Below are 72,089 nucleotides of genomic sequence, written 5' to 3' on the forward strand. Positions count from 1 at the left end.
TCTCTCTTGAGTTTTACATGGAGACTTCTGGTCATAGATTATGTAAGTGGAATGAAGTCAAGGACCATGTTGGTCTTGGCTCATGGCTCACGGGTATTCCAGACGTGAGCAATGACCTTGAGGACACAGTACCTATGCAAAAAGTATTTCTTATATAAAAGAGTGAGATAATAAAAAATGAATGAAAACCTGACAGGAGCTCAACATGTCACCAATGACTCTCTGTGTCTGCTGCGTATGTTACGTGAAAAAACAACCAATTTGCCTCTCCAAAAATGTCAAATTTGTCTCTTTGGATATCAAAGTGTATGCATGACCCATTTTTAAATATTTAAATATTAACATAAGTTTTGCTATGTAAACTCCTTTTTTCTTGAAACTGTTTAGAAAGGAAATGGTAGACTTGTTTGTGAGTTATCTATGTAAGTTTTGTTTCAAATGTCTTCAAGAACTTTATTGCATATCTGTAATAGTTTATGAGACACAAATAAATAGAAATGGAAATAGCTTTTTTGTGTAGTGTGTGTTAGTAAACTACACCTGAAGGACCCTATCAGAGGCCAATCTGGATATATGGCTTTACTTACTAGTCTCATAAATGTCCAAATCTATTGTTGCTCCCTTAGTAACTCAATAACACTTCATAAATGATTTCTTAGTACTTCGTTTCCAAGTCTGAAATTCATATCTAAAGCTCCTAAACCCACATCAGTATAAAAATCTTCTAGAAGAGCTAAGCGTTGTAAGATCCCCATACGAACCCTCATCTTATGCGTAGTTAAATCATTTAACCTCTTCTTTGTAAGTATCGCTGAGAGTGAGGCAAACAAAATGAGCTCTTAGGCAAAAATATTCCTTCTGTACACACAGCTCCAAGGAGAGACAGTGAATGACAAAATGTTACTGAAGGAGAAGGAAAAAAAATTCCTCTGAAATCACAATGTCACAAAAATAGACACAAATTCTATTCCCCTCACATATGTCATTGACAGTCAGTCCATTATGTGAAATTGAGGTTAGGCCTTGGTGTCTGCCATCTGCTCCAGAGGTTATATTTTAGAAGCTCAATCTTAAAGTTATAAAATTGGTAAAATATAAATGTTCTGATATTGTTGTAATCTTTGTAAAGTAGATACCCTAAGAGATTCCATGCAGGTAGAACTTATGAACTGCCTGTGATAAAATAGGAATCACATTTCCCCAAAGACTCATGTATGTGGATGTAACACCCTATACACAATTTTTTTTAAATGTAGGCAAAAGGAGAAAGAGGAATTATTCAGAAATTTGTATTTTATGAAGGCTTATTTGTAAAAGAATTAATGAAGACTATTAGCCAGCATTTGATCATCAGAAGCTGTGGACATTGCTTGTGTTATGTAATTTTAAAAAATGCAACCTGTTCTCAGGCAAAAATTTCATGCTGCACATCCATCTTCATGTATTTCAATTAGTTTGCATTCAGTATTATTTTGAATTCATTTAAGATGTACAGTACAGTGGTTAAATAAACACATACTTTACAAAGGATTCCCTCAATATTTCCAGTGCCCACCCGGCACCATACATAGTTATTACAATATTATTGATTATATTTCCTATGCTGTACTTTACACTCTGTGACTATTTCGTAACAACCAAATTTTACTTCTTAATTTCTTTTTCAACCAACCCCACAGCACCCCTCTGGAAACCATCAGTCTGTTCTCTGTGTCTATAAGTCTGTTTTAATTGTTATTTGTTCTTTGATTGTGTTCTTTAGATTCCACGTGTAAGTGAAATCATACAGTGATCCCTCACCTATCATGGGAGTTATGTTCCAGAAACCCCCATAATAGGTAAAAATCCGTGAAGTAGTGGCATTATAGTTATTTTATTATTTTTAGGCTTTATAAACCCTTCCCATACTCCTATAAACCTTTCCAACCACTATCTTACTAACCTTTCCCACACTCTTATAAACAGTTCATACGCTCTTAAGCACTCTTTACACTCTTAAACCTACATAATTTTAACAACATATAAAATTCTATAAGCGTACTGACCAGTAAAGTACACAGTCATCCCTCAGGTTTTTAAAACCCATGATACACTGAAGCTGCAATAAGTGAACCGCGATATAGCCGGGGGTGACTGTATGGTGTTTGTTTTCTCTGGTTGACTTATTTCCCTTAGCATGATATCATCTAGGTCCATTCATGCTGTCACAAATGGTAGAATTTCATTCTTTTTAATGGTCAAGTAATATTCCATGGTATGTATGCCCCACAGCTTTTATATCTGCTCATCTATTAATGAGCACTTGGGTTGCTTTTATATCTTAGCTATTGGAAATGATGCTGCAATAAACATAGGGGTGCACATATTCTTTTGAATTAATGCTTTGGGTTGCTCTGGACATGTACCCAGAAATGAAATCACTGGGTGCTGCTTATCTCTTTTTACTAAGTGGATTATAACTAAATATACTTGAAAGTATTAATGGTGAGTAGAAGGCCCTAACAGTATAACGAATATTCTTTTTTTTTTTTTTTTAGTTTAATGTGGTCCCGTTTTTGTGTTTTTGTTTTTGTTTTTTTTTTTAAATTTTATTTAGTTACTTTTCAAGTACATTTTTTTTCTCTTCCCCCCCCGCCCGGTCTCCCCCCTCCCTCCCATTCCCCCCCCAGTCCTCATCTCTGTGTCTTTCATACTTGTTCCTCAAAATCCCTCCCCCTTTTTCCCCTTAAGTTCCCTTCCCTCTCCCCTCTGGTCGCGCTACTTGTTCTCTATTTCAGCATCTTTGTTTTTATTCTGTTTGCTTGTTTGTTTTATTCTTTAGCTTCCTGTCAAAGGTGAGATCATATGGTATTTGTCCTTCAATGCCTGGCCTATTTCACTCAGCATAATGCTTTCCAGTTCCATCCATGTTGTTGCAAAAGGTAGTAGCTCCTTCTTTCTCTCTGCTGCATAAAATTCCATGGTGTATATGTACCACAATTTTTTGGATCCATTCATTTACTGATGGGCACCTAGGTTGCTTCCAACTCTTGGCTATTGTAAATTGTGCTGCTATGAACATTGTGGTGCATAGGTTCTTTGAAATTGATGTTTTAAGATTCTTGGGGTATAATCCTAGCAGTGGAATTGCTGGGTCAAAAGGCAGGTCAATTTTTATTTTTCTGAGAAAATTCCATACTGTTTTCCATAATGGTTGTACCAGTCTACAATCCCACCAACAGTGAACTAAGGTCCCCTTTTCCCCACACCCTCTCCAACATTTGTTGTTTGTTGCTTTGTCTATTATAGCCATCCTGACTGGTGTAAAGTGGTATCTCATTGTGGTTTTAATTTGCATCTCTCTGATAGCTAACGATATTGAGCATCTCTTCATGTGTCTCTGGATATTCTGTATGTCCTCTTTAGAGAAGTGTCTGTTCAAGTCCTTTTCCCATTTTTTAATTGGGTTCGATGTCTTCCTAGAGTGGAGTCGTGTAAGTTCTTTGTATATTTCAGCCTCTTCAGCAAATGGTGTTGGGAGAACTGGACAGCTACGTGCAAAAAAATGAAACTTGAGCACCAACTTACACCATACACCAAAATAAATTCAAGGTGGATAAAAGACTTAAATATAAGCCATGACACCATTAAAGTCCTAGAGGAGAACATTGGCAAGAAAATCTCAGATATTCCACGCAGCAACATTTTTACGGATATGTGCCCTAGAGCAAGGAATATAAAGGAAAGAATAAACAAATGGGATCTCATCAAAATAAAAAGCTTCTGCATGGCTAAAGAAAACAGTATTAAATTAAAAAGACAACCAACTGTATGGGAAAACATATTTGCCAATGATACCTCAGACAAAGGTTTATAACGAATATTCTTTACATCACTCGTGTGATAACATGGCCTTTTCTATTGATACCTGCTCATGGGAAGATAACTGTCTTTCTGCAGAGGAGTATGCTGAGTACTCAGAAGTGGCTTTCATATATTCATTGTGTCTTTCTGGTTTTTATATTTATTGTTATTGCTTGTGATATTGTAGTTCTTCCCACTTTTCCTCCCTTTCCCCACCTCCACCCAGCCCCACTCTTTCCCTCCCTTGAAAATGCAGCTTAGATCAAGTCAGAAGTTATGAGGTCCACATACTATTCTCAGGCCTCTCCTGAACTTGTTGGCACTACACCAAGCCACATGGCCCTCAAAGCCACAAGCACTGCTTTACTCATTCATGGAATCCCTGACATCTGACTTCAAATCAGGCAAAAATGGATGCTCAGTGAAAGTGATCCATTTCGTTTAACCAAATGTCACATATGGCTCTCTGGCTTTGTCATGGGCCTGTGTGGCCATATACAAAATTAAAGAAATATGTGTAATATGCCAAACTATCCTTTTATTCAATTCATAGAAAATGCCTCTACTTCCTCCTTTGTGTTTCTGGACAAAACTCTCTGTCCCATTTGGTTCAGCATCACAGTGGCCAACAAACATAGTATCCTCTCATGTTATTAAGGATTTCATTTGAGACTTAGAAGAGGTGTTTGTGTAACTAAGCTCAATGCCTTTGAAAACCTGTAACTCAGCCTATACGTATCAAATGAGTAATCACTTCACAGCTGATAAAAGGGTTGCTCTCTCTAGTCTGCGTACCAAGCACACTCTAGCAATTTCAAATCAAGTAAGAGACATTAACTAGGAAAAAATGCTTAGGCCTTTCCCATCAGCCATAAAAGGTACTAAAACTACATTGTCTTCCCAACTCACTATACACTTCTCTAGTCTAAATCATAATTTCTTTGAGATTATATGAGAAGTCTTATTTTGTTTTTGTTGTTTTTAATTACCTATGGATCATCACCTCTTAGCTTTCTCTTGATTTCCAAGTGATTAGATTATCACGATTAAGCACAGTCTCTAATGTAGACACCATTTACTCAGGAAAATCATTTTGACATCCCTACTCCTACAAGAAAATGTCTCAGGAAGGCCACCAACCACACTGCACCTTCTCAGTCACTATTTTACATGTAGTACTTGGAACAAAAATACCTTTTATTGTCTAACACACAGTTCACATACTGCACAAAAAGAAGCATTAAGTCCCCCAAATTGACCAAATCTGTGAGCCACCAACATAAAACTCTTATCATAGCAAAAGACTCATTCTGCAAAAGAAAACCAGGAACAGAATAATCTAGCAATGTCCATCCAACGAGTCTTTCTTACTGAAGTTTCTAATATTTATTTTCTTCTCTCAGGGACTGAGCATTTCAGTCATGCTGATACAGGGTGCAGCTAAGGGGGGGGGGGGCCCAAAAAAGATTTGGAATGGTGTCCAGAATTCAAAGTATATAGGAATATTGGAGAGACATATGAGATGTCCTCACCAGAGGGAAGAAACCAATAGACCAGGGCCATTGAGAGCTGTTTTGCATAGCAACAGTTTTGCAGCTAAACTCTGAAATGATTATCTAACATATCTCTAACCTTTAATTGGTTTCATAGATATGTTAAATAGGTGTGGCCAAGTTTTGAGCCAGAGAGAAGGGAGTGGCTTCAACCCAGGAGGTAACTAGGGGCTGTGCCCCTGAGGGAGAGTGCCTGCATGAGAGCTTGGAAAAGACTGGCCCCAGGACATGAGGGGAGAACTGCCCAGGCTAGGAGAGAGCCACGCAGTTTGGGGCAGAGTGAGGACCCCTGCAGTCATGTAGGGGAGAGCCAAGCGGTTTCAGCAGAGTGAGGACCCCCTCTTGGTGAGGTGAAAGAGGGAGCCACGTGGTTTGGGGTAGAGTGCGACCCCCTCTTTCCCAGGTGAAAGGGAAAACCATGCAGCTTTGCCAGAATGGAGATCCCTGCAGCCAGGTAAAGAAGAAAGACACATGCTTTTGGTGGAGTGCGGACCCCTGCAGCTTTGGTAGAAGAGGCCCATGTGGCTTTGGGGTGCCCCCTTTGGCCACGTGGCCTGGAAAGCAGAAGAGACTTTGACGGGAACTGGGTACTGTTGGGGGAAATTGATAGCTATTTTAAAATATAGCACAGCAATTAGGGGACTATTTTTTAGATCCCAGATGTTTAACAGCCCAGTGATTTACCTTGTTTCTTCTAGCTTATCGCCTACATACCAGAGATAGTGAAACTCTGCTTTCTGCTTCTGTAAATTATCTCCCGCTTTGGTCTGAAGGACAGGCCTCCCCCCACCCCCAACTCTATAAAACAGCTGCTTTCCCTTTGTTCGGGGCTCAGAATTTGGAGATTGACTCCTCTGGGCTCGTACACGTTAATAAATCTCGTACTCCAGAAACCCTCGGTGTCTGGTTGCTTCATTTTCCTGCAACAGTACAAAGAACTCTTGCCAGTGGACCATGAGAGGGTACCACAGTACTTTGGATTAACTAGAGATCCTGCCTGACACAGCTGACGATACCAGCAGCCTGAAACACAGACGTGTGCTCTTTTCCTGATTTACGGCACCCGGAGTTGGGACAGTGGGAGAAGGGAGCGCTGTGTGGGTGTAGGTGTATACCCTAAAGGACTTTGATATTTTAGTGGAGGCGTTAGGCCTGAATAGCATTAAATAAACATTTTGTTTCCTTTTCACGAATCTCTGGCATTGAGAGATGTCTTTCCAATTGGCGGCGGACAGAAGAACCCAGTAGATATTCGTATTCTGTCCTTGGGAGGGGCCCCTGTTGTTCTGTAGCAGTTTCTGGCATCCCTCAGAGGGCCAAATATTGCCCCCTCCTCGGACCTCTTGTTCGGTAACAATGCCACACACTCTCACTTGCTTTTCTATCTTGTGGGGAAGAAAGGAGAGGCTTTTCACTCTTTTGAAGTGGGGTGGCATAGAGGCTGTCATGTTCATAGGAAGGTCACAGTGTACAATGTGAATATGTGAATTTAAAATAAAACAAAATAAAAAGACAGAAGGGAAAAATAGGATTTCTCAGCTCCAAGGATTGAGGGTAGGAAGTGCAGGAGGATGTGGGTAGGCACAAGAAAGTAAGCCAGGAAGAATTTCTGCATTCTTAAAATAGTTGGTCAAGGCAGGTTAGTTCACAGTTCCTCGGGGCTTTGGTGCCAACAAGAAGGGACTTCGGAGAATCTCTAGGTTAATCCTATTATGACCCCTAGATTAAATCGGTACTGAGGCAGGTCATCAAAAGACAATGGAGGCATTTAGAAGGGCAAAAAATATAAGAAAGACATAAACTGACTAGTTACAGCAGAGACCTGAACACATCAGTATGAAACAGAACTTGAGGCACATTTCAAAAACTTGATGTAGTGAAAATGCACATAAGGGAATAACAATGTAATTGGGCCGTTTCCAACAAAATCTTTTATGACTCTACCGGTACATCACAAAAGTAGCAGCATCGTGACTATTTAGCCACAAACTACCATCTACCCAAGACAGAGTGATAACGGATGGAGAGCATTTCACTTCAGTGAAATGATGAACCAGCAAAGGGATCTTGCAAACAGTAGCGGTTTTCCCCTTCACAAATCCATCTGTTTTTCCTGTGTTGGAAATAATACTGTAAATAGAACTTAAAAGGTAAACTTTGGGGTGGGAGCAATTTACAGACTTAACTTTCCCACAACTGCATCATCACTTTTCTCCATGGCAAAGCACACTGTGTTGTGTTAAACTTTTCTGTATTGCACATCACTGAAGGCAGAGACAGAAAAACCCAGAGGTCAGCTTCAAGGTGTAACCCGCATGCCCCGAATTCAAAGGAGACATTGATTCAAAGCATTGTTCTACCCTCTATTATCTTTTTCATCCTGGTCTGTTGCTTAGCCACTTTGCATCTCAGTTTTAAAATCAATACCACTGATACAGCACGCAAAGGTTTTTCTTTAAAATGGTTATTGAAGCACAGCCTTCACAGGAAGAAGTGCACATACTCAATTGTATCACTCAACACAAACTGAAAGCATCCATGTGGCCAGCACCCAGATCAAGACATCGGCCATTACCAGGGCCCCAGAAGCAGTCTTCCCCGGCAACCCTCGGTCCAAGAAAAAACCGTTGCACTAACCTCTTGCAGGATATTAGTTTTTCCTGTAATGGAACTTTATATAAATGGAATCATACATTAGGTGCTATTTTTCACGTGGCTTCTTTTGCTCAAATTATTTTTGTCAAATTTCTCCATATTGTGCCATTGTGGAGGTTTTTAATGAACATTTTTTGTGAAAATAGGGCAATGCTTTAGATAGCATAGAGAATTCATATTTATGGCTATTGTTACATGAATTAGGTTATGACAAGTAATAATAAAAAGTAATTTTTAAAGCAGTAATAATAGCGAGAGCTCGTGATGCCTGTCACTCTCTTATGGACAATCCTGCCTACATATGTACTGTAATCTCTACTCAGTGTGGCCTCCACGCACAAGCCGCCCTCGAAAAATAGATTGGCAGCGTGATGCCTGTGCCTCCTCACGTAGGTAAATGCAAGTGGAACAGCTTTTGTATCCAAGCGAAGGCTCGGTCTACACCATAGGAACACTGACATTTAAAGATATAGTACACATTTATCACAATTGTCACTTGCTATTAATTTACATTCCTTTTATGCATCTGTTCAAAAAATAATTAGGATTTTATGCTGTGGTAAATATGCTTGTTCATCCATTAGTGCAAAGCAAAAGATTAATTGCATTACAATGGGAACCAGGCTTGCCACACTCCCAGCCACCGTGATAACAGTGACAGCTGGGTTGCCCACAGTATTTTGTTCTGATAAAGCTTCAAAAACAAGTGTAGATGGGAAAATAATGAAACCACTGACAAAGCGGCACCAGCTTTGTCTCCCCTCTTCTTGTATTCCACGTACAGTCACCGAACAAAAAGATGCTCACTGCAAATTAGAAAAGTTCTGTTTTGTTTTTTACTTTTTTCCCCATCTCCAAAGGCATTTATTTAACATTAGTAATGAGCTGGATTGCTAATGACAGATCTCACTTTTGTTTAAGTTTCTATCATTTATCTCAACAAGCCAAAGAAGGGAGAGGGTTTGACCTCATCCAGTCTGACCACTATATGGTGAGAACCCAACAGACAAAGCTGGCCCTCTGGGCGTGCGTCCAGTGTGCTCACACACAGTGGGATTTCATGCTCTCTTGCACCATCTTAAAATTCCTAATAGCTTTTTTTTAACAATAAGCCTCACATTTTAATTTTGTGCCCGGCCACATAAATAGATGTAAAAAACAGTGACATAATCTGTATGTGTGTGTGCCCACACTCAGCTATATCTCAGTGAACGCAACCCCAAGCATACTCACTGCTGAGTCTTCCCCAAAAGGAAACAAAAACATCAAGCAAGCTTTCGTTTTTTCCCCTTCGTTTCCCTGGTCAATTGAAAAAAGGAAGTGGCGTTACTGAGAAAATATCTGAGAAGGCAGAAAACTGCTATACTTGTACTCCAATTGTCTGTCTCCTGACTATGGATTTTTGTCTATGGTTCAAAATATATAGATCATTGTTTTAGTGACAATGGAAGTTAATGTTTTTAACCTTGGGCAGGAGTGTATATCATTCAAGATGGCACCCACCACAAAAAAATAAAAAGAAATGGTTGCAGAGGAGCTCAGTGAGAATCTCCATTCATTGATGCCTAATCAAAGTAGCAACAAAAAGCAGAGAACTACTCCCAGCTCTGACATTCCCATGATAAGAAGTAACTAACAAGATGGTCATGACTGGAACCAAAATGTTTGGATAATCGTTTTTGAATTTACCATGGAAGCTCCTGTTATGGGTATCAAAGACCTGCCCCATGCCAGAATTGCTTGTTGACATACATATCTACTACTCGGCCAGAAAGTTGCCAGAGCTTATTCTTCTACATAATCTTTTCATTTTATTTCTTAAAGGCCCTTGGATTTGTTAAAACTTATTAAGCAAAATCTTTCTTCTTCAAGTCAGAGAAGAAGAGTGGGACTTTTGCTATTGACAGGGGCTCAGGGCTTCAAAAATAGGTCAAGTACAATAACAAAACTAGACAGCCTGCTTAGGGGAAGGCAGATGCAAATTAACTACTGTAGACTGGGGTGTGTTTTAGCCCTGGCAGCAGCTGCTGAGTAATTAGGGCCCAAAGGCCTTCATAAAGGTTGTAAGTCTTGTTACTGTGGCTAACCAAATCTGCCTGAGTAATTTTCCTTTCACTATTGCAATTATGGGGTTTTAACTCACTAGGTAGCAGATTTTGTGGTGTGTACATATTCGATGTGTCGAGGAAAATGAGCTTCCAGGGCTCCCCTCTACAACGCTTCAGAGCAATAATCATAAATCCTCACTAAAGGGAAACTGGTTCTTAGGAGAAGCGATTTTAGGGATGGGTGGAAGGAAAAGTGGAAGAAGTGAACATACCGTAAGTAGTGGATCTGCAAAGCTGGGTTGCAATACCATAATATACATGGCACAACATAATGTGATATATAACGTATTATATTTTGATGCCATGTAATGTATATTTCATATTTTAATTATTATTACAGATAAGCATTCCTCCTTGATTTTCCTAGAAACTTTGATGCTGCTTAGAGCTACTTGCCCATATGTCAGTGTCCCCTGTCAGGGTTGTGAAATCATGGTCGTAACATCTTTTACCTTTTCTTACATCGCCTTGTACATTGACACCTTGTCTCACTGGTCCCATCATCAAGTTTGTCTGTTCTTATCCTGACGTAGTATCTGATAATAGGGTGGATAGGAGGGCCAAAAGTTGGAGAGAAGAGATGGACTTGATTTCTGTAGGTAACACTTTGGCTCTATGAATTGGATACACCAAATGTAGAAATTTATGGAAAAGTGCTTTTTTAAAGCTTAAACATATTTGTCTGTCTATCTATCTATCTATTCACCTACATACCTACCTACCCATCTGGTTCTCTCCATGTATCTTTCATCCACCTCCCTACCCATTGACTTAGTCCTGTTCTTCAAGACCTGAAGTAAGACATATTGATAGAGCTTTACATTTTAATTCACTTTATTTAAAATATAAGATTTATTTTACTAATTCATCTTAATATAATTTCAAAGTACTTTTGACATTTAGTTAATAATAGCAAAAAAAAGTAGTTCTAGAACATGGGTTTAATGTGGCCAAGGAAGGTATTCTGTTCACAGCTGAGCATATAATGAACCTAGGAACTGGTGACGTGTTGGCACTTCCATCACCAAAGGGTCACCAGTATATGAAAAGTGTATCTGCACCTCCACAAATTTTACATTCCATACCAAAGATCACAGTTCAGCAATGTCTGCCTTAGTACAGACAGTAGGAAGTACTTTTAACAAATAATATTTTTAGATACAGATATTTCAACAGAAGTTTAGAATTCATGTATTTATTAATAATTTTTCCTAAGCAAAGAGTCTTAGTAATTTTTTTCAGTGTACTAGTGCCTCCTACACAGTGCTTTTTCAGTTGGTGAGGTTTACATCACTTTATGTTAATAAAATGTGTTTTTGTTGATAAGAGACCTGGACCAGGATTACCATATTGTGCTGTGTATAATGTGCTCCCATGTATAATGCACACCCATATTTTAGGCCCAAACTTTCGGGGAGAAAAAAATCTTTCATTGTACTTCTTTAATTCAATATTTTATTTATTTATATTGAGGCCCTTTTTTGTATGATAAAGAAATTTTAGCATTTATTTTTCAACATATTATGGTATGAGAAATTTTATGTAACAAATAACTACAAAACACAAGAACAGATACAAGGTATGAAAAAATTTATGTGCCAGTAACAAATTTACAATATTTATGCATCATTAGAAGGTAGATATGGAATTAGTACTACCCTGTGTATAATGTGCATCTTTATCTTTCCCTCAAAAATATGGGCAAAAAAAGTGTGCATTATACATGGCAAGATATGGCATGTTAAATTCCGAGTAATTGCAGGCAGGCCGTGGGTAATCATCTCTGAGAAGAGGGGGTGTTGGGAGTCAAAAGACAGGGTCAGGGTCAGTGACAATTCATAGCTGTGAACTCATCAGCCTTCTCCATTGTGAGCTACCATAGAGGTTAATGATAGCAATCTTTGACGGATGATTAGTATTTTTGAAATCTTGTGCAAAGTGTGCATTCAAAAAACTCTAAAATGACTTTCATTCTGAAGCAGTGTACATTGTGCAAATGCAGATTCTAGATAGAACCTCTAACTTCTATCCCCTCCTACACACCCCGTGACCTTAATGATATCATTTCGTTCTTCCTATGTAGAATTTCAGGAGCCAACCATTACAAGCCAAAATAAAATTTAGATGATAAAGTTGTATGCACCATAGAGAGTTCACATGAGTACTACATCTTAAGATGGACAAAGAGAAAGGAATGGTCTTATGTCATAATATTAAATAGCATCTGACATAGAAATCTGATATTTACAGGAGAGCTTGTATGTGATTAAGCTAGACTGGCTTAAAAAGCTCCATTCCTGGTACAGACAAGTGAAATACCTGTATCAGACGACTCTCCACCTAACTTCTACTTGACATAATATAGGATTGAATTCCTGACTCTGCTATTGTGATAGCCCCAAGAGAGTATAAAGGCAAGATAGCGTTTTAGAAAAGAACTCATATGTTAGTGATAGACAAAAATGAACTCTGGCCATTGCCTTGAGTCTCTGAGAAAACACAAGTGGCAGTATCTGACTCTCTTGCTATAGCAAGCTCTTAATAAATAGTCTGCTTTTTTTCATTTGGATGATCTTTGTTTACTTCCACATACCTTTCTGAAGTAGTGACAATATCTTTAAACTTTCACCTCCATAGAAATAGAAGGGTCACCAAGGAGCATGTATAAAGGATCCATGGACAAAGCTAAAGTGGGGAAGAATTAAGGGTGGAAAGTGGTGGCAGGAAAATGGAGATAACTGTACTTGAACAACAATAAAAAAAAAGAAAGAAATTACCCCCAAATTCATACATGTGTTTATGTGTATATATGGTTGAACTTTGAAATATCAGTGTGTATTATATAATCAAATTTACTCCTTAAAGTTTTGCTGAATCTGGATGACAAATACGTACTTTGCACACAACTATTAATAGTTTGTATTCCTCAAGGGTTCAGTTCTCAGCTTTTTTCTGCTCCCCACTCTATATTTCCTTCCTCCATTATATAATTCTATAGATGTGATTCTTTAACTTCTATGTCTTGCCCATACTTTTCATTTCAGCTTCAGACCTTATGTATTACTACCTCTTGGATTTCATAAAGAGACCACCAACTAAATATGGACAAGCAACCTTCCTCCTCAAAACTGGCACCCTTCCCATATTTTCAGTGTCAGTGAATGGCACAGACATTCACCTGGTTGAGCAAGTGAGACCCCTAGGTGTCTTCACTGATGCCTTCTTCCTTTGCCCTCCATAACACATGTTGTCATCCATCCTTGTCCATTTTAACTGTGTCAGAATTCTGGAAATCAGAAACTATTTCTCTGCTCCATTGCTATTTTCATTCTGGTCGAAGCTAGCTTCATCTTTGACCTGGTCTTCTGCAAGAGCACCTGTATTAATTCCCTAAGGCTGCTGTAACAAATGATCAAACACTGGGCAGCTTAAAACTACAGAAATGTTTTGCTCATCAATCTGGAGGATAGAAATCTGATATTTGGTGTTGGTGGGGCCACAATTTCTCTGATAGTTCTAGGGAAGAATCCTTCCCTGGTGTTCTAGCTTTGGTGTTTTCTCATAATCCTTGGCATTTCTTGTCTTTAGATGCTTCACTCCATACGTGTGGATGTCCTCCCTTTCTTTGTTTTCATTGTATATTACCTCTGCATATGCCTGTGTGTGTGTGTTCAAATTTCCCTCTTTCATAATACAATATGACATCACAATAATGACCTCATTTTAAATGGATTACCTCTGTAAAGCCTCACTTTCAAGAAAAGTCACATTCTGAGGTACTGTTTATGCTTATCTGAAACGTTCTTTCATTTTTCTTTTCTTTCTTTTGTTTTCCCTAGTTTATCCACATACATCCTCAGACTGTTTCCTTTCCAGAAGTAAGATTTTGTATCTGTGTAAAAAATGTGATTAATATCTATCCCTTCAATTAGACTCTGAGATTCATTGAGGGCTTAATTATGGCTGGCTTTGTTCAGCAATCTAGCTCCAATTTCTAGTGTAATGACTGTCACATCATGGGTGTTCAATATATTTTTGATATCAAGAACAATTAAATGAATCACACATATATGCTTATTTCCTCAACCTCTTTATGCTGACAGACTGGCTAGTTGTCTCAAACTTTTGTGAAAAATAAAACTATATTTAGTTCCCCATGGGCCAATAGTCATGGACTACATGTAGAATAGCCCTGGTCTCTATGTCTTCCCTAGACCAGTAATTCTGTGATTCTAAGAATTTGGAGCTAAACTGCTCTCTCTATAGGAGAGAGACTTATACAATTGAAAAGAAACTTCTATAATTGATTTCTTAAAAATTAAAATCTATACAATAAAGCATTGCCGTTTAAATCACTCATGTTCCCAGAAAACTGCAACCTGATGACTAGACAGTGTTCAGTCAAAGGTAAATGCTGGCAGCTCACGGCTCACACTCTCTCCACTTTCTCTATGGCTTTTTTAAGGGGGAGCACTCAACTATAAAGTAAGCTGAGTGTAGCTATTTGCCACTTGGATCAACTTAGCCTGTTAATATCTGGTCATCTACCATGAGTTAGAGTGATTACATAGGTGAGAACTCTCCATCCAAAAGCTGTGTTGATCGATGACCTGTCTCCCAGGCTGTCAAAAGTACTGATTGCTAATCTAAGAGTAACTGCTGGTTATATCATTTCCGCCAGAAATAGATGGGAAGTCTAACTGGATATATAGACCCAACTCTTTGGACAGAGAAGACTTTATCAGCCAAGACTCAGCATTATTAATAATGAGTATGAAACAAATTATTTCAAACTCTCTATCTTAAGAATAGTTGTATATGCATTTTAAAACCTTATTTGGCATTAGTTTTGCTTTCTCTGAAATCAGAGAATTTCCATCCAGTGGAGTAGGTGTTCTCTGTCGGTCACCAGGAATCCTGGCAAAGTTCCTGACAGAGATCTTCTATCTCAGGTAGGCCTACTCATTTGAAACAGACTAGAATTATCTGTCTAGCATAAAATCACTTTTGCAGCAAGTGGTGTGTTATCTAGGACATTTATGGTGAAAGTTTTAACTAAACTTCCAAATGCAAAGAAAAAATTTTCTTTATCTATCCCAGAGATTTTCAATCATTTTTATCTCATGATAAACATAAACTAATTACTGAAATTCTGTGGCATCCCCAAAGATGTATTTGTTGCTGATCTGATGAAAAGCAGGTATAATTTTGATTTTCCAAAAAAATAATAGTAATTACTTATGCTTTTTCCCCAGCATGACTTTTAAAAAAAAACAGGTGCCTATATTTGTATATAAGGATTTCTGGTACCAAAAATTAACCAATAAGATGCAACCTTATTATGAATGTGACCTATAGGAAGCAACTCTAGTATACGATTTATATATTTATAAATACATAAATCAGGTTCAAGTCAGGCATTCACATCAGATGGCTATTGATGTGTTGGCTGTTGTCATTTTTTTTTATTTGACAATCTAAGGGAAAAGAGAGCAGTGTCTCTAAGTAAATAGACAGGTTTTGAATGTTTTAAACATTCTTGAGGCACAGCAGTTGAAAATCACTGGTCTATACCAAAGATTCTTAAATCTTGAAGTAAACTAAGATTTCTTCCCAGAAGATCTGGCTATCAATCACATGAATCAATACCTGCAGTAATAACTGTTCATTACATTTTTGAGCTAAGAACCCTACCGAGTGAGAGGTGGTACATTGCCAGGGTCCTGAAAAGGAAGAAATGAGCTATTCTGCCACAGACAGGCACGGAGGTTCCACATCTTAGAGGAACCTATTCTACTCCTCTTCTGGCCATATCCTTCCCCATAGGACAAAAAGTCTATGGTCTAAGGAAGTGTGCCCTTCAGGAGCCATGTACCTTTTTCTAGACTACGCCTCAGGTACCTGGTACCCTTAGTATTTCCTGCCCAAATGGTCTGTACCTAGTGGGAAGTTCTGTTAGGGCCCCTTTAGCAACTTGCCAAAGGCAAACTACATCACCAGTATGCAAACCCATTAGCTCAATAGGTGGCCAAGAGATGGCTTTGTGCCTGTAAGTGGATCTTAAATATATGGGCTGTGGTGTCTACATATATGTGCATGAGGCCCCTCAAATTGCAAGATGGTGTCCATATGAAAGAGAAGAGAGAGAGAAGCAATGTGCCTCCACATTCCAGTATGGAACTCTACGAAGTCCAGTCATCTTACATTTAAACCTGGTCTTTCAGGTTATTTGTAATAAAACATTTGTCAAGGTAGAAAAATGGAACATTCTTTCTGCAGTTTGGTAAAATTATTTAAACCTCACAAATATTTGATATGTGATATAGAGCAGGTATCTCCCATACTGACATATATGATACATGTATCTCAACTTCCCCAGCCCTCCCCCTGTATGTTAGGGAAGACCTGCAGAGGGCACACACAAAGGGATGGGTAAAGCGGGCTTAATGAAGTCCTGTTTATAAATGAGTTAGAAGGATTGAGAGAAATCTGATGCTAGCAAGAGCAGGAATCTTCTGCCATTCCTAAGCCTCAGGTCAGGAAGGGGATTTGTTAAGTGAACTTGGAGAGAAATCAGCTAAGGAGATGACTTTCCCCCAGAAGTTGTAGCTTTTAATAAGAGAATGCAGTCATTGACAACCCACAACCTGGCAGTGAAGCATAAGTACATGACTACCACAAACTTCTCTCTTCTTCTGCCCTCTCATATCCTGGTCATACCATCTCTTGGGGTCAGCAGCCAGACAGAAAGAGAGCCTGGCTGATACAATCCATAGAGCACAGCCTTCCAGACAACTGTGCACAGTGGAGAAGGCTAGAGAGAAGAAAGAGGCATATGAAGAGTATTCAGAATATGCTGGAGTCAGAATTCAGATCTAAATTCTTTCCCTCTATAACTAATGGCCTTAAGTATGCCAGTTATTAATCTGAAGTCTCCATTTCCTTCTCTGTAAAACAGGTCATTTAATAACATGTCCATTGTGAAGGTGTGAGGATTAAATATTAATATTTGTAAAGCACGGTGTTGAGTAACTGGTAGATGCTTAACAAACATTAGCTAATACTAAGTGCCTGTGGAATTCTATAAGGTAAAGTCAGGGCTCTTACTGCTTCCAATCATAGAACCTATTGTTTATTTGTTCATCAAACAAACATTTTTGAGTGCCTACCATGTATGTTTCAGCCACTCTGCTGTACTATGGGGTATAGAAATGAACAAAACAGGTGAAAATCCTTGCTGTCTTATATGAGTAAGAAAAAAGATCCCTGCTCTACTGTAGTTTATAAATTGGCTAGGGTTGCAAACGAAATACACAGGCAGTTCCCATACAGGAAACTAAGCCCAAGGAATGAGAGCATCTACTTACTAGATCTTTTAACGTTGGGTAATACTCCAGTTACACCAAAACCAAACAGCTTAAAACAATCATTTTATTACATTCACTGACTCTGGTCATGGATCTAGAGAGTGAATAATAACTTAGTTTTACTCCATATGCTGGAAGTTTCATCTAAGAATACTCAGAAGCTCGAGGTGAGGACTGCTCAGGGCTGGAGTCATCAGGAGATGACTTTATCCACGTGTCTAGCCATAGAAGCTGGCCGAGAAGTTGGCTGGCTGTTGGCCAGAACACTGGCCTGACCCTGTTACCTAGGCTTTTTCCAAGTACGGCAGCCTCAGATCTCTTATATGGTTCCTCAGGGTTCAAGAGTGAGCCTCCCAGGAAAACCAGTTGAAAGTCATTGATACCCCTCCCCATCTAGCCCGAAAAGAGGATCTTTTCTTCTGTAGTCACAAATCCACCCAGACTCAGGGATAGGAAATAAGGACCCCAATCTCTCAGAAGTACTGAAGTCACATTAGAAGAGAACACAAAATAAGACATATTGCTGCAGGTATCTTTTGTAAAATACACACATACTTAACCTTTCTGTAACTCTATTTTCTCATCTATAAAAAATGATATTAATTCCTATTTAATGAGATTATTATAGTAAGCAAGATACATATAGCTGCTTTAAATGATCCCTCATATATAACATATGTTCAATAAATCCATATTTTAAAGAACCAACCCAGGCTGGTGTGGTTCAGTCGATTGAGTGCCAGTCTGCAAACCAAAGGGTCACAGGCTTGATTCCTAGTCAGGACACATGCCTGGGTTGTGGGCTGGGTACCCATTTGGGAACATATGAGAGGCAACCACACACTGATGTTTCTCTCCCTCTCTTTCTCCCTCCTTTCCCTTCTCTCTAAAAATAAATAAAATCTTAAAGAACCAGATACTATTAAAAGAATGTAATTGAGGTCCCTGAACTTGGTGTAAGAGATCAATCAATGAAAATATCTAAACATACATACAAGAGATAAGTAAGAATTGCCTAAGCAAAGCACAGAACAAGTAAAAGAATTGTTTCTTCATTAAGCAAAGTCTGCAATGCTCTAACAAAGAGGCCCAACAGTACAATAACTTAAAAAACAAGGAAGCTTTTCCTTTCTTTCATACTGTCCAAATGTGAATGCCAAGGCCAGCTACAGAGCTCTTGTTTTCATTGTCAGCTATGGACTTGAGAGTCTTTCAAGTCTTCTTTTCTCAACTTCTAAGGCATAGCTGTTGTCTGACACCATTGTCAAAGTTGGTTACAAAATACCTGGGTTCAGCCAGTAGAAAATGTGAAGAGAATGTGAAAGAGACATACCCAATATATTCAGACTCATGCCTGGAAGCAACACATAATCATTTCTTCTCACCTTTCATGAACAAGAACTAGGCCATGTGACTTCATCTTGTTGCAAAGACAGTGGGAAATACTATCTAGCTAAGCAGCAATGTGTCCAATAAGAAGAGTGGAATAGATATTATTGGCCAACTAATAGATAGATAATAGATATATTGGCCAACTATTGTACCCAGACTAAGGGGAATAGCCACAAGAGAGATCCTGTGGATTATAAATTATAAGTATTTTATCAAGTAAGGTGGAAGGTATCGCATGATGAGGGGAGGAATGAAGTGAAGTTGAAGAGATAGAAGGAAGTTAGAGGATGAGGATCATATGTGTCAATTTAAAGACTTTGTGTTATACATACAATGCAAAGCCAGTGAAGGGTTTTAACATGGGAGACACATCATCAGACCTGGGATTTATTTCAAAGAACACTCTAAGAATCATGTGGAGAGCAAATTATAGGAGTCAGTATTTGAAGTCATGAAGATGAATCATGAGGCTGTTGTGACAGCTAGAACTTTAATTCTTCTGTACTTCTTAACATGTCACAGGAGAGATTTTTCTGAGCAGATGTATTTGCAAAACAAGTAAATAAAGAAATAGTTCTTCACTTACTTATTGCATATATTTCCCATGCCTCAAATGTATATAATAAAAAACATTAACTGATAATCATAGGTCAGAATTTATTCCCACATTTCAAAATCTACACTTACTCATTAAAAAATCTCTGCACTCAAAATTTAACATTTGGCAGTACTATAACTGATATTATATATATATAAAGTATACAACCATTATCCATGAAGTGATAGAAAATAGGACTTTATTTCTGCAAATACCCCATTTGTTTGCAGCTATCGTATATAAATATGTCAATATACTTCAATTATTCCAGTGCTTTCCACAAGATTTTTTTTGCACTTTTCACTAACATTCCTGAGCATCTGCTTTAACTCAAGTACAAATTAGATGTACAAGTACAAAGATTATGTACATTAAATCAAATAGAAAGTTGACAAAATGACCCTGCGGCAATGATCAAAATGTAATCATTGTATAACAGGTAGCTGGAGAAAGAACGCTAGATTTGCTTGTAGTGGCACAAATAATAAATACATGGTAAGAGTGTAGATCTAACTTAGACCTGGAGATTGATAAAGACATGTATGCAGAGAACCGAAGGTGTGTGAAAGTTAGAAAGGACCAAGTTTTAGTAATGGGCATTTCTGGGATTTCTAACCCCAATTCTCTTACCAGCTGTGTTACTGTGTGAAACTCATCTTACCTCTATGAGACTATTTTTCTTTTTATTAAATTTATAACTATGATATTTATCTTGTATGAAACAGGAATGTTGTGACTATTAGGGCAATTTACACACATCAAAATGAATAATTGAGTATCAAGTCATCCTATACACCTTTCTAGAGGAAAACCATCTCCCTCAAAGCAATCTTTCCTCTCTTTTCTGACATTTCATTGGCAGCCACACTCCTGCAGCCCAAAAGGAACTCAACAAGAAACATCAGTGGCCAGAGGTTAAGGATTCCATCTTTGCACCCAGAGCTGTGTCGAGACAGGAGGAGAGTACTGCACAGAAATACAGAAGTTAACAGACATTTAATTTGTGAGAGACTGGTAATCTTAAATAAGGTGATGAGACCGAAAATTTAAAAATAATTCTCCCTGGCTGGTGTAGCTCAGTGGATTGAGTGTAGGCCTGCAAACCAGAGGATTGAAGTTCGATTCCCAGTCAGGGCACACGCCTGGGTTGCAGGCCAGTTCCCAGCAGGGGATGCAGGAGAGGCAACCATACATTGATGTTTCTCTCCCTCTCACCTTCTCTTCCCCTCTGAAGATAAATAAATAAAATATTTTTAAAAGAGAAAATAAAATAAATAATTCTCCACTTTAGGAAATGCAACATGATAAGAAATCAGACTTTGAGGCCCATTTGTAAAAATGCTTAAGAATAATAAACCTAACAAAAGAATACATAGAAAATGTGTCATGTCTTGTATTTCTCTTTGTGGAGTGAATTAACTTTTAAATGAACAGTGAACAGTATTTAAAATTTGTCCAGATAATGTATCAAAAGTCCTAGAGGATAACAGAAATGCTCTAATTGAAGAGAGCAGGGAAGAACAAGAAGTGGGGGGGGGGGTGGGTAACAGTAAAGCGTGATAAATTCAAATGTTAACACGTGTTTTTAAAATGATGTTCTTCAGTATTTAGTAAAACTTTCATCCTTTGGCATTAATGATCATAAACAAAGCTTTATGAGGAGACTATTCAACATGTTTAACATCTGACTCATATTTTCCAGGCCAATGCAATAGTGAGGATAACACAATATTTCCTCAGGTAACTTCTCTGTATGACAATGATTCAATTCAGTTTCATAAACATTTACTATGTGAATGTCACATAAAAACTGCAGGGCTAGACGAAAACTTGGGAACATATGAGCCATTTTGTTAGAGAACTCCAAGGATATTATCTTTTGTTGACCTTTAGGAGGGTTATGTGGAGAGGCGGAGGTTCCTGGACCACGTGTGGCTCTTTCTCTCAGTGACACTGCTTTATTTCAGTGCCACCCTGCTGGCTGCAAGTTTTGACAGGAAAGGACCATGATCTTTCATTGATTATCTTTCAAAGTGTTGCTAAATGTTTCTTGACAAAGATAAAGCCAGTCTAAAGATAAAGGTTCACAGGAAACACATGGAACCCAAACACAGGAGATGAACCTCTTTGAGATGAGGTCACACCCTCCAGAAAGGATATCAGAGTGATTTGGAAACTAACACCTGTGCTGCATAAAGCAGCTCCCTACATCTGTCACTAAAAGGAGGATGGTAGAGATGGCTTTCTCTGGGCACATTCCTAACTTTGTCAAGAGTACAAATGGAGACTTATTTGCCATATGTCTGAATAGTTAAGAGATATAAATCAAGCTCACTGTTACAAAAATGTTCTAATCATGACCTTTACAATGGCTCAGAAGGTCAGATTTGAATTTAGAGTTTCAGACATTTCAGAGTTCAGTGCCAGAAAGTGGCTGCATAGGAGGACCGGTGTAGCTCAGCAACGTTCTTACTTAAACCTTTCTCTGTGACATTTGGGGGACCTCACAGCCTGCAGTCTCAAGATCTACCCACAGCTCCCTCCCCCAAAGACCTTGATTGAGGCCTAGAGGTCAGCATATTAGTAGCAAAGTCCACCCTTGAGGACAGATCCAGCCTTGGAGGCTCAAGTACAGATTAAATGTACAAGTACAAAGTGTATGGTCATTGGCAGGGTCAACAGACAGGCATTCTTGTGTTCGGGTATCCATAGCATGATCTATAAGGGTGCATGGACACATGGACACATTTCTGGGGCCCCAGGTAATTACTGCCTAGTAGGAAAAAGTACAGTCAGAGGAGAGTCGAAACAGACCCATTAAAGAGCAGGACACAATGCTCAGGCTCCTCTTGTCAAGGTCTAAGAGAAGTACTGTCTCCTCTAGACGCCTACTCTAAGCAAACAATTAAAAAAAAATCCATTAGCTTCCCACCTTGAAAGTCATCATGGAACTAATTTCAGTTTATAGCAACAATGGAGTAGTGAGGACATTGAACATAGATTTAAAATGTCACCATGACCCTCAATGAACACAGCAACCAGAACAGATAAACATAGGAACATGAATGCCCAAACAAATTTAATACAATGCTCAAAGGCAAAAAAATAGTAAATGTAGGAAAGTTAACCCCTAAATTACCAGTAAGGGAAGAAATAACATCTCTGACAACAGATGAGGAAACACTGAGGATTCAGAGAGGGAACTAGCCTAAGCCACACTTATATTAATTAGAAGAGATTCAGCCCAGGTCTATGTGTCTCTAAAACCCCATGTCTTTTTTGAATTCTTGGAAACTATCTCTGGAGGTAGGAAGATTCTTTGAGAGTTAGCTGTTTGCATCTTCCTTCCTCCTACAATTTCCTGCAGAAATATTTTAAAGGACGGGTTTTTAACACTTTGCCTTTCCCCACAGACACTCTTTACCCCTTTTCCACTCATTCCTTCTGGAAACAGCTAGCAAGACTTATTTTAGTTTTGTTTATTTTCCCTATTTCCACAACCTGTCTTCCCCTTACATTCTGTCTACCAATTCAGCAGACTTCCAGAATTCTGATCTGTGAAGCTCAGCGGGGAATACCACTCATCTGGGCATTTTGTGAGAAGGGAGAAACGTGCATTTGAATAGTCAATTCTATCTCCACCCCACCCTCCATGCCTCACTTGGCTCATGACCCATTTAAAAAAAAAAAATTCTTCCTTGCAAGTTTTGTGCTAGGTGATTATGAGAAGAATTAAGTGATGTAAATTTCTTAATCAATTTCATGCTGAGAGGATCAGCAAGTTATAACAGCAAGAGAATGTTAAGGGAATTAATACCCTGTGTAGTTTGAACCTTTTTCTATATTCTGCAGGCAGTCCTGGACACTGAACATTGTCAACAAAACTAAATAAGTAATCGATAGATAAATAAAAACAGTAGTCCTCATTTATCAGACTAGTTTTCAAATACTAATTATGAGAGGCTGTATGAGAAATGATAGTGGCATTTTCAACAATATTGGAATGTTATGTCTTCATAGAGATTATATAAAACAGTTCCGGTTTACGATGCTTTATATTTACAATTTTTAACTTCTGAATTTCTCTGTTACTTCTCTCCTCATAGAAGAGCTAAGAATAAAGGACAGTGAGACATAGAGACAGTTCCCCAAGGTCACTGGAGAGGAGAGGTTAAGCTGTGATCACAAATCATCTGTGTGAATCCAGCTTACCACTGAGCCATCCTCCTCCTACAAAGCAAACCAAGGGAAAAAATAACCAGAAATTCAGGAGGACATAATTCTAAAACTTAGAGGCCCACACTTCGTCACACCCAGCTTACCCTTCTCCATGGACCAGAAGTCTCAGTAGCTCCTGAGACAAGAGCCTAACTTGGCAGAAGGAGTAAGGCTCTTGGGATGAGAGAGACTGGAGTGAGAATGTTAGTTCTCTCTGGAATCACTTGTGAGAACTTAGACAAGTCACATACCCTAAATCTTAGTTTATTCTCTGGAAAACATATATGACAGATATGAATTCTAGTGCACAGTGAGGGTGAGGGAAAAAAGGTATTATTTTCAATTTAACTAAATTTCTATTTGTAGCTTTCATTGCACAAAGGGGATAGAACTATATTCTCAGTCAGTTCTGAGAGGTGAGCATTTGGTGCCCCATCCACCTCCCCCCCCCCCCATGGAACTTGAGAAGGCTTACAAAGCAGTGGACAGTAAAGAGGAGCTGCTCTGGACAGCAGCCATGAAGGCCAGCATGGGTTTATGTTGTCTTGAGACTCTGATTCAGGAAAGCCACTACTGACCCATCATCTATCAGTCTTGTGACTTTCTTAGTAACATCACTTCCCTATGGGGTCGGTAAAAATCCTTCTTCTGGTTCCAAAGCATGCTGGGACAAGAGACCCGCTATAACACTAAACCACCTGCCAAGTGGCTCAATTATTATTCTACTGTAGGGTTCTGACCTACCTCCGGGATCTAACCATACAACAAGCCAGCAGTGAACATGCCTACCTACATGGCACCGTTGAGGCCCAGAGGCCTTGTGGGTAAATTCCTCTGTTGTGCATCAAAATCATTGTCAGCCATGATCCTGAATAATGCAGTTATATTATATATGAATAATAACAATAATGGTCAGAAAAGAAATGCAGTGAAAACTGTCTTCTACTAAACCTTGTATATGTATAATCATGTCAGTAATAAATAAATAAATAATCAATATATCAATACAAAAAAGCATTGAAGTCATGCTTTCTAATCATACTAATGTTTCTTGGGAAAAAATTTAAAATAAGTAATGCTGTATTGCTGTGGTAAAACTATTATGATTGAATAATTACAATAAGAAGATGAAAAATCTTGTTAAAGATATTACTTCAATTCAACACAGTATTTCATGCATAAACTAAAATATATATTCAGCCAACAAAAACATATTTCACAGTTCACGCTCTATTTAACTCTTTTAACATTTAAGCACAAATAAAAATTTCATTAGTCACACATTATAACAGAAGTGAAATAATTCAAGTTCTATTTTCTCATCTTTATAATCATTGTGTTATTGTTTATCTCAAATGTTGTGCTGAAATGCAGTGTATGATGCCATGGGTTTCTGCAGAAAGGAGCTGGAGTGACTGAACCTTCACAAAGTCACTCTACAAATAAATTTGCTTGTAGTTGATCATGTGGGTTGGGGGCTCTATTAGTTTCCTAGGTTGCTGCATCAGATTACTTGGTACTTGAAAACAATAGGAAAATCCAAAATCGAGGTGTTGGCAGGGCCACCCTCCCCACGCACACTCTGGGGGAGGTTTTCCCGTGTCTGCCAGAGTCTGGTTGCCACCTGCATTCCTGCGCTTGTGGCCACCTCACTCTGATCTCTGCCTCTGTCTTCCAATGGCCTCTCCTGTTTTCTATGTGTCTCTCCAGTGTGTCTTTGCCATTGGACTTGGTGCCCCTTTGCTCAATAATCCAGGGTGATCTCATGTCAAGGAACTTAATGACATCCTCAGAGACCATTTATGTCACCCAGGTTCTGAGAATTACGGAATGAGGAGCCAATATTAATCCACAGAGGCTAATTTAATAGCTGAGAGTTCTCTGAGTAACTTCTATGTAGAAGACAAAGCATGAACAATTCGTTCATACTAATTGTAAGCTTACATATGTTATTAAAACTGGACATTAATTGCAATAATTATTCAGAACTTACACTAAAGAAAGACATATCTTTATTTGGGAGAAGCACTTTATTACTGACATTGTTTAGAATAACCTGCACATGAAGATAATGAAAAGCAGACTTCTAGTTCGTTTTATTGCCGTTGTTGAATCCTTGCCAGACCAGGCACCCCTGCATTCTCCCCAGTTACCTATGCTCTCCTCGCAGGGCACAAGACCCTTTACTTAGATTCCCATAAATGTTGGTTCACCAGCTCCCGGGACTTAGACAGGAGGCTGGGCACAGGGCTCCTTCCTCCGGAATTCACCTCCAGTTCTATCTCATTTTGTTTCCTGAATCACATTTTTCTCTCACCCTAGAGAATCCTTTCCTAGTGAGAAAAACAGAGAGCAATGTGGAGACAGGAGCCAGTGAAACTTCAATGTCTCATCCGTTCATTCCCCAAGTTCTTGCTACATGCCAACAGTGAGCTTCCCCTAGGATCCTAAGCCCTTTAAACCACATCGTCATAAAAACTCTCCATCTTTCCTGCCTTTCATTTCACACCTTTTCCCTAAGGCACACCGCACTTTGAAAACACTGCTGTAGAAAACGAACGCTGCTCTTTTGGGTTAGTTACTCTGTTTCCCCGCCAACAAGAGCAGAGACATTCCCTTAAGGCTGACTTATTTTCCAAGTGCCTCACTTGACCAGAAGATTATTTTTTCCTTAGGCCTCCAGCTTCAGCATCTGCTAAGTTCAGTTAGCCTGAGAAAGGTATGGATATGGATGCTATCAAGGATGCAGGTTTGATTCCTGTATCCATGGTAATCACCATGCATGGGGCAGGAGGTTTTGTGTACAGAAACTCAGTGCAGCCTCCCCCTCACTGGTCAACTACCTTCCAAATGCCCGCACCTTCACATGGCAGCCCTCCACTGAGAACAGAAGCTGTCCTGCACAGCACAGTTCCCAGACATCCAGGGCCAGCGTAATTCACATAACAAAGCACATGATTTAACCCGCAGTGCATGCAGACCAAAGAGCACCCACTGGCCCTGTGTTTCTCACATACTGCTTCCCACTCCACCCCGTCCACACCTTAGCTGCCTTTTCACACTGTGACTGTTAAACCAACACGGTGTGTGTCCTGTGCTGCTCCAAAGCTAAACATGTAAAGGAGATCTCTTTTAAAAGGCACATTTTTTTTTATCCTGGAACTCTTCCCAAGAAACAGCTATGAATTCTTAAAAAGCGAGTTATGAAAGTTTTTCATAATTCACAATTGCTTGTGTTTCATAATTCATTCACCTCCAAGAGAACTAGATATGGTCTAACTGAGAATTCTGTTTCTACCACTGAGTTCCAGTTCACCTTCGATGATTTCCTTTCTTATGTGTTCCACAAAGTTGCAATTTTCCTCTCTCTAAACTTTATTATACGGTTTCTGTCTAGTGTTAGGTACTGTATTTGTAAAATGGATTTGTGACAATTCTTATTGAAGGTTTTCTTTCTTTTAATATCCCTGTGTTTTCTGTCAAGATGTCAATCCTGTTGCATGGGTGGATGGGAAAATTATTTTGCCACATGGCAGCCTTCTAAAAAGATGCTGCTTTGGGGACAGCCCAGGAGGGGAGAACACGCCTGCCAGGACTGTGACCAGTGAAGAGGACAGTACAGGGATCGAACCAGATCATTACCTTTTCTGACTACAAAAACTGTTCAGAATACTTTAGAATATAAAAGTGAGAAAAAGAATTTATCTGGAAATTAACACCCTGAATTTAATTGCATGTAGATCAAAGAGAGCCGAAAGAAAGGGAAAATGCATGCTGTCCTCATTTTACATCAGCTATTGGTGCCTACCGCTTCCTGTGATCTCACCGTAATCCTGGGAGATAGGCACCAGGGTCACCCCCTCTTACAGAAAAAGAGTCTCACTAGTTCGGCTCCTCCCACAATATACTCGCCTCGGTAATGTTCCTCACACTTGAGACTGTGTCTTGGTAGATTCTTTGTTTAACATTGTCTCCTCTATATCATTCATCTTAGTGATAGCAGCAACCTTATGCCTTGCTTATTTCTATGTTTGGTTTCACAAAGTACTCCCCGTGCCTGTTTTAAAAAACATCTTATGTAATAAGTGCTTAATATGTATTTGTTAAATGAATGAACTGGCTGCATGCCTTAGTAATAGAAAATGACGTAGCCGAGGCCAGGACCTCTGCCTCTGATGGGAAAGCTCACCATAATAATTATTCTATGGTTGTCTTGCTCATTTACTTCTAACAATCGCTTCAATTCTACAAGATGGGTTTCTAGATTGTGTTGTAAATAGACATGATAATGTTCATATGGTCTCATCTCTGGGCCATTGGACAGGCACTTAATGATGACCTTCTCGACCAATCCCAGAAATCCTGTCATTAATCAAGCAGCATATTTCAAAGCTCACCTGCTACATCTACAGTTTGCCACTATTACTCATTAAATGCCTGATTTGGGTTATAATATTAAAACCCTGGGAGCCTTAAAAGAGACCTGCTTTAGCAATAATGCACACGTGGATTTTCCCCTTGGCAACTACAAATAGATTAATTGTGGTACCAGATGCTTGCTAAGTTTGACAGCAAAAAGTATATATTGCTGTTTAAATATTGTATTAGATGACCACAGAGATTCGAGCGGGACTCCCATTCTCTGAGGTCAAACAGCACACCTCTGAGGGGCTTGATCGATCTGTACCAAAGCCCTTGGATCTAACTACACATCACTTCGTGTGCACAGACTCTTTCTTGCACAAAGCTGTGGTGATGCTCTAAACATTGCTGGAATAAAAAAGGTGCTCCCTCACCGATCATATTATCCCTCTTCTCATAGTATCCCTCACCATGGTTATACCTCAGGTTCCAGGGCTGTCTCTCCAGGGATGAACCCTCCCATCAAAGACCAATAAGTAGATGAATGGCTCCTTGCCAAGTTGCATTCCTGCTCTTTAACTCCTTACTGGTAACAGATTAAAGGTATAAACAAGTCAAATACCAGGTTAGTTTAAAATGTATTTTAAAATTATGGTGCAAGGAAATAAGTGAAAAAAATTGTAAAGTAAGGTCCAAAGCTATGCTGGAGCCTGCTCACATTCAGGAGCAGTGTTGATGGCAGATGGACATTGCTAGGAACTTACTCACACCCATATAAAATATAAAAATCCAGTAATACTTTTATTCACTCTAAGTAACCCTCTCTCCTGGATGTTGAAATACTTTAAATAGATATACTGATTATGTCTCCACATTTTTCAATAGTTTTTAGCAATGTACAGAATGATGTCATTTTAGAACCAAGGTTATTTTTTTTGATTCACTTGAATAAAGTGAGATTTACTTTTTTTTTTTGTTATAAAGTATAATCAACACAATTTGAATAACTATTTCCAGAGGTCTAAATTTGTAATGCAGACAGGGTCTAGCTCCTTATTACTATTCTTAAGGTTAAAGTTTAGGAAAAAGAGTTAATGTTATTTTCATAATCTCTAGTTTCACTTTATAATTTTTCATATCTATGTGTATTGATGAACTAGATTATGCTGCTATAAAAACACCAAATATCACTGGCTTAAAACAACAATAATGTATACCTCACTTATATTTTCTGTCAATCTCTGGTTGGTTGGGCACTCACACTGCTCATTTCATGCTGATGGAAGAATCACTGTGTAGAAATCAAAAGTGGTCAAAAGAAGAAAAGAAAGCTGTAGAGAATCTTTGTATAAGCAATGAAATTCTCATACCGGAAGTAGTAGGTGTTACTTTTGCTCATTACTCATTGGCTAGAACGACCACTTGCCTCATTGAAACAAGGGAGTCCAAGAAATGTAATCACATCCAGCAGCTTAGAAATAATAAAGGAGAAATGATTAATAAGCAGCATTCATAACCACCATACTGCATGAGATTTATGACTTTAAGAAGGAAGATAAACCAGTAAGAAGACCTCAAAAAGGAGATCCCCCAATGGAATGAGGCTTAGCAGTGCAGAGTGTACTTCAGCCTGCCTCACTGTAGGGCTCCCATTATTCTAGACCCTTCTGTTTTTTGCTGGACTTCCTTTTTCATTATTGAACATTCCCAGTGGCATTCTGTCTTACCGTTTATCTTAGAATATCTTACATGCTCCATGGGTGATAGGATATAGCTGATTGGTTTTTGTTTGTTTGGTTTTTGTTTGTTTGTTTGTTTGTTTGCTATGAAGGATTTAGGAAATTCCTTTGGTACTCATCTTCACTGTTGCCTCTGATATTTTGGGTGGGAAGATACCTCTGATTCAAAGCAAAATATTTGGGGTTTAAAATTCAAAAGGACTCTATGTAACTGCACAGAAATTCTTTTTCTTTAATATTACCTGATCTCCTTTCTTTCATTTTGATTCAAACTGGTCTCATCCAGCACCATGACTCAACCACTACCCTGTCCATCAAATATCCACTCCCCTAATCATCAAGCCCTCAGGACAATGAGATTCTGGTAATCTTAGGGAAAATCCTCAGGGTTTGCTGACCTCAGAGAATATCAGTCAAATTAGGGATAACATCTAGGCCTCAGTTGTGTTTCAGCTCCAGACTCAGAAAAGGGGAAGGACCCACCACACCCTGGTGGAACCAGAGTGACACCGTGGCTGTCATCAGGACCAAATGCAATGATCTACCCCTCCTATGGCCCCAACCAATCACGAGAGCCCGTCTACCCCAACTCCTTTAGCAACCACAATCAATGATTTTTTCTTCTATCACCCTTACCCTGGAAGCCATGAGGAAACCAAGTTCACCACTACTTTACCTGTAACTCTGGGCTTGGCTCCATTTCCTCCACCAATACACCCTTACTTTCTTGGTAGCAAACCCCTTTTCACTTTTCATTGGGCTTTGATGTAGGCAGGCAAATACAGCCCTTTAGTCTGGTAACATTTTGATTAAAAGATTATCTCATGTGGATTAACTGTCATATATCAAAACTCCATATACTGGACAATTTCCTTGATAAAATGTTATTAAAATGAAAAGAAGTACATCTTTATCCCTTCAGATGTCATGAATCTTTTGGGGAGAGAAATATCTGTCATCGCAAAAGGAATCAACCAATTGTGAATGAAAAGGGGCCACATATTAAGCTGGACAAGTTCAGGGGAGGCCTATGTGGCAGTCTTACAAACTCAGAGACCTAAAGTAACCACAAAGGATGGCTGGAAATTAAAACTTTCTAACTAAAAGCAGGTCATGGGGGCAGTCATTGTTCTGGGCTAGAATCTTCCATAAAAAAAAAGTCAATGTTAACTTCAATTAAGCTTGTCTATTGTTTTTCTTTTTTCCATCTATGATAACATACCCATGGAAAGTCAGGCAACTTGCCTTTTTTCCAAACCCCTGGGGCACAACGCCACACCAGAGCTAAGACCTCAAATCCCCCCATTGTTATTGTTCTCAAGTTAATTGTTGGATCTTAACTATCCTGTACCCACCTAAAAGAAGTAGTGTCTACCATGCTACCTTCTTATTCAGTCCTAAAGGTTCCACACTTTGCTTTCATCTGCCTCCATAATATATCACAGATATATTTCATGTAACCCCCTTATGCCTCCTCTTTTGATTGCAATGTATAAAATAAGGTGCAAAACTGCCATTTCTGGAGCATTTTCTTCATCTGTTGAGGTTTTGCTTCTGGGCAATTGTCATTGGTTTGGCTCAAATAAACTCATAAAAATTCTTACAGGTTTGGAAATTTCTTATGTTTGTAACCAAACAAACCAGGACTTGGTCACATGGTGCCCTGGCATATGACCCAACAATTAATGTTGAAGGAAACAGGTTTTTATTAACATGGTTTCAACCTCAGGGGTATTGAGAGCCCTCCTGCTCAGAGCCCTCCACTCCCACAAGAGACCCAGCATTCCCTTTGTTCCCCAAAAAGCTGTAAGCTAAAACCATGCTCACAAGTTCCCCATATCTGTTCTTAAGCCAGCCACGCAAACAGAGCTCCTTCCTCTCTTGAAGGTGCACTTGTGGGTCTCAGAATCACCATCCTCTTGCAGCGGCTCTCTCCTTCAGGCTCTGGGGTGCATTGTTCTCAGCTCCCATGTTCAGAAAAATATGTGCTGTTACATTAGATCATGGTGGAGTCCAGGAAGGCACTTATCCCAAGAGTGTGGCTTCTCTGACATCCTTCAGAGAAGCAGAAGTAGCTCTTCTCTCACTACAGACTGCATAGCTTCTGTTCATGGTGGACTTTCTTCCTTACACACTAGACCCCATGGACAACTTCCTCCTATACCCTCTGAGCCCATGTGCCTTCTTCTTCCTTCTCTCTCAGCACACTCTTATTTTAATGCTCAGCCTGGAACTTCCTATGTGATCTCATATCCAGCCCTGCCTGTAATATGTTAACATCAGCTGCTCTTGCAAGTTCCCCAGTATCTTTTACCTTCTTTTAGCTGCCATCTACAGTCAGGACAAGAGTTCCCAGTGACTTCCAGGGTGGGCATCTGCTCCCTACCTCTGGAGCAGGCACTGTATAAGCTACCCTGGCTATCTCACCAATCCATGAATGCTCTCAGAGTCACATATACCTTTAGCCCTGAGCAGCAGTTCTCCCTGCTTCGAGAAAGGCCCAGATATTAACTGGTCATTGTTATGTAAAGTATCTTAAATGCTGTATCATCCACTTTCCCCTATAAACAAAATAAAAGCATTTCCAAGATTCTGCAAGGAGGACAAAGATTTGTCTCTGGTCTCTGTTTTGCATAAATTACTCGTTCACCACAAAGAGTTCAAGGTTATTGAGGAGTTGCAGAGTTGACAAAAAGGAAATAGATAAGAAAGGAACAATTAAATTAGGTATAACATAGAAGGGAAAATAAACTACGCAAAACAAAGCACAGCAGATTAAATGCATTCTTTTTCTCCCATATCAATATTTTCACTGAAGAAAAAGTCATTCATTCAGTAGCTCCCCCACTACTTTTCCTAGCAATTACAGAGACTTGTTATTGCACTCCAGGTCATTTGTACAGTTTCGAATTAACCTCTCCCACAGAAAGATTTGGCCATTTGCCTTGGATCCTAAAAAGTAATCTCTAAACCCTCGGTATGCCCTGATTGATAAAAGGGTCTCTGCTTACCTGAGGGCCTTGGGCTATGGCAGATAGTCTATACCAATAATATGACTTATGGTGGTGTTGAGGTGTGAGTGGCTGGGGGGAGGGGAGAAGGTGGATGTTGCACTATGCTTGTTAGGTCAACATCTGTAGGTGCTGAAGGATGAGGACAGTCTTGTGTGCAACCAACAATGTCTATGTGACCAAGACCCAATAAACACTGTAGACACCAAGGACTGGCAATACTCCATGCATATTGGCCCTCATCACTCACTGCAAGGTGAACTACGTACCATCTGAACCACTCAGCTCAGAGAGAACAATCAGAGACTCCATGTTTGGGACTCTCTAGGACCCTTCCCTATGTTCTTGCTTTTACTCATTTTAATCTGTATTTTTTCACCATGGTAAACTGTAAACACAAAAATAACAGCTTTCAGTGAGTTCTGTGAGTGCTTCTAGCAAATTACCAAACCCAAGAATGGTCTCGGGGAGCTCTGAACTGGCAGTAGGTGTCAGAAGTGAGGATATTCTTGGGAGCCCCAAACTTGCACCCTTCACACATTGCATTTCAGGTTCTCCATCATATGATTCTAGTTCTTGTAGCCACAGCCTCCTTATGTACCCATCCACTGTCCATGGCTAGAAACTCAAAACTTAGCTTTTATATATATATTTTTTTAACTTGGTAAAAAAAATCATAGATTGAATTAATATTTGACCAATTGATGGATTTTTTTTATTGTTTGCTTACTTTGCTTCTTCTTCTTCTTCCCTTGTGAAACCACTACTCATTAAAATTCAAAGATTTGTCTTGAGTTCCTTCAACAGTTTGACACTTTCTATGATTTCCCCCAATAGAGATACATTCTTCTAACATTGAACATTCTAGGGCATGTACCTTAGTGCTATTAAAGCAAAAATTTCAATGGACAGAGTTCAACAGGGAGGAAAACATCATGAAGTCTATTGCAACAGGAGAAATAAACCAGAATACAATATGAATGCAATTCTGCTGACAAAAGATGGAAGTGCTTTTTGAGAACGGGTGTGACAGAGGGCAGATCATAGGCTCTATGTGTTTATCAAATGGTCTTCCCAAAAGAAAAGTAAACTTTCACCTTCATGACAGGAGGGACTTTGCAAACCGAAGCAGGGAAGTTCTTATCCTCCCACAGAAAATGAAAATTGGGGCATTATCATCTTTGATAACTATATTTCAAAGGGACAGCTCCCTAGTCCTGGAAACACTCATGGGTTATAAAACTGCTAAGAGATTTTAAAAGATTTAAAAGATTTACATCTCAAAGGGAGAACAAATATTAATTACAAATTTTCTAAAATAAATGCTCTAAGAAAGGAGAGGGGGAAGACTTCTGTGTTTAAGCTATCTGGATTCTGTTAAGGGGCAGGGTGAGAGAGAGGTCAGGGATATAGATACCCAAAGAAACCTACCTAAAGTTTAGTCCAAAAATACATAAATAAAAATAAATAAAGTTTAGTCCAGCTGAGGAAATATTGAAGACATCTTGGTTAGTGCTCTTTTATCTTTAGAGCCATTGATGTGTATGTCCATATTGAACTGTGACCTTTGTGGGGGCCCGAAATCTGTGCTTTTTTTTTTTTTGGCCATTTCTACCTCATGCCTCGGACACTGTCATCAAAAGTTAATAACAAAGTATGTATTAGATAAAAGTAAATACTGGACCACGATACTTGTGTGAGTGTTTTGGTACAGGGTTATTTCTGAATCCACCCTATCACTGTCCCTTTTGAGGAGCTCATTTGCCCTTTATTGTGCATAGAGTTAGACATGGAATTCTAATAATGCTGGAGGAATTCACTCTAATCTTCTAACCCCGAGATGCGCTGACAACTCATATTAATTGCCTTTTTTGCTGACATTTCTCTGGAAGTAGTATTATTTTCTCATAGAAATGCTCTGTCAAAAGCAGAGGTAAGGCAGGGAAGTCTACATGGAAATACCCAGAGCACATTTTGATCAGGAGACAGATCTTCCTCCTTCTTCACAAATGTCAGCTCGGAAGTCAGACCAGTGTGGCAGGTGGAGACATGTGCTGACCTTCAGGAGAGTCCTGCAGAACCTGCTCCACTGCGTGTTGTGACTAGTACTTTATCCAAAGGACCACCTAGCAAATAACTACTACATTGCTCACCCCTCAAGTTTATACCCCAAAGTTATTGCCGGTAAATAATTTGCCCCTAAAATAATAAAGCCAGGATTCAAGGTCAGACACTGTACAATCTCTGCATCACACACACACACACACACACACACACACACACAGAATCTAAACGAATTTTAAAAAAATGAATTCTAAGTCTCCTTAAGACTATCTTTTCAATGCAAACTAAAAGTACCTTTGCTCCAGCTGTGCTCATTAAAGTCTTTGCTTGCCATAAAACAAACGAACAAAAACAGCAAATGTGCAACAGAAAGTCAGTCACTCTAGAAGTTCTTGAAAACACATCGGTCATTTGAAAGGATAAATCACCTCCCATTGCAACCCAGATTCAATACAAAGGTAATCTCAATTGAAGCATTCTCATCTCCAAAATGGCAATATATTGAGTTGCTTTGCTGGAAATATGACTGGGAAGGCTTTGCTGAACATTTTATTCATACTGTAAAGAGAGCCAAGCTTTTCAGAGGCAATAATCCCTCTGGAACTCTTTGCCTAGAGTGAATGCAAATGTGTGTGACCTTGGCCTCCAACATGACAATAAAATCAAGTTCTTTAAAGAAACAAACTTTAACCCTTCTTTTCACTTTGTTTCCTCCTTTCTCTGCCTTCCATTGAAACAGATTCACTCTATGAAAGGAGATATATTTAAATCACACTGTAAATCAAGTGAAATAAACTGGTTTGGGGTTGAATTGCCTATCTCTTGCAGGGGAGGAGAAAATTTCCTTTCTTTTGTTCCAGTTTATTTGGCTGGCCTAATAATTAAATGGTAACAAAATTAACAAGAGGAAAGCTTAATTTTGTACTTACTTATAGGAGGTCATAGAATTCTGAAACCCAAAGAAGTGATCCAAGCAGGCAGTTTTATACCTTTTAAACAAAGAAACAATAGATTTTTGAAGAATTCACCAGAAAAAGAAGTTTGGGCTTGAGATAGTAAATTAGTAAAAAAAAGTATATATGTTCATAGAACCTTCTAGGCCTTGAATTCTTTATCTCAGCCGATAAGTTGTCTTCTTACCTCATGATATAGGGAAGGTACTTTTCACATGAAAATTCATTCCTGCTTTCAGAATGACAAAGATCAGGATTGATTTCTCTCTCTCTCTCTCTCTCTCTCTCTCTCTCTCCCTCTCTCTCTCAACAGTTTCTTATCCCTTAAGGACTACTCCCTAAGCATTAAGACAATGAGGTGCCGATCTGCATCAAATAATCTTAGGCACAAAGCCTCAAGTCTCAGGTTTGTTGACCACAGAGACAGAGTTGTGGTCAAACTAGAGATGACATCTAGGCATCAGCTGTGTTGTGTTCCAGACCCAGAAAAACGGCGAAACTCGATGAAGTGAGGCCATGGCCGACATCGGGACCAGGTGTGATAACTAATAACCTCCAATCTTAGCACCGACCAATCAGCAGTGGAGACCAGGACCCTGAAAGGACACACCTGGAAAGCTGATGAATATTCTATTGAGATCCCTTTTCCCTGAAACCATGCCTAAAATTTTTCCTTTTAGAAAACAAATGCAAACCTTTAAGATAAAAGGTCCAGTGCTTGTGCGCACTCTCTCTAGAGCATGCCTGAGCCTTTCCCCGCCTTCTTTCTTCAGGTGCATATGTTTGCTTTTCTTTCTCCTACATTCTAAAGCTTCCAGGAGACTTATAATCAAGGTAGAAGCTCTTCTCAGCCTAACCTCCTGGCCTTGTCTCCAAGGGCCCTTCTTTTTTCTGTAAATTGTTTCCTGAGTCCATGCAACCCAGCTGTCTCATTTCTTCTGTCTCGGTGACTTGCCTTCCAAAGGGCCATGGTCCCTTTGCCTATGCTCACTCTGATCTTGCTTCTTCTATTCTTGAGCCCGTCCTTTGTTTCACTGTACCCAGTTTTAATACACATGCTCTCAGAATGATCTGGACTCTTTTTGTGAAACCCTTCCTGCCTGAAGTCAAGAACTGAGAGCCAACATTGCCACTAATACAAATAATCAATATGCCAAAGCGACACATTTTGGTATGGCCTGCTCTGAACCCCATGAACTCCCAAAAGATATGCTGAAGACCTCATCTCCTGTGAAAGGACCTTATTTGGAAATAGGTTCTTTGTATATGCAACCTGGCTGAAATGATGACACATTTGATAGGGTGAATTTTAATCTAATATGACTGGTATTCTTGCAAGAAAATAAACAGGTACAGGGAAGAGAACACCATGTGAAGACAAAGAGAAACAAAGAGGGTATGGCCATGTGAAGATGGAGGCGGAGATTGGAGTTATGTTACCACAAATCACAAATCCAGAGAGCCTTGGGGCTATTAAACGCTAGAAGATGCAAAAAGAAAATTATTTCCTAGAAGCTCCAGAGGGAGCATGACCTGGCCAACACCTTGATTTTGAACTTCTAACCTCCAAAAATCTGAACCAATATATTCATGTCATTTTAAGCTTCCCTGTTTGTGGTACTTTGTTACATGCCAGCTCTAGAAAACTAATACAAATTGCTAGTTGCCTTTCAGAAAAGGAAGCTGGGGAATGTCGAAATATGTCCAACGCTGGATAAAATTATTGTTCTTGAGGACCTGAAACTTCCCCTTGGCCTTTAACAGAGGGCACTGCCTGGCGAAAGGAAACAGCCTGTCAATTTTCCAGTCAAATTCCAGCTCTGCTCCTTCCTGGCAGAGTGGCCACGGGCTGGTGATTTAACTTCCACAGTCTTGACTCCTCTCTGTAAAAACGGTTTTAATAACCACAATGCAGTGTTTTTGTTTTGTTTTCTTTTAGGATTAGTGGAGATAATATATGTAAAACACCTGACATATTAAATGTTCAGCTAATTTAAGTCCTTTCCTTTTCTTTCTAGGCACACACCTTTCCAATAAACAACCATCGACTAACTCTCAACGAGGTTCCAGCTGATAAGAGCTTCACATTTTATACATCCTACAATGCCTAATATTTAAAAGACAACCCTTAAAGGCAGAAGAGCCCTTGAGGCCAATGCAATACATTATAATAGGGAACTTCAGGCTTTTTGATTGGCAGTAAAGTATATATTTCTTGAGAGGCAGAACTTTGCAGAAAGCATTCAGGTCATATCTAAAAGGTGTCCAGCCTCCTCATGTACCTATCGCAGTTTAGTAATAGATTATTTTTAAATTAGGAAAATTGATTCTTTATATTTTATAATCTCTCACTTTTCATTCATTGATTAATGCATTCATTAATCAATTATTTCTATATTCCTTTATTTATTCTTTCAGTTTAAGTGTGTAGTCTATTTAACACATTATGGAAGCTGTGAAGACCAGCCTAGGAAAGCTACTGCCCACCTTTAAGGAGTTGTAGTCAGGAAGAGAAGAGGAGGCACTCGTATAAATAGATGATCAGTACCATTCAAAAATATTTTAATCAATACAATGCTAATATTTTATTTTTTAGACTTTCCTAAGCAATTATTCAATTTCATTATTTTTTTCCATTTCTTTATTTTTACTTTTCTCCTTCTTTATTTTTTCCTGTTCTATTTTTCCCTTTATCTTTTCTTCATTTTTTTAGCTTTTTTCTGTTTTTATTTACATGTTTATGACAGTAAGAACTGATGGTCTGTAATGAAGCCGTTGTTCTTGTATTTGTGCCGGTTGGTGTGTGTGTCTGTGATCATCTAAAACTGAAAATTTGCTTTTTCTCTTATACTAGTCTAAAATACTTCCATTTCTCCATCCACTCACTGAATATTAGTTTTAGTAGTATTTCTCTTCCATTAGCACGAGTTCATTTATTTGTTCCACATTTACTGAACATTTGTTACATGACACTCTTCTATGTTAGGTACCCTATGAAGATGCCTCCCCTGATTCTCTATTTCCTCTAGTCCACGTAACAAACCTCTGACAAACTATTTTTAAAACAATCATTTTCTATTTAAGTGATTGCTAAACTTAGGACCAATAAATCTGAGTTTATGCTTTGCCACTAGTCTTAAGTACTTGTCAGATCTTTCACTAGTAATAATGATATCAGTTTATAACAGCAAACACATTCAGTGTTTTCTTATATACCAGATACTGTGACAAAACTCTAGAGGAATTAAATTACTATGTCAGTAATGCAAAGGAAAACATATTCAGTTTTCGATTTCTAATATAAGCTCTCAATGGCCCTATCAAAAACAATAGCTTTTAAATCAAAGGCTTTGATTTGCATGACGTAGGAGTTTTTGAAAAAAGTCTATTGAAAAACAAACAAAAAAGTCCCTACAGGAAGCAAGACATAGATGATAAAATGTATGGAGAATAGATGCCTTAAAAAAGAATTGGAAAAATAATGAATTACATCAAGGGGCAACTAAATGAGGATCTTCCAGGCTGGAAAGGAGCCTGAGACTGGGATCTAAAAAGGTCTGATCTTGGATGCCTAAGACAATAAGAGGGGACCAGCAGGTGGGAAGGGGGCACATAAAAGAATTGAGAGACAGCCAGAGGTTATCACCATCACTATGATCAGAAATTGGCAGGGTTGCTTATCAATGGCAATGATAGGTTTTTTGATGCAAAATTATTTGACTGTGTCTATGATGAGGTTGGCATTTGAACTGGTAGATTCAATAAGTTTCTCTCTCCCCTGGAGGTGGGCACCATCCAACCCACGGAGGGCCTGAATAGAACAAAGGTAGAGGAATGAAGCATTTGTTCCTTCCTGCCTGATTGCTTTGAGCTAGGACCTCTGTCTTCTCCTGCCCTTCGCACTCCTGGGACTTAGGCCTTCTGACCTGGACCAGAACCTCCATTATTGGCTCCCCTGGTTCTCATACCTTTGGACTCAGACAGAATCACAACACCAGGTGTCCTGAGTCTCAAGCCTGCCACTGTCAGATTGTGGGACTTCTCAGTCTCTAAATTGCAGGAGCCAGTTCCTTCTAATAAATCCCTCTCTCTATTCTATTGATTCTGTTTCTCTGAAGAACCCCAATACAATGGCTATAAATCACTGTAAGTCATGTGAACACATGTTGTCCTGTCAGCTCTCCAGCATGCTATTGTCTTCATCACATGGCTTCCTGAAGGACAGCATGGCTTTTTCAGCAGCAGTGACACTCATATGTGCCCTAAGTCTTCGATGAGCCCCACAGGAAAACTCCCTGTTTTAATGTCACAGAACACTTACTAACATCGCAAAACACATAGGAAGCAGTTAAGATGCTTCAGAAGAAAAAGGAGTCTCTGGACGTCTTTATTTCCTTAGTGATGCGCTATGTTTTCATGAAGTCTCTCTCACTGGGGAGCCACAAACAGTAACTTACCTTTGCACTGTAACGTTAAAAGGATAATAACTCCAGGAGTCAAGTATGGTATATCATGCCTGGTGCATGGTAGATGTTCAGTTTGGGGGAACTACATTTAGAAACTGAGCTCCCCTGGCTATCTACCCCTGACTGGGGGTGTTAAAGTATTCAAGTTCACTCCTTGAAGAGCTCCATGATTCATGAGATAAAAATAAAGCCACCTGCCTGAGCTCAGCATGGGCCAGTGAGAGTTGTGGCTCATGGTTTTAAACGCTGCAGCTTTGGATATCCCAGTCCCTGATGAAGACTGCCAGGTAACCCTCCTCTCTCCCAAGCCATCAACAGAATCCACATCAGAGACAGTGAGCAGCTGGGAGTCAGAACTTTCTGGCCATTGGGCTAAAACCTCTGCTTAATTGTTCTTGGTAATTGCTACCTCCAGGAAGCTGGCCTAAAGAAGTTGATCATTTCCTCCTCTATTAATACTCTATTGAGATCCTCGAACAAAATGCCTGGTGGGAAGAGGTTGCATGCACTCTTTTAATTATGAATAGTAAGAGCAGTTGCCCCTACAAAGTAGAATCTATTCTTCTGGCTTGGTTTTAGAATTTATGAAACACTTTTCATATAGTTTATCTTCATTCCACCTCACAAGATCAGTGAGAGACACTAGCTTGCACGAGGCTACTTACACAAAGAGGCCCGTGGAGGATTGGAATGCAGAACAGAATGGCCCTAGAGTCCCATTATTTTCATCACTATACCCTTTCTAAATGTTCCACAGTGCAGGACAGGCAGAAGTCACATAAGAAATGTCAAAGTGAAAGAGGAAATCCAAGATGGGGTACTACTTAAATCAATGAACAAGGGTTTGAGAGAGAAGGCCCTAGGGGTTATATAATTTTCCCATACAGTCATCTAAGTACAAGGATCATCTGTAAAAGTTTATGTGATGCTCTCAGGTTAAGCCAGTGCTTCAATGTCAGAGCTGGGTGGTTTCCTTTGCTTTCTTTTGTTTTCCAATGGAGTCTACCCGTGCAGAGTCTGGAACCTCAAGCACCTAGTTTGGAATCCTGGATCTGGCTATTCTCTGATTTCTCAACCACTTGAAGATTTGGGTGTTCTTATCTGTAAAGATGTACATTTTGGTTTTGCCATGATTAATGCTCATCATGACAAGTCCTTTTTCTATGGAGTCTCCTGCCTCTGGTTTCCAGAGTGGTCTATCACTAACTTCCTAGCTATACACAAAACACAAGGAAGCCTGGCTTCTATCCAGAGAACATGGGTGTGGCTAATTTCTTTCTGATTTTTACCCTAAATTCTAGCAATTCCAAAGCAACATAGGTACCTTAGAAAAAGGGAAGGAGGTGGATTTCAAGAAATTCACCTCTCCTTGCTGATTGTCTGAATCAGAGTTAAGCAACAACATTGTCAACCTTCACTATTTTTGCAAAAGATTTGAGTTGTCATCATGTTTTTTTTTAATTTTTATTTTCTATGAACTTCTGGAGCCACATGGTGTTCCTTCAAAAATGGGGCTGTTATGATAGGTAGTTAGCTAGCTATTAATAAAGGAAAGAAGCAAAGGAAGTCAGACATTGTTGAGCATATTCAATTAGGGAGCATAAGCCTGCTTGTTTATCAAGAAGCCTACAGATTCACACACTCCAGGGGACCACAGCATTGCTCTATCAAAGATTAACACCCTGCTCTTCCCCCTCCAGTACCAGATAGTCAGGGGAAACAGGGGGAGAGAAGCATATGTGCAATAGAAGTCAAAATGGCATGGGGAAGGTGCTTGATCATAGAGTCCTGTCAATCTGACTTAGGAAAGAATTGATTGGCTAAGGGGTGGACCCATCAGAAGCCCACAAAAGCTTGGGAAGTTGACTGATTATTCTGAAGAAGCACCCACCTGTCCCAAGCCCCACTCCCACTCACAACAGGACCAGGGAGGATTCAAATATAAAGTAAGCTCTATTGGAGGTTCTATGCATTCCAATGGCTTGGATTTTGCCAGACATTCAGTCTTTTGAAGCTCAAAGTTAATTGAGACCTCCAATTATTAGTTAAATTTTCTGGAGAAGGTCTGGAAAAGTTAAAGTTGTGCAATGGATTGATGTAGCCTATTTTCTGTAATCTTGAAATGGACAACGTTAAAGTCAAGACCTCAATCTTGGACTCTCTGCATCCTTCTGGTATCTGACTTTGAGGTACTTAATGACTCAGCTCAAAAACAAAGTGAGCAAACATGGTAGAAGGGCAATGATAGAAATTAGGGCATTTTGATGTGGCACCCAAGAGGAATGAACAAAGAGAATGAATTTGTGATCTAAAGCTACTGAAACAAGTCTAAAGAACAGCTATTATTTCAGGTCCTTTTCAACCATAGGAAACTTCACACTTCACAATGGAGGTTGAGTGGTGCCTTGAGGGCTGATACAATTTTTGTGTGTCAGTAAGGGGTGAGGGAGCATTCTGGTCAAAGGAAACAGCCCCAGGGTGTGGAAATATACTTTGTGGACCATCACCGTATTGTTAGGGATAGGGCAATTAACCCAAAAATAGAGTGAAAATGAGAGGCAATAAGCATTTATTTGAGATCAGAGAATTTCAAACTAGGGGTACAGATGTAGGCAGAAACCCAAATTGTGTCCTGATTTTAGAGGAAAGGCTATGGGTTTTTCTGAGAGAAAGAAAAATAACTATATAAATAGAAGAAAGAATTTTTTATTAGTGTTAACTATTAAGTTACTTTTTAGCTATACAGGTGGGGCAAAAGTAGGTTTACAGTTGTTCATATGGAAAATAATACAACAATTAATATACAATAATACAAGAGTAAACTGTTTTGCATACATCTGTAGCCTACTTGTGCCCCATCCTGTTTACTGTTTTAAAGAGTGTCCATAATGGTCAGTTCTTGTGGTCAAGAAGTCAGCTTTCCCATTAGCTTTACAAACAGTTGTTTGGAACACAGTATTGCTTTGGCCCCGTCCATAGGGTTAATTTGCCCCATTCAAACATTCCACAGATTCAAGCAGCGAGATGTACAAGTCAGTGCCTCTGGAATGACTGCATGGCTCTGTTTTGAAATGGCTCCACTGTCACTTTTCACAGGGAAAGTGCCATTGAAAGGCAGAAAATGGAACTCAGCTGCATTCATTACTCAGTTCACAGATGATATTCCTTAGTCACAAGGCACGTCCTGTCTAGATGGCAAACATGATAAGATACATGGTATGCTTAACCTTTGATTGGTGTTTTTGTATTGTTTTTGGTGACCTACTGATCAAAAGTTTTAATTATCCATGGAATTACACTTGGGTGATTAATTATGACCCCACACGTGAAAGGAAAGGACTGTCTAGAAGTTACTCACCCGCAGTGTGTTGTAGAGTCGCAGGTAGGGAAGTAGTGACAGATCAACTGACATGGCCTAGGGCATGGTTCAGAAAGCCTGAGTCTTAGATGAGCCGAGGGGTGTCACTTCGCATTTTGTTAAAAATTCAGATCCATGGGTCCGACCCAAGACCTAATAAATCAGAAACTCTGGGTGAAGCCCAGCATTCTAAGTTTTAACAGGTCCCCTGGGTGGTTCTGGCTGTGCGAAGTCTTGGAAATGACTAACTTAGTGATTGGGAATACAGACTTCCTCTACTCAAATCATAGTTCTGCTCTTAACACCTGATTGACACTAGGCAAAATAATCTGGTTGTTTCTGCGCCACAACATGAAGATAATATCAGCCCTGGCTGGAGTAGCTCAGTGGATTGAGCATGGACCTGTAAAGCAAAGGGTCACCAGTTTGATTCCCAGTCAGGGCACATGCCTGGGTTGCAGGCCAGGTCCCCAGTAGGGGACACGTGAGAGGCAACCACACATTGATGTTTCTCTCCCACTCTTTCTCCTTCCCTTCCCCTCTCTCTAAAAAACAAATAAATAAAATATTTTTAAAAAAGATAATATCAGTACCTGTCTCAGGGGGTTATTGTGAGAATTAAATGAGGCAGACATTGCCTGCTTCTTACTAAGCACCACCTGATTGCCAGCTCTTGCCTCTGGGGGTAGAAATGGCACGATCCTTCAGTTTTGACATGGCCTGTCATTTAGACCTTAGAAGCCCTGTTTTTAGAACTGTTTGACTCTTTTCAATTATAAAATGAGAACAATTGTCACTACCTTCCTTTAATGTTTGAGATGGATTCGTCAGTAAGAAGCTGCTTTTCTGTCCTTAATTGAAAGAAAAATATCCCTTACATTCTGATCCGGAAAACATACCCATTCCATGTAATCTCCTTGTTCCACAAGCCTCAGGACACATGTTTCCGGAGTGAATTACAAGAACCTCAGGCGGCAACTATTGCTTTTCAGGCAGCTCTATAATCCATCACTCCGCCTTCACTTACTCTCCCGCAATTCACTTGGATGCAAAGAGGTTTCGTCTAACTTTTATTAAAACATTAGGGATTCGGGCTCCAAGCTAAAATCTTTATCTTCATTTTATTTAATATTTTGAAGAATCCAGCTCTTTAGCATTGATTGACTATCCAAGTGGGCAATCAAAACGCTTCATCAATATCAGTGACTTACTCGGTGCCGTGCTGTCCTTTCAGAGCAATAGGTAGTTAGACCCCCTTGACCTTCTCTTTAATTAATCTCAGCCTTTATGAATAAACCCCTTACAAGCCTCCACAGACCTGTACAATTGCTTCTCTCAAGAAGAAACTTTCCCCTGTGAATTTCCTGAAATCAATGAGAGTGAAGCGAAAGCCATAGGAAGCACAGCTGGCATAGGGTGCAGGGACAAGGGGTGGGAGGCCCCTCGGGCTGACCTGGCAGCTGATGGAAGCCTAGACCTTGAGAGCGAGCCCTACAGAATGTCCCTGCCCCTGCTAGTTGGCTCAGGGCAGAATACAGGAATGGCTAATTGCTATTTCCCCTGACTTCATTGCTTTTGCCCAGAAGCAGAAGTCATTGGACCAGGAAAAGTAATTTGAGTTCCCAGAAGGAGCACCTGTAATTCTGTGTGGTGCACTCAACTCAGTGATGAGAACCCTGTAATTTTTGCCAAGTTGCTCCCCCTGCATGGACTTCAGTTTCTAGATGACAGGATCTTCCTGGATGGTGTCTAGAGTTCTCGTATATGCTGACATTCTATAATTACTTTGTTTCTCCGAGCTTATTCTCCCACTACAGCCATCATTAAGAGGACAAGATTTGTGCAGATTTGGGTCTTCCGCACAAATGTCAAATTCCATTTCCTTATGAATTATTCCACAGCACATTATAGATGTTGCACACAGTTAACCCTATTTGCCTCCTCTAGTCAATAAAAATATATTTAGATTTCAAGGGCCAAAATCCTGCATTACATTTACTTAATTCTTTCATTTAGAACATTATTTTTGGGCAGAAGAGGAGGTTAAAATAAATGTAGAAGCCAAAGAACTTATACGTACAACCCATGGACATGAACTAAGGGAGGGAAGCAGGGAGTAGGGGAATAAAGAAGGGAAAATGGGATAACTGTAACAGCATAATCAAGAAAAAATATATATATATATTTTAAAAGTAAGAATGGTATAACCTATAACTATATACCACCTAAAATAGACACTATGTATATTTTATGAAATTGGCTTCATCTATTGTTTTAAATTATAAAAGATATACATTATGAGTGAAGTTAAAATGCATTTTGCCAGGATAACTACAGTTCCATCCCAGCAGACTTCTTTCCCATCCACAGATAAGTGTTTATAAATTTGACATGTATTATTCCAGTCCATTTTAAAATATAGACAGATATATGAATGAATTGATAAAAATGGATAAATACATGAATGCATAAAGATTTTTTATAGGTATAGACAAGTAAAAAGATATATAGCACCCATTTTTATAGGTATATTTATCATTGCCTATGGTTTTCAATTTGCATATATATTTATTCTATGTAAAATCCTTTAAATTGCCTATTTCTCTCAAAACATGTTTTTGAGAGGGTATATGTTATAAAAAGTCTAATGTATTCCTTTTATTTAATGTCAATAATTAAATTGTGCAAATGTATCACATTCCTTTTTTCCCATTATTTCAGTATCAAACTATTGCCATTTTTAGTATTTTGCTATTATCAACAATGTTGGCACAAATATCCTTAGGGCATAAGCCCAGAAATACAGTATTTTTTCATAGGGTTTGCATATTGACAATTTTACTATACATTATCAAATTGCTGTCCAAATTGTTAACATCACTTTGCAGTTTAATTTTTCTCACATCTTGTCCACACTTTTGATTATCAAAGTTTATTTTTACTAATCTGAGGGATGTCAAATATTTATCATATGTATGTATTTCAGTTTTGTTTGTCTCACGATTATAATTCCTAGATCAGTGATTGTGACTTTTTCACATGTTTAAATCAGATTTCAAAGTTTCTCTGCTATGAGGACCTTATTCATAGCTCTTGTTTTTTCATTCAAGTTCTGTTCTTTAACAATTTTGTGTGATATTTATGTATTTGGCAATTAATTCGTTATATATGTTATCAGGTCATTTAGATGCAACAAATGTCCATTTCTGGAAAGTCAAAAAGAACTGTTACTTTGCTCTTTCTTGACGGCTGTTTTTTTCCAAGGATCTCCATGATATTCAGACACACAATATATGCATTTCTTACATTAGTCTCACATTAGCCTCCTAATGTGACTTACATTAGTCTCCTAATGTCTCACACCCAAACATGAAAAAAAAAAATCTCAGACTTTGCTATCCAAAAGAATGTCAGTCTTTTTTGAACACTCACTCTTTCCATATAGAGTATAACAACTCTCTCTTAAGAACAGAACAGACTATTCCCCAATAAAATAAAGTGATTATGATAGGACAACTAGGAAAGAGCTACCTTTTTCACTTCTAGAGTGGCAAGAGAAGTCGTTGTCCCAGCTGCCTGCGGCTGATGTTAGGATGTGCCATGACTTTTGCTTTTGATGTCTCCGATCCATATGACCTCCAGTTAGTCAGGTCAAGGTGAAATTATAGGCTGATGCATACTTGAAAAATATACAAGAAACAAAGTGTACAGTACTATCAAAACATGCTGAGTAGTCACAACATTCTTGATACTTTTTCAATGTTGTAAATCTATAGATATTTACCTAATTTAGTCTACAGTAGTATTTTAATTTTGCAGATAACCATTTTGGCAGCAACAAACTAGGAATTATGTTGTTGGAAGTAGTCTCCCAAAAAGAGCTGTACCCCCATCCACTGTTTCCGCATTACTATCACCTAAATGCACCTGCCAATCCTCACACACACCTCATATAAACAAGAGGACTCACTCCCCTCCCCTGAATCTGAGTTGATCTAGTACATGTATTTGACCAAGAGAATGAAGGAGAAGTGATGTCTGGAGCCTTAAGAAGAAAGGCAACCTCCACTTCTCCCTCTTGGAGCAGAGCTGCTCTGCTATTAGAAGCCTGAATTACCTGGAGGGAAACTAGATGCTCTGTGAATGGCTCCAGCTGAACCCTGTGATCACTGATACGCCTCAGATGCACGACCCAGATTGACCTCTTCTGGCTGGACCCCAACCCTTTGAGCTTCCTGGGCCAACAGTGCATTGAGCAGAGATGGGCTGTTCCTGCCAAATGTTGCCCAAATTGAAAATTTATGGGTAAATAATAAAATGGCTTTTGTAAATTAATCAATTTCAGAGCAGCAGTAGACAATTGAAAGACACGTTTTGAAAGATGAATAGAAATGTGACAAGTATTCTTGCTTTAAGAAATATCATGTGCAAAAGCACAGATATGTGTATGGCATGTTCTGGAAACAAGCTGTGTGGTGTGACTAAAATATTGGGTAAAAAGGAGGTGTGATGGCCTTTGGGGCTATAGAGGTAAACAGGGAACATGTAGTAACGATTTTTGGACTAGCATAAAACTCTAAACAGTTATCTTGAACGTATCTTATTGCGTTCTTTTTTCTGCTCTAGATTTTCTTCTTGAAAGTCCTTTTTTTTTTTCTTTGGCAAACCACCCTTTGCCACTCCCCATATACATGTCTTAGGGCAAACCTATATAACCACTCAAATTCAAAAACAGGAAAACACACCCCCTGAGAGGTAGATGCCTGACCAATCAGTTCATTTGACCCTGCCAGCTACAATTTGGCTGAGGAAGAACCCATGATTCAAGTTGAATATCTGGGTTAATCTTGGAAATTTTGTCTGGGTTAATATGTATGCTAAACTGCTGGAAAGTGTGTCTGGAGTTGCAGGAAAAGGTGTGACTAAGAATTAAGCCAAACAATAAGGCTGAAAAATGGAAATAGACACAATCCTATGGAACCCTAAATTCAGCTCTGAGGTGTTTAGTCATGTTAGCCAATATTTTTTTATATTTAAGCTATTTTGAGTTCAATTTCTGTCACATACATCCAAAAAGGGAAACATAAACAAGTTTTTAAATTATTTTTTTTTAATTTTATTTATTTATCTTTAGAGGGGAAGGGAAGGAGAGAGGGAGAGAAACATCAATGTATGGTTGCCTTTTGTGCGTCCCCTGCTGGGCACTGGCCTGCAGGGAACCAACCTGCAACCCCTGTCTGTGCCCTGACTGGGATTCAAACCGCAATTGTCTGGTTCACAGGCCCGCGCTCAATCCACTGAGCTACACCAGCCAGGGCGGCATAAACAAGTTTTTAAATATGCACATAATATGGTCAGTTGAATGCTAGAAAGATAACTCCGGATTTTGTAAGGAGAAAAAGGCAAAACAGGGGTCGAGATTGTAGTCTAGAGATAATAAAGACTTTCCCAACCATAACACAGAAGTGAGAAACTTATCTTTAATTTTTCCTTCACAGTGAGGATTTAAAAATGGTAAAAGAATGAGATCTAAATTGTCAAAGGGTACAAGTATATAACGATTCACATTTTAATCAGCCACTCGCTAATTTTATTCATTCAACAAGTGATCTCTAACTTTGTTTAACTATAGATTATCAATCCTGCTGCTTTTTAAATCATATTCTCAGGGTTAAGCATGGCTATTAGCATTTTTAAAAGATTATCAGGGAATATTTTTTTCTTTTTGCAGCTCTGATTATACTTTGATAAGCGTGAAAATTATACAACAGTTTATTTAAAACATTGCTTCAATAGTTTTATCACAGGGGCAGGGGAGGCTGGGATGGGAAAAATAGACAAAAAACTGTACTTGAAAAAATAACTAAATAAAATTTTAAAAAAAAATAGTTTTATCACCTAGACATTCTTATCAGGTAGGATTGGGGTAAGGCAGAGAATTGCTATTTTCCAAAGACATACCATGCACAGTAGATCCCCTTCACTACCACCCTGTCCTCAGGGGAAACATTCCAAGACCCACAGTGGATACCTGGAACCACAAATATAGTAAACCTTATATACGCTTTGTTTTTATAGGCATACATACCTATGACAAAGTTTAATTAATAAACTAGGCACAGTAGATGATTAACAGCAATAACTAATAATATAATAGAACACATAACAATGTACTATAATAAAAGTTATGCAAATGCTATCTCCCTGTCAAAATATCCTATTGTATGGTACTCACCCTTCTTCCTGTGATGATGGAGATGATAAAATGCCCAGCTTATTCCTGAATCTGTATAACTGACCCTTACTTTGAAGTAAATGGCTTATTGTCACTCATTTCAGGAATCCCTCGCTGAAGTCCTCTTAGAGTCTCAATGCTCAGTGACACACCACTGTGCTGTCAATGAGAACATGTTTACTGTTCATGTCTTCTGGCCACAAATGTAACGCCCTTTCCATCCTAACTAAGCACTTATCAAGCACTGTGGCCGTGACTTGCAGTTTGCAGTACAAGGGTAAAATTAGTGTGAACTTCTTTTTCTTTCTGCACAAATTCATGAATAGATTCACCCTTACCATAGAGCTTAGCAACCTCAGCACAAGATTTTTTTCTTTCCACATTAAGTCAACAATTTTCACTTTTAAACTTAAAGGAGTCAATTTGTGGCTTCGCTTTGGCATGTCTGAATTCCCAACATCACTATTCTTGCTCTTGGGAGTTATTATTAAGTAAAAGAATGGTTATTTGACCACAAGTACTTTGATACCATGACAGCAGATCTGATAACCAAGATGGCTACTATGTCACTAACAGACGGGTGTACGAAGTGCTATACAATGTGGAAATGCTGGACAAAGGAACAATTCGTGTCCCCGGAGGCATGTGCCGGACAGCAGGAGAGTTCATCACACTACTCAGTACTGTACACTTTAGAAGAGAGAATGAAGAGGAGCCGGGAAACAAGATTGAGAAGACTACCTCCAAAAAAGCAAGAAGAAGCCATTCAAGTGCAGTGCCCTGAAAAACATGTAAAGGAACTACCAGGGAGTAAGCCATGGCTACCGTATCCTAACTATTGGTGGTATGGAGTCGGGTATAGGTGAGGACAGAATTTTTGTCCATGCTTTTAGCAATGGACACCATGTGTCTGGCATGGTCGCCTTAATGTGAGCCATTTCAGGAGATTGTTCTGGGCAACAGTCCGGCCAAACTGGATTCAATAAAAAATGAGAAGAGAAAATTTAGAGACAATGAGTAGAATATTCTTCTGAGGGATTTTTCTGCGAGGGAAAGTAGAAAAAATTGTCAGGTAATTGGAAGATAATAATATGTGGTCAAGGGAAGTTTAATTGAGAAAATGCACTTTCTTTATGTGAACTTAAAAATGCTCAAGAAAAAAAAACGATGGCGTAGGAGAAGGGAGATGAATAGTTATATTTGTCCTTGAGAGATGGAAATAAGTGAGGTAAACTCCACTCTGATGATTTATTTCATGAGTCAACTTCAATGGGCTAAGGGACACCCAGATAGCTGGCAAAACATTATGCTATGTCCAGGGGGTGTTTTCAGAAGAAATTAGAATTTGCACTGGGAGACTGAATAAAGATTGCTCTCACCAACATGGTGGACACCATCTAATCCACCGAGGACTACATAGAACAAACAGCTGAAGAAGGACAAACATTTTCCCTGTCCTTCTGGTGCTTCTGGTTCTCAGACCTTCAAGTTTGGACTTGAATTACACCACTGATTCTCCTTGGCTTCCAGCTGGCAAAAAGCAGATCATAGGTCTTCTCAGATTGCATTATTGTGTGAGCCAATCCCTCATAATAAATCTCTTTTTATATATCTATATCTATCATATATATGCATATCCATATCAATATCTGTATTTATATCTACATCTAATCCTCTTCTCTTGGTTCTTTTCCTCTAGAGAAGTCAACTAATACAGTATAAAACTGAATAATCGGGATTTACACAAGTGAGGGAGACAATGAGAGCTTCCCAGAGCATATCTCTTAAGGTGCAATGCCTGGAATTAAATTAGAAGGAAAGAAGGCCTTGATGTGAAGAGCATCCTGGACAAAGAGCAGCCTGTGCAGTATTGTAGTGAACAAAAATACTGTTGTGTGAGGCTCCTAAAAGCCAGTGTGGGTGAAATGCAGAAAGCAAGACACATGGTTGTAAATACAGGCCAGATATTTTTAAGACTTGTTAAAGAAATTTAATTTTGTTTTCTGTTAGCAGCAGAAAATTACTGAAAGACTTCAGGGGCCACATTTTATTGAAGTATAACATACTATACACTAAGGGGATATATTCTAAATGTGCAGTGCAAATGTTAAACTTTTTTTTCACAAAGTCATTACATTTGTGTATCAGAACATGAATCAGGAAACAGAATCATCTGCATCCCTTGTGCCTCGCCTCTGATATGAGTCATGAAAGCGTAGCTTCCATCCCATATCGACCTTATAGAACAGGGTTTCCCATCTTTCCATTTTACATAAATGGAATCATGTAGTATCCACTCTTCTGGCATCTGGTCTTTTTATTCACCATATTATTTATGAGATTCCTCTATGTTGCTGCATGCATTTGCAGTTCATTTATGCTCACTATTCCCTGATATTTCATTGGGTTTATACCTTCAATAACTATGATAACAGATGATCAATCCATTACAAAAAGTACTGCTGTGAACATATCTGTATAATACTTCAGGTGAACATAAGTGTGCATCTCTGTTGTTTTGTACACTAGGGCAATGGTCCCCAACCTTTTTGGCACCAAAAACTGGTTTTATGAAAGATGAGTGGGGGGCGTGGAGTGCAGGGAATGCTCAGGCAAGCTTCTCTTGAGGCCTGGGACACCAATCTGCAGCCTGGGGGGTGGGGACCCCTGCCCTAGGGGATACGATTGTCGGGTCCTACGCTTTGAGCTAGTTCAGTTTTAGTATGTACTGACAAAGCATTTTCTAACACGGCTACCTCAATGTATACTGTGACAAGGAAAATATGAAGTTTCTATTTTCTCTACATCCTTACTTAGCATTTGGAATCATCAAAGTATTTAATTCATTGCTCTCATTCCAGTGGTTTTAATTTGCCTTTCCATGACGGCATACAAAGTTAAGCACATTTTTCTAAGTTTATGGGTCATTTGGATGTATTTTTAATGAAGTGTCTGTTCAAACCTTTGTATACTGTTGGTGGGAATGCAAAGTAGTACAGCTGCTATGGAAAACAGTATGAATGCTTCTCAAAAAATTCAAAATAATGCTATCATGCGACAAGCACCCTCGGGAGCTAATCACCTCCCAAAGGCCTCACCTCCAAACACCATTGCATTGGGAACACATGAATCCAGGGAGGACACGTGTCTATAGAGCATGTGATACCGTGCATCCCTTCTTTACAGCATCAGTCACAATTCGGCATTTATTTGGGTGGTGGTTTGGTACTTCTCACACACTAGAATCCAAGCTCCATGACAACAGAATCCTTATCTGTTCTTGGCCACTATTCTATAAGCAGCAACTAACACACTTTCTCACATGCAGTAGATATGAAATAGACATTTTGAAGTGAATAGTCTTAACAAATTTTACCCCTGTATTCTTTCTCCAGAAGTTAGGACCACACATTTCACAACGAGACCAGCTCCCCTTTTTATACTGAAGGGGACTCTAGCCCCAAGAATGGTTTAAAGGCCCCTTTGACAATGAAAAGCTTTGCCTCTTGCCCAATTTTAGAGCTATTTGGAAGAGTTTCTTTTAAAAAATTATATCTTGCAAATGAGTTCATTATTTTTGTTTGGATTATGGTGATTCTGTAATTGTAGATTAATTGGTTCCATCTGCTCTGTGATTTTCCAATTAACAGGTAATAGCCTTTGAAAGTCAGTTCATTTCTGACATGTGTAGGAATGTATTTAAGATGGTAATTTTTCCCCCCGATGCTCTCCGTTGATCTTTTTTTCTTTTCTTCTCCACAAGTCCTGAGGCAAACGGCACATTCTGCCTCTGTTGAGGCCTTGCTAGGACACATCTTCCTGTTGAACAGGATCATAAACTTTTTTATTTGCAATTGGTGCCCTGGGTTCATTTATTATTTGATGCTGTTCCTGGTGCTGATTAATGAACAGTAATTCTTAAGGCTAGAGATGTTTTATTATTTTTTTTAATTTAGAAATTGATTTGACTATTTGATTGTTTCCTCCAGCTGAGTTTTCATTTTATAGAGATTTTTAACTGCAAAATACCTACTGTAAGTGGATGGGGGGCGAGCAGAGAGTAGAGGGAGGGAAGCTTACAAAATCATCAGAGCAAAAATAGCCAACTCTCACTTCCTGCTAGAGAACTGGCTAATTGTATGTAGAATATTATGAAACACTTGAAGTTTTTGGATTGTTTCCTTTCCTCGCCATCATAAAAAACCATCGTCAAGTTCAAACAATTTTTAGAACCTCCAGAGTATAGTTTATATGATTTTCCTAAACAATGACAAACTGTAGGCTATAACACAGAAACTGGTCAAGCAGCCAAAAAACTTCCTGTTGGATCAGTGTTTCCTCTGTAAAACGCACATAAAGCACCATGAAAAATGAGAACTCAGACTATGAAAAGATATTGAATAAATTCATTTATTTATTTATTCATTCAGCAAATACTTTTTAACATTTACCATATGCCAGAAACAATTTTAGGTGGGTGGCATGCATCAGTAAATAAACGAATCAAAGACATCTGTTTTCTTATAAGGCTTACGTTTTATTATAGGTAAGATAATAAATAAGTAAATTAATTTCCACTTCAGACTATGATGGATCAACAAAGACTAACTTTATCTTCTTGCTTAAAGATATAAACAACAATACATAAAACTGTGAGAAACTTAAAAAATGGTTAGCTCTGTTGTTGCCCCAACTTAATGTATGGAAGCAGTTTCCAGATCACAGTGCATAGGGAAAGAATTCAAATAGACTAGGGGCTTTGCTGCATTGAGGATTCAGAGAGTGGAGTATTCAATGGATAAGATGGTTGTATTTGTGAGGCAGAGCATTCAAATGAAGAAGAGACACAGGAAGAGAAGCTTGAAGAGCTCTGCATGGGGGCCCCTCAAGTCTTTAGTTGAGTACCGATTTGTATTAGCCTGAGAGAAACTACTCTGGACAGTGGAAGAATAACCAGACAGCAGTAGACCCAACAATTTCAAAAACTAACATAGCTATGAATAGTTCATATTTATTCCAGCTGAGTACAGAGACTTTGTAGTTCAGGAGGCAGGGAATAGAGAACTCAGAAGGGTATCACTTTCATAATGAAATGAAATAAATCCTAGAATAAAGCTTGCTCTGAGCTTGCTTCAACAAAATTTAAAAGCAAAACTCAAAAACATAAAACTGATTTTAAATAACTTGTGTGCCAAACATAGTCCATGCCTATTTAAAGAAATACTTCAAAATCTAGCACCCAATAACATATAATTTGCAATGTTTGGCACACAAGAACAATTAGGCATCCAAATAAGAAAAAGAATTGAAATTTAATCAGGAGAAAACCAATAGAAACAAATGTAGAAGAGACAGCTATTGAATGTGCAGACAAATATGTGCAGACAATTACAAATATCTGCGTTTGTTCAGACACACAGACTAAAATATAAAAATGATGCAAAAAAAAAACCAAAATGAAGGATTTAACAAAAGGTCTATATGAAATAAAAAATTGAAAAATATCTGATATAAAAAAGCGCCAAAGATGTAATAACAAATTTGAATGCTACAGAAAGATAAATTAACTTAAAGACATAGCAATCAGGAAATAAAGCAGAGATAAAAATGAAAGTCTAAAAAAATTAAAAATTGCACGTGACAGAGAATCAAATGGTTAAATATATCTTGGAATTGGAGTCCCAGAATAAAAGGACAAAAAAATTTTGGAAGAAATAATGGTCCAAATTTTTTCCAAATTTCATGAAAATTATGCAGCCACAAAAAAAGAAGGTCAATGAAACACAGCTGAATAAACATGATGAAAACAACCCAGACCACAAACTAATGAAATCACTGAAGACCAGTGATGAAGTAAATAAACAAACAAAGGCAGACTTATAGGAAGGAGAACAGAACAGCCAAGATAAGGATAACAGCAAACATTTCATCAGAAATTATTCATGCCAAAAGACAAAGGAAGGAGATACCTTTCTATTATTAAATAAGTAGAATGCTATATCCATCATAAATATCTTTCAAAAGTGAAGGTGAGATTCCAGATTGGGGGAGTGGAGAATCGGGGTTGACAGTGTCAGCTGGAGGAGAGGAGAAAAATCCACCAAGATATACTCACTTCCTTTCCACACTGTAGTATCTGGCGGTGGAGGGATCAATGACTCCTGAAGTACAGAAAGGAGAGAGTATGATTCCCTTGGACAATTTACACAGGTCACTGAGCAACTGAGCTACCAGAGATTTCATGGTCAGCTCTGTGATCCTACCAATGTCAACTCTGCTCTGTGCTGAGACATGCAGAACACAATCCTGGGCCTTATACCCCATAACAGAGGAAGATAAGATCATGAACATCTAGCTGGTAGTGAGATTTCAATCATGAAGGCTTTTGCCACACTCAATTATATGATGTAAGCTCTACTCTTTTGCTGGGTGAGAGAGATATTATGGATGTATTCTGGTGCTGCGGTCCAGCTGCAGCAGGATCCAGGGATTCCCAAAGGTGGGTAAAGGCATTGGTGATGGGTAACAGATGACAACACGCCTCAAAGGACAGTGAAGCTCTGTTCCGTTTATTGCAAGTATAAGCAAGTATATTCATTTTAGGTAGTGATTAACATTTGTAGGTGTATAGCATGATCAGTTATGCAGAAAAAATCAATACAAAGGTAACCAGGAAAAGTACAAGAATTTCTACAGTTTCAGTTATATTAAACAAAAATTGTTTTGGCCAGGAGAACCATTAATCAGACAATTTGAGATAGCTCTATGTACAGAGTTTGAATGTCTTATTGTTTATTAAAGGTCTAGAATTTGGCATGGGGCAAAAGGTACGCTAGACCGAGCAGAGGTTAAGAAATTTATTATAAGTCCTTTGTGATGTCTAACTTAGCTCTCTTTCTGTCCAAAATGTTTCTCTATGTACTATGGACTCTAACTCCTTGGTAATTGTATCTATGTGCTTAGTTTATAGTATCTAACAAGCTTCTCCTGTTTCTTTGCCTACTAAATTCTAATTAATATATATTCCTGTTCAGGGTAAAGGGGGGCTGTTACTCCAACAACTTTTAGATATTCGGGGCTATTTCATTAGAGGGAATTAAATCGGGGGAGCGCTCTGGGTAATTCTGGCTCCCTGCTACCTAGTATTAACTTGTCCTGCATCTGCTTAACTGGGTCAGGGAAGGAAATATTCTTCCCCTTGGACTCACTGGACATTGTGGGCCTTTCCTCCTCTGGGCCCCCAGAGAGGGTATTATTTTGGGGAAAGGCCAAGGTGGCCTTTTTCTCAGTCTGACCTAGTTGTTGATCAGCTCTGAGAATGGCTATCATTTCTAGGAGATTCCAAATTATCAGAAAAGTAAATGTCAGAATACCAAGAGTCAGCACGAACAGAATCAACACCATATATCCACTTACGCCACGTCCACCTGGCCGGAACACGCTTCTGTGAAGTCGTAGTCCCCATGCCGTGACTTTGTCAGATGACATGGTTAGCATTGGATGTAGCATCTCCCCCTTTTTTTATTTTTCAGGAGAAACATCTGGAAATTTAGAGAAGTCTTGCAAATGGAAGAGAGAATTACTCAGAACATGACTGGAAAGATAAGGATGAGGATTAGAATGATAAATAAGGTCATTCCAAAATGAACTATGTTTGACTATCACATAGTTGGATTAACTGAATTTAGGATAGCTGTTAATATATTCTGGGCTATACAACTATCTAAAGGAGAAGTTAAGTGGGCATGGCTAAGATCTTTAACTTTGCTCTGTAAGGCTTGGATGTCAGGCCCTAAGTCAGTATCATACCAAATTCCTTGTAAATGAGTCTAAACTCTGTCCCATGGGTCTGAGCTGTTGTCATAGGATAAGGCCTTACACAGATCCACTTAAACTGAGTATGGCGCTTAGTAGTCATTTGGGTCTTAATATTTTGGATCTGATTGCCTATATAAATAACTATCTTCAAGAGCATTAATTCTTGTTTCTAATTTCTTATCTATATTTTTTGAGCTGTGTAAGGCTAAAGTGATATTCTTCGTCAGTTGATCTACATACTGGATTGTATGGACCACTTATATTAAAGCAGTGGTAGAGGCTGCTACTGTTCTTAAGACATGACCAGAAGAAAATATACTGAAGTGGATAACATGAGTAACAGGTCTGGTTACAATTCAATCTTTGGGAAAATTAGCACAGACTTTAGGAAGTTATTTTAAAGATATGTAGTAAGGGCTTGTGTCTGAACTCAGGGTGAGAGAGTTTTAGGAAGAACAAATTACAAAGCATTATTAGAATCAATAAACAATTCATGGTTCCAAGGACCTACATTCTCAGAGTAAGTCTATCAAACCAATGTTTTGGGGTTCAGCTAGTCAAAATTGTCACAGAGGGTCTGAAAAACTTCCTCCTTGGTTAGGCGTTGAATGTCCTGTAACTGTTGATGTAGTTCTAGCTGCAGTTTATCAATTTGTCCCTTTAAGTTGGTAGAAAAAGTCTCTCTTAGGTGATGTTGAATACTGCTCCAGGGCTGCTAGCTGGAATTCCACTTCAGGGGGATGACATACAGTTTGGAGAAGTCTGGATCGAGAGAGTCTAATGGGTGGAGGTGGGTCGCGGCCAGGGAAGCCTTTTCTGTAGTATGGCTTCACTCTCATCGCTGCAATTCCAAAACAAACAAAAGTATACCCTCTTCCCCAAGTTAAAAGTTCCACAGAACCCTGCCAAGTACCATCTCTTAGTAGATTTCCAAATAAAGGTGGCTTGGACTCTTTTGTCTGGAAATGTTTTACAATTGGAGTACAGAGCAATATATCAATATTTAGAAAATTATAGGTAAACATGGCCAACAAAATTAAATTTGGGGGGCAAGGACTCATGTTCTAGCATCTTCTCCATTGCATTTGAACCCTGTTGTTAAGACATGGGAGCATCACCTAGTAACAAGAATTCAGTCCAGGTCTTTCCAGGTGAGTAGGTCCAGGACACAACTGGGAAAAAGCATGATACCTCAGCCATCAACTCCATCCAGAACGTCAATCAGCACCCAATTCACATGAGCTCGTCAATGTGTAGAGACTTGGACCAGTGTATACCCTTCCCAGTAGATGCCTTCAAGGGAGCACTCAGTCTGTGGAACAGGAAGCCAGCGAACACCTCTGATTCACCATGGGGACATCTGCTGTTTCACGAGTTAAACCAGAGAGTGAGCCATGGACGTTAATTTTTGAGAGTTGTTTTCCCAGCTTATCTTAACATTATGGACAACCTTCAGTGAGATGCTATGACTAACAAACAAGAAAGCAATACCATCATGTTTGACCTGTCTTTTAGTGCTCAAGGAGATCTCGAGGTGCTTAGCTCATGAGATGCCAGCACTGCTAGTGTGGCCCAGTTAGTCATAGCATCGGGGGTTGAAGCAAGTTTCCAGCAGGAAGCTGCAGCTGAGAAAAGTGATATTCCTGGTTAAAATTCTGAAGTTGATGTCTTGAAGAAGCACATGAGAATGATAGCTAAATCGAAAAGCTTGGGGTCCCTGAGCCTCAGAAGAAGTGAGTGATGTGACCCCATAAGCAGGAGGTGGTGAGTGAGTCTGAGGAGGCAGAAGGAATAGTGGTCAAAGCTCAGAAGCCAGACCTCAGTTTTTCAGTTCTTCAGTTAAGCTCTGGTGGGGTAGGTCACATTCGTATTTTAGAAGTCACAAATAATGACTTAAAATATTCAAAACATTTCAGCATTTCAAATTTTCTTAAAAACAGCAGAAAGAAGGAGTAACATTAACAGAGATCAGATAATATTTGATGCAGCAAATGGGTAGGAAAGTGGTTTTAGAATTCAGCTGTACTTACGCTGTGGTTGCTAACCACCAGTTGTACAAAGGTGTAGAACCCGCAGACAAATGATTTTTCACAGTTTATGTATTTGCACTTGTGTCAGACTATGTGGTGGAGGCTGGAATTGGTGACTCAAAGGACTGATAACTTTAGTGTGGTACCCTTGGTTTCTAAGAGCTTTGGCTTCCATTTCCTAAGTCTGAGTAAATCACGGCTGGCCCAGAGGCTTCCTAGTTTTCCCACTGTGCATCCAAATTCTGGTTAAGAGGAAGGTAAGAACACCTCCAGGCTTGTTTTTATATTGTCTCCATCTTCTGCATTCCTTTGTCATTTGTCATCATCCTCTCTTTGAAAAGGGGGGCAAGAATATAAGTTTTCAGATGAACCTTGATAATAATAGGGATGATAATATGTCAAACATCAGTAGTTACTGCAAGCTGGAGGGTGAGGCAGTTTGTGTGTTGAATCCAGAGGTTGGATCTCTGGGCTGGGTTCTTACATATCCTCCCATGTGGAGAACCTGTTCAAACAGCTAATGAGTTCCATTTTGTTATGCCTGGCAAGGAAATGGCTGGCTGCCATGAACACTTAGGGACCTGGGTTTTTTTTGCAGGTCTGAGTTTGGCCTCTGCTTTTCATTCCTAAGGGTAATGATGGATTCCCCAAGAGGAAGAGCTGGTCACTTCCACATTATCACCTACTCGTAATGCTACTTGTAACTTCTGTCAAAGTGTGTGAAGCCTGAGAACTCTGCTGCTTCCTGGCAATAATGAGTGGGGAGTCACGTCTCCATTAGAACACAGCAGCCTTGCCAGCCTGGCCTTACACCTGTGAGCAGGATAGCTGCAGAAGTCCTGTCCTAGTGCAAGAAGGCGTTAGCAGAGCACAAGGTCTCAGTGGTGGAGGGAGCTCACAAGAGTGCCTGCAAACTGCGGCAAGATTTTCCTGACCTTGATAGAGCCATGCATATTCACAAAGATGAAAATCCCTTTTCCTACTTAAAGTGTGGCAAGAGGTTTAGTCAGTTCCTCGGCCTGTGTAATTATTCTCAGTCTGCCTGCTTCCACTGGCAGAAGAGCAATCTTCCTAACTCTTCTCTCTAACTCTGCACTCCGAGACTGCTGATGCCAGCAGCAGGATTGAAATAAAACTCTCCTGGTAGACAGTTAATGGCATTGAAACGCCAAGCTACACAGTGGCTCTTGCAATCCCAGAGAACAAAATGGATGATTAATAAAGGTAACACCTGTACTTTTACATCTCTGAGTTTGTGCTTTGGCAAAAGGATGTCATTCATGAAGCCAAGTGCTGCTTGGTTTGAGTGACAAAGTCAGAAAGTAGTTTGGGACTTAGGTTGTTAAAAGTGGCACATTAAAAAATGAGAAGCTAAAATACAAAACTTTAAAACAAATTTTATACAGTTTTACGAAGCATTAATTTACATTTAGGTGACCTCCGATAGGAATACTACAAGGCTAGGCAAACGTAGGTTTACAGTTGTTCATATAGAAAATAATGCAATAATTAATAAGTAACACAAGAACAGACTGTATTTTTGCCCCACCCTGTGTGCATTTGTACTATGTCTAAACGGAAGATCCTTAAGAAAATATGTCTGCCAAAAATACTTTAAACTGCATCATGAAGTTGCTCTAAGCTAGCAGAAAAAAATTGATTTTATTTTATTTTATTTTATTTGCTTATCTTTAGAGAGGAAGGGAAGGAGAGAAGGAGAGAGACATCAATGTGTGGTTGTCTCTCGTGAGTCCCCTGCTGGGAACTGGCCTACAACCCAGGCATGTGCCCTGACTGAGAATCCAACCGTGATCATGTGCTTCACAGGCCCACACTCAATCCACTGAGCTACGCCAGCCAGGGCAAAAAAATCTTTTATTTGTGTCTGATTCGTAGTCACAAACACGACACTTTGACAATACTGAAACAAGTCCAGAATGAGCAAAGTCTTGAATTATTAGGGGAATATATTGCACTTTTGAATATCACATTGCCAAATAAAAGAAGCTATTTTTTATGAGACTTTGTATAAAAACTCTTATATGGTAAATTAAGCAATGGTACAGTTCAGTAAAGCTACAGTAATTAAAATGATGTGGTATTGGGAAAAAAAGCTAAGCAGATCAATTGAATGGAAAAGGGAGTCTAGAAATGACTGTAGATTCAAATACAGTTTTAAGAAAGAATAGAGAGATCCCTGTACACTTTACCTAGTTTCTTCCTAAGGTATATCTTGCAAAATTATAGTACAATATTACAACTAGGATATTGACACCTATAAAATTCGCTTATCTTACACAGATTCCTCCTGTGTAAGTACTCATTCGTGTGCATTTGTGCATGTACATTAGTCCTGTGTACATCAATTGCACATAGAGGCTCATGTACCCACTACCACAGTAAAAATACAGAAGTTCATAGCCACTAGAATCCCTCTTTTGACACTTTTATAGTCACACCCTTCTCCCCCCATTTTCCTTTCCATTCCTAGTCCCTGCAACCACTGGTATATTCACCATCTCTATAATTCTGCCCTTTCAAGGATGTTATATAATAAAATCATTCAGCATGGCTTTTCTCACTCAGCCTAATTTCCTGGAGCTTCATTCAAGTGGCTGTGCGTAACAAGTGGTTTGTTTCTTTTTACTCAGTGGTGTTCCATGGTATGGATGCACGCCAGTCTTACTATGAACTCACTGAAGGACACCTGGCTTGTTTCCAATTTGGGCTATTATGAATAAAGCTGCCAGGAACATTGGTGTACAGGATTTGTGTGAACCTAAATTTCCAGTTCCCTGGGATAAATTCCTCAAAGCGCAAATGCTAGGTTGGATGGCAATAGCATGTTTAGTTTTACAAGAAACTAGCAAACTGCTTTTTTTTTTAGAGAGGTAGGTGCTTTTAAATAAATGTAAACAGTGTTTATGGAGCACGTACTATGTGTCAGATGCTTCATTCATTAACTCATGCATACGTTCATTCAACAATGATTTATCGATTACCTACCATGGCCATGGTACTGTTCAGAAGCTAGGGATAAAGTGATGAACGGGACAATTTCCCTGCCTACATTCCAGTGTGGGAAGAAAACAATAATAAATACATAAACAAAACAATAATTTTAGTGATGAAAGAACATAAAAACAATAAAGAATATTGGTTTGGAATCTAATAGAGAAGCAGCACTTTAGCAAAGGTGGTCAGGGAAGGCTTCTTGGAGGTGGTGACATCCAAGTTGAAAACTGCCTGATAAGATGAAAGAGGCCTCTCACAGGAGGAAAGGCAGTTCCAAGCAGAGGGGGTAGGTAGCAAGTGCCCAGGCTCTGGAATGTGAGTGATACTGGCAAGTTTGTAGGAAAGGAAAGGAGTGTGACAGGAGACCCATTACGGGAGGGGCTGGGGCAAAGGCAGGAGAGACAGATGTGTACTGATTGCATAGTTACCTTTCAGGTCTTAAGATCCTCTGTTTGCAATTTAAAACTGTTAGGTGCCTTTACACAGAGCCGGAAAGTATAAGACACACATTTGGTTGATGGTGGAGAGTAGACAGTGTGAAATGTACAGTGAGGTCTCCTCAGGAAAATATAAGACAGGTTACCCCCGCTGAAGCCAGTCTAGGTGGGCTCCAACCCCACCCAGTAAATATAGGGATATTTAGGTAGGAGGAGAGGTCATGACCCAAATCCCAGCCAACTTCTCAATTCCTTCACAAAGACCTGGGAAAAGCATAGTCCCTAAACACAATGAGACATTTATGGGCTTGATGTTCAGATCCTGACTGCTATTTGCTAGTCACCTCAGACAACTTATTTAATTGTCCTGGACTCCTATTTCCTCAGCTATAAATGAAACGACAAACTTTGCAGAATTGTTAAAAATGGAATAAACCAATGTGAATGCATGTTTCTCCATAGGGTCTTATTCTATGGCTTACATTTGCCTTGAAGAGAAAACAGTACAGAAGGTGCCAGATTTAATGATGGCCCAACTTTTCTTTCTTTCCCTTTTTTTTAAACCTTAGGACAATGCCAAAACGATAAGCATTTAGAACTCTGAGTTTTGGATTTTCATCTTTTCCCAGGCCACCAATACGCAGTTTGATACAATATGCAGTATGATGCTGGGCAGAAGCAGCCAGCCCCAGCTCTCAATCAGCCACGCAATCCGGGGGGTAAATAACCAGTTCACTACAGTGTATTCCTGGGGTAGATGACTTTGCCCAGCTGTAGACTCATGTAACTGTTTGAGGGCCCTTAAAGTAGGTTGAGGCTAAAATATGATGTTCAAGACGTTCAGTGTATTAAAAGGACACCATATTGGACTTAAGATATTTTCAACCTAAGATGCATTTATGTCATAAGTAGAGTAGTATTATGAAATAGGCTCAGAAAGGCCTCCTGGCATTTCTTGACACAAGATTGCTTTCCAAATGGCGGAGATTATGAAATTATGTATTAGTGACAGATTTAAGCAGTGATGACTAGGAAACCAAAACATCAATGTTTATGTAGAGGCCAAAATTTAATTTCAAATTTGAATCAGCAACCTATTCCCCCCAACAAATGAACATGCAAAAAAAGTATGAATCCCTTGGTAATTTAAAATTCTTTGCATTTTTGGGCAAAGGTAGAGACCAACTGCTAACCGCACATCTGTGATTACTATGATCAATGTTAATTTATGATAAACCAGGTTTAATTATTGCTGTTTATCTAAAAACAACATATGCAAAGGGACTCCTGGTTTGAAAACATCTCTATGGTCTTGGTGAAATAGGAAGTAGGGACAGATTTCAAGATAAACAAGAATGCTCTCCTGTTCTGATTCACATTCAAAACATAGAAAATGTATAAAAATGGAAACACTAGTACCTGGGTTGAAAAAAGACATGATTCCAACTGTTTTCACTTCCTCCACACACTATGCATATTTCCAATGGAAAATGGTTTCATGAACATAGTCTTACCTTCAAACTTATCAAATTGTTTTTATTGAAAATGTAGGTAGGGTTTTTTAGGTTAATGATAGCTCAATAAAGTGTTTTCTTTTAAACACAATGTGTTAAAATTGGAGACATTCTTCTAAGACAGTCAAGATAAACAATATTAAATCTTTTTCTAAAGTAAAAAAAATATTCTTGAGCATCTTTGTCTGCCTAGAATTCCAAATAAATGGCCACCTCTTCACACATGGGCAAATAAAGTTAAAAAGTCTGGTTCCCGAACAGAGTTAATGTTATAAAGGGTCTCTTTCTTGCTTAGTTCAAGTCAACAACACGATTAAAACTGGGCAATCATGGGCAAGGAATAATCGGGGTCATTACCTGTAAAAGCATTTGTAAAATAAGTAGTGGTCACCTCATACCTTTTGGGAAGACTGAGGATCTCCCATGAACACTAGTTTATTCAGAACACGGGGGAAGTTTATTAGTTGCATTTCTGGTTTCTTTCCAGTAAGACTTTTCCTTTCTCTTCATACTTGCTCCTTGGCATCAAATCTCAAAATTCAGAGGAAAACAGACTAAGTAGCTATCATCTTGCCAACCCTTTGACCATAAAACACCAGTATATGTAGACTGAAAACTAAGATCCTTCCAAAAGCACAGAGGCCAGTAATACATACAGACAACATCAGGTTGCAAATTCTAGATCATCAGAATGTCAAGACTTCAAAGTTCATTAGGGAAAACAGATTCAGAACTCACTTAAGATGGTTAAATTGCCTATTTAAAATGACTTTCCCATATAAGATCTTTTGCAGTCTTTATGTTTTTCAGATTTTGCATGGACAGTTTCTGTTGGAGTTACTGCCTAGATTTTATCACTTGCACCAGGTTTCTTTTCATTTCTCTTCTGAAAAGTCATTGTGTGCCTTGTGGTGATGACTGTAGTACAGAGACATCAGGTTGCACATGAAATTGGTGCATTTAGCATTTCTCTCCCACGTTAGATGAGGCCCATCAAAAAACTGACCAGCACCTCCTAACTACGGCCAATTGCCTGCTCTCGTTCAGTTCATATCTGCTTCTGTGTTGTCTGAAGAAAAATAAGTGATTTGTGATACTGTTAACAGAAGTCATATTTTGTCTTATTGAGATCCTATTTTTGACATTTACCCCCAACGTGTCATCTAGAAACAATCATTCATAACTTTTTTCTTTTCTTTGTCCAGAATGTCATGTTCTTTAATAAAGTGTGGATGTGTTATATATCAGATTTTGAAAAAGTCTTTTTAAAGAATCATTTAATAATTCATGACAACATAAAAAGGTAGCAATTAGGGAAAATGTAAACATATATTTAAATAAAATTAGAATGGATAAAGTAATTAAGTTGATCAAATCACAAAAAAATTAATATAAAAGGCAGAATTTTTTGGAATAATTTTGAAATAAAATAAATTACATTTAAAAAGGTAGATACATTTGCCTATGTAAATGTATATATATGCACAATTAAAATATAACTATATCTGTAACATCAATAAAGAAAAACACATAAATGTTCAGGCAGTTCAAGATTTTTAGGAATATATTCTGAACAATTAGCATCTATGGAAGTATGACTATCTAGAACTTTACTTCTTAAACTTTACACTTCTAGATTTTACTTTTTATTATATTTATTGGTTTGTAATTATAAAATAAAATGATTTTTCTTTAGTTACAAGAAATGCAATGTGATATCCAAAATACCTGGGATAAACCCAGATCTAAAAGTTGTGATTATCTTTTTCTTGGGAACTGATGTTGTTGAACTTTTCTTGCCATCTTAAAAGCCCCAGGTTTGCTTTAGATTAGATAGTGCAGGGGGAAGACTCATATTTTAAGTAATCTAATGAGAGCGTAAGATGGCTTAGATGCTAGAGGAGTATTCTTGTATAAGCAGGGTGGGTATTTAAAGACAAGCAAAACTTGGCATCAGTTGGAAAACATAGACTTTTAACAGTATTTAAATCACATTAGACTGAAAACACTTATATAAAACATTTAGAAAACCAACACTTCAAAACCAGAGAATTTGCTTTTGATCCCTTTGCTGAAATAGTTATTGATGGTTGAAATTTTGAAGAATCTAAGCAAAATACTCTGTAACTACATTTGGATATTAATAAAGGCAGATGATATTTCAGAAAAGAAAGAAAAAAATTCTACACTAAGTGATCTGTACTCAAGTATCACTTTGTCTAGAAGTATGTTTGTTTGTTTTTCCTCTTTCTCTTTTTTCTCCTTCTCCTCCCTCCCCACCCCTCTTTAGTTTAGGCCAAATGCTCTTACAGTTGTGGTTGCATTTTTAATACAAAAGGCATGTTTAAAATCTTTGTAAAATCCAACCACTTTTTTTGCAATGAAAGGACTGAATTCAGTACAACTTAAGTAACTTTTTTAAAAGGGCCAACTGCAGAGTAGAATCTCTGCAAGATTTTGTGGTTGTAGAGATGGTTAAGACAGATGCTCTGACCTCGTGGATTTAATTCCCATCTTGGTAGCCAGGAATCTACCACAAAAATTTCTGCAATTTCATCTTTTTTGACACAATATAGGACATTGTTAAAAGCATACTCTTTGGGGTCATTCCTATAAACTTCACTTTCTTCTCGATATCATAGATTCTGAGTGCTGGACAGGAATTCATTAGCAGTAATAACAACAAACAAGGACAATAGTATTTGTGGAACACAGAAACTATGCTGAAGAAGACACATAAATTACCTCAACCTCTCAATGGTCTTATATCAGAGGTGCTGTGTGTGCCCATTTTACAGAAGAGAAAACTGAGGCACAGATAGGTTAACTGACAAATAGCAGAATGGGAACTTTAGCCACAAGCCATCTGATTTCAAAGACCTGATACAGCTAGCTGCTCATTCAAAATATATGATCTCACACAACTCAACACCAGGAAGACAAACAATCCAATTTAAAAATGGGCAAAGGGCCTGAAAAGACACTTCTCTAAGGAGGACATACAGAGGGCCTAGACACATATGAAAGGATGTTCAACATCATGAGCCATCAGAGAGATGTGAATTAAAACCACAGTGAGACAGCACTTCACACCAGTCAGGTTGACCATCATAAACAAATCAATAAACAACAAGTGCTGGAGAGGATGCAGAGAAAATGGAAGCCTAGTGCATTGTTGGTGGGAATGCAGACTGGTGTGGCCACTGTGGAAAACAGTATGGAATTTCCTCAGAAAACTAAAAATAGAACTGCCTTCGACCCCGTGACTTTGCTACTGGGATTATACTCTAAGAATCCCCAAACTACCACTTCCAAAAATCTTATATATCCCTAAATTTATAGCAGTGCCATTTACAATAGCCAAATGCTGGAAACAGCCTCGGTGCCCATCAGTAAATGAGTGGATCAAAAAATTGTGGTACATTTACACGATGGAATATTATGCAGCTGAGAGAACCCTTTGCAACAGCATAGGTGGAACTGGAGAATATTATGCCAAGTGAAATAAGCCAATTGGTGAAATACAAATACCATATGATCTCACCTATAAGAGGAATCTGATGGACAAAATAAACTAAGGAGCAAAATAGAACCAGAGACATGAAAACATGGAACAGACTGACAATGCCCCGAAGGGAGTAAGGAGTCCGGGATGATGGTGGAAAGAAGGGGAAGGGATGAGTCAAAGACCATGTATGAGTGACCCACAGACATGGACAACAGTGTGGGGATGGACTGTGGGAGTGGGGTAGGCTGGGCAGAGGAGGGCAAAGGGGGGAAAACTGGGACAACTATAATAGAATAACAATAAAAAATTAAAATAATATGTGGTAGTTATTTTAAACATCATCTTATAGATGCCCAAATGAAGTCACAGGAAAGGGAACTTACTTGGCCAAGGTGTGGTAGTATCAGAACTTGAGATTAGGTCCCTTGAAAGCCAGATGTGGATCATCCCTCAAGGCAGTCATAATTTTCATACTGCCCACAGCAAAAACACATGTCTCTAAATGGATGTAAAATTCAGGCAATTTCAAACATTCATATTCCTGAGGCCGATACCTGACAGCTCTATAAATGCCAGTGTTTGAGGAGGACGATTGGCCACGGTTCCATCTGCTCAGGTGGAATCCATTCAATAAGCCAGACTGCTGGTCATGCGTGACTGCGTTGCCACGACCAGACCCACCTGTCCCGGTTATGTGTCTGTCCTCATCTTGGGTTTTAATACTAATCACCTCCGACCTTCCCTTCCTTCACATTTTGAACTGTCTTCATTTCAGAGAAAATAATTTGCCCTTTATAGGTGAAGGCTCATTGAGTTTCTCATTATCAAAGAAATAGGTGGATAAGTCCCAATTAAAACTAGTGATGACATTTTATGCACTTGGAAGGAAAGGTCCTAAAGACAGTAGTGCACCAATCCTCCTCTTCATCATCAGTAGAACAATAACAATAACTGTATTGGCGTAACAGTTTACAGTGTTCAGTGTTTACATACCTATTATTTCACCTAGTCATAGTAACCGGTTTGCATTACTTCTTGAACAAGAGGAAAACTTCAGTGATGTTCCAGTAAGTCACAGGTGACCACGTGGTTAGAGGATACAGCTGGCTAAGACTCAGATGCGTGATTGGGACCTTGTCTAATTTACTGTATTCTGTCTTCCTCCCCAGTGAAGCACTTTCTTCCTTGAATACAAATCTCACTGGGGCCTAAAAAAGTGTTCAAGCCCATGAGGGAGGTCATTTTTGGAAAACATCATTTCACTTGTTCAAAAGGGAATTTGGTGCAACCATTAATGGAAACAATCAAGACTTCCTGCTTTAAAGTTCTCGAGTAAAACATATCCTGTAGCCTGTGGCACAAAATTATTTAATCTAATGTAGCTATTTGTAGAAATTAAAACCTTAATTCAGAGATCTGGGTGTACAAAGGGTATTATATTATTTTCTGAAATTCTGTGTAATTTCTATTAGGGTCTCTACTTCTTGTTCCCCCCCACCAAGACTGTGGCTTAGGTGTCTGTGTTGTGTGAGACAGCAGGACACTGGGCCAGGAAGGGGTGGATTTGGTTTCCATGTCATCTGACCACAGAGAAATCCCCTGAGATATTCAAGTCCTTGGTGACTAGCTCTCACTGGCTACACAAAGATGTCACCATTTCCGATTCCAATGGCAGCTCTGCCTGCCTACATACCCCCCAAACATCTCTCTGGCTGCATCCCTCAGCCTTAGGAATGGGACACAGTCTCCTTGGTCGCACACCCCACACATGTACGTGAATGTTGAATTCCCCCTTTGGGACGTGTTTGGCAGAGGTTAGACCACTTTCTCAGGGATTCTCGAATGATTGTCTCCTGACTCTCAACCATGACGCCCACCATCACTTCACAGCCTGCGGAGTGTTTCTCTGGTGCTTTGTATGAAAAATTGATTATGGTTCATCATGTACCTTCCCAAATAGTTTAGGGAGATTGTTGTTTAATGACTCAAAAGCCAGAAAGAGCCTCTTTTCATCTCTCCTGCTTGTTGTCAAATCCCTTCCTAAAGACAATGAATTGGAAGGAAGAATGGATTACTGCTCCGGGTATGGAAACGGAGTGGGGGAGCCAATGATCAATCAATATTCCCAAAGGGGAACTTTCTACTGGAAATGTACTGGGAGGTGTAAAACTACATGAGAGGAGAATTTTAATGGAACCTCCAAACCAAGAGTACGGGCAAAGGAGAAATAAAATAGAAGGGGGTGATCATATTTGTTTGCAAGAGCCAGTCTAATAAGAGTTTTAAAAATCTAGTATACTTTTCCTTATTGAAATGGGATGGCGATGCCATAGGCACATTGCCTACAGTTAGTCAAGTTTAGGTTCAAGTCTCAGTTGCACTGTTTACTAGCAGATGACCCTGTGAAATCTCCCTTTCTCCTGTGAAACACAGTTTCTGTAGTAAAACAGGTAAGAGAGGAGAGAGAGACTGTTTTACTAAAACACTGTATCTCATAACCGATAGGTGTAGATACATTTATCTTCCATAAGATATGATATTTTATAAGCTTAGAGGACTTAATGTGGGAAGTTACCTCATCAGTTGTAAAACTCTAAGAATACAGATAGCACACGGTGAGATCATGGGAATCTATCAGGATGTGGAAACAAAAGAGCCCAGGTTGAATTGAGTTTATCGTGGAGCAGTCAAGTGGCCTCAAATGTAACATCCCTAAATTTCAGTTTCAGTATTTATAAAAGTTCATCAGAGGATATTTTAAAAAAATAACAAAGTAATACATAGAAATTATGTGTAGCCTTTCTGCAGGTAAACATTCAATGACTTTGAACTTTTAATTGTTTTGAAAGTAAATTAACCTTTCAATTGCATTCAAATTTCATACCATCCACTTGTCTTTTTTTAATCTTCTTCTGAAGTAAAAATCTTCTTCTAGAGTAAAAAATTCTTAGAATGGAGAGAAGGGAGCATCCAGAACACATCCTCTGAAATCGTAAGCAGTGAATCCTTAATACCTTCCAATCTTGAAATTCCACATGGAGCTACATGGCATGTGTAGCTGGGAAGCAGGGCCTTCAAGCCCTTGACCTTGACTGTATTGCTGGGATTGCAGGAGGTGACAAGATTCTGGCCTCCATCCTTAGTTAGGTTCATCCTTTTTTTTTTTTTCCTTTGTGATGAGAAGTGAGCTCAGAGGAGCATTCTCTGAACTTGGCACTAGTCTGAACCCTTCAGAACAAGGATTTGTCTCCATCTGCTGAAATTTCCAAATTACAAAGAGCATTTCATTATTTCTTGTTAAATTTTTCTCCCCTCTGTTCTAATATTGGCCAGAGATTAAAGTTGGTTGGCTTCTGAAATTGTTCTGTTTTCAAATATAAATGAAAATGTCATTTACTGTCCATGTTGAAGTCATTTTGACGTGAAATCTCACTCTCTTCAAGGTATGGTCATTGTTTGGAGACTTAATGAATAATTTAACAAGGAAAACCAAATCCAGTGACTAAGTGTTATTTTCTTTCAATCTGAAAAAAAATTATGTATTATTTTCATTACAGGGTTCATTTGTGTTGTCTTGCATCACTAATTTCAGTTAATGTTTATTAATGCTAACAAAATAAACTCAATGTTTGATATTTAAAAAAAATTATGGTGTGTGTTTTTCCAATGCAACCATTTTGCAGATGTAAAAATAGAGTTCCTGGATTTTTTTTTGTTGTTGTTGTTTACCAAATAAATGTGGAAAGCAATGAGAAGTCACAGGGACTTCATTATGGGAATTCATTCCAAATCAGTAGTTTTCAAAATATGGCATGCCTCAGAATCACCTGCAGGCTTGTTTAAAA

Source organism: Artibeus jamaicensis, unplaced genomic scaffold (assembly GCF_021234435.1).
Source record: "Artibeus jamaicensis isolate MK-2021 breed Jamaican fruit bat unplaced genomic scaffold, CSHL_Jam_final contig_797, whole genome shotgun sequence".
Taxonomy (NCBI): Eukaryota; Metazoa; Chordata; class Mammalia; order Chiroptera; family Phyllostomidae; genus Artibeus; species Artibeus jamaicensis.